We start from the raw sequence: 60,948 nt of genomic DNA on the forward strand, positions 1-60,948 counted from the left end.
GTCTGGATGAGTGGAATACTGAGGGTAAAGACTTCACCGGGGAAGCTCTCTTTTTCTGAGATAGCCTTGCTGGAGAGATCGAGGCTCGCTTCCTGAGAATTTTGGAAGTCGGAGCCTTATCAGGGCTCAGGGATCTCAGTTTATGAGACTCCTCAAAGGACATCTCTTGCAGGGGTTGGAGGGATTTCTCCAGCAGAAGCATTTTCAAGCAGAGTTCCCTGTCACGTCTTGCCCTCATTGTTAAATTGGTGTGATGTATGTATTTCTGGGAGATATGAGTTTCTCCCAGACAGCAAATGCAGGATGTGTGGCCGTCAGAGATCGGCATGGGTTCAGGGCAGGAGTCACACTTTTTAAATCCTGTTGAACCCAGCATGAGTGCAGTAAAGCCTCTCCTCCCTCTCGAGAGATAAGGATGGGAGTTAATTGTAATGGTAAACTGTAGAAACTGTTCCCAAGAGGGGAGTTAAGTAGAGAAAAAGTCTTTTTCTTTTTTAAGAAAAACCTCAAAGAGGAACTAATGAAACTATGTATAGACTAAGACTAACTAAACAATGTAACTAAGTATAGACTAATAAGAAGTTCTTATATAACTTCTAGCTTTTTTAAAGAAAGTATCAAAAAGAGCACTGTCATGGAGCTCGGTCTGCAGCTGAGTACGATTGAGAAGGAACTGAGGGGACGGTCAGGGGTGCGCGCGTTACAGAAGGTACCAACGGCTGCACGAGATGACTCCTGTGTGAACCCTTCCCCTGACCGAGTACTGCTGCTAGAAATCTCTGATCTCCGGTGCAGGAACACACCAACACCTAGAGTGGAGCCCCTACAGGGACACCACTCGAAGAAGAACCACTGATTGTCAAATGATACTGCTTGATTCGACACATCAATGGCAACTATGCCAGGCTGGGAAAGACGCTTAAAGAAAGGGAGGCTCAGGTGATCTTCAGTGGAATTCTACCTGTCCCTAGAGGAGGAGAATGAAGGTGAGACAAGATTATGAAGATCAACAGATGGTTCAGGCCATGGTGCTACAAGGAGGGCTTTGGGATGTTTGACCACTGGGAGGCATTCATGAACAGAACAGTTTTCATGGGATGGACTCCCCCTGAGTAGGGAGAGAAACAGACTCCTGGGATGGAGGTTGGCACAACTGATTAAAAGAGCTTTAAACTAGGAAATCAGGGGAGAGGCTCATATAATCTCCATGCCTGATTTTAACATTAAGCAGGAAGAAAATCAAGGAAGAAAGATACAGCAATGGTGAAAGGAATAGCAATGGGTAGAGGCATGGACATTAAAAGAAAAAATAGTGGCTATACCAGCGTAGCTAACAGTCAGGTAGGCAATACTTGCAGTAGAATGAACGTACTCAGTTGGGTGAGGACTCTGGGCAAAGCCAAGTAGAAACAACTAAGATGTTTGTACACCAATGCAAGGAGACTGGGTAACAAAATGGAGGAACTAGAACTACTGGTGCAGAACAGTGAAACCAGATAACAGCAACAAGGAATCAAGAAATTGAATTCTTCTCTAAGACAATAACACCTCATAACTAGGCTTCACCCTGCAAAATGTTCGGCTATATTACCCAAGTACGGTTTCCACTATCTTGGAATAATTTCTCTTAATGACACTCATATTGAGTGGCTTGTGAGAAGATTTCGGGAAATGGTAATAGGAACAACGTCTCTGTAAAGAACAAATGAGAAAAATGAGGCTGACGATCAGCATAAATATGAATGATGCCAGATCACTTGGAAGAGTGAGTTGTTACTGAACAGAGGGAATCTGAGCTAGAGCTTTACTGTAAACCATTCCCGATGCAGAGATTATTGATTAGTAGAGTCTGACTGCAGACACTCAAATAACAACAAAACTGTGATTTAAAGCAGTCCAGCTCTCTAATCCTGGAAATAGAACCAATAGCAGTGGGTTTCTATCACCATAAAAAGTTAGACAAAAATGCTAAACAGGTTAGCAAAAGTGTCAGAGGGGTAGCCGTGTTAGTCTGGATTTGTAAAACATGAAGAAGAGTCCTGTGGCACCCTATAGACTAACACCCGTATTGGAGCATAAGCTTTCATGGGTGAATACCATCCCCAGTCTATTCCTGTTTTTTAGATTGGTTGTTTTCTCGTTATATAATATTTAGTTGTGAAAGCTTTGCCTAATCTGAGCCCAGTTCCTTGGCTGCAATTTATTATTACTACCCAGATGCTGATAGTTGGTTCATAGAAGTTTTTTTTTTTTTTTTTACAGTTTAGCTAAACATCTAAAAAGATGATTAGTACGTTACAAATATTACAAAAAATGGCGAGTAAAACAGAAGTCATAGAAAATTGCATGTCAATTTGTATTTAAATGTACTTTGAACTCCTCATATCACTGGGGACAGAGAGCCCTTTAATACTGGAAGATTATCAAAATTTTCCATATTAATCAAACACAAGCTAAATACAAAAGATTTTTTTCTTTCTTCTCTGGAGTCATAAGTGTGGTCAAATCTATAAGAGGACCAGGTTAACCACCTTAAATATATCTCTCCATAACAAAACAACACACATACCTGGAACCTTGGGCCAGCAGCTCCAAACCCATGTGCCTTTTCTGCATGTGCTAAAGGAAGATTATGATTTTTTATAGAAAATGCCTTTATGTTCTTTCTAACCTGTACTCATTCACTATGTAAGCAGAGTCAGGATGAGCTGTACCCTGACATCTGGTGGTGAAGTATGGGAAGTGTGGAAAGAATGTCTGGAATGCGAAAGCTCAAATATTTGCATAGGCACGCCTACCCCATCCCAGACTGCCGAGCTGTGGGACTGCTTTGTGACAGAAATGACTCAACCTCAGTTGGGTGGTACTTGCTAGACAAGGGACATGGGTTCCAAAACCCTGTGAATAGAGAGAGGTTGGGGACAGGTATTTGTGCCTGGTGGTGCAGGCTCCTTGTGGAGCTAGAAGCACCAGTTGCACCCCCTCCTCTCTCCACTGTGGAATGTCAGAGTTGATTTTTTATTCCCTTAAGACTCTAGATACAGGTTGCTGAGCTGAACTCACTTTGGGCTAATGGTGCACTAGCACTGGGCTCCCCTACTATGTGCTGAGATCACTAAGAGCTGAAATCACAAAAGAGCTGAAATTACTGAGCTGGGAGCACTGAGTACTGTGCTAACTAGTGGGGGAGCCTGAAGCTATACTGTGGAACAGAGCAGCTGGCGGAGTGGAGCAGTTTATGGGGATGGCTGGAGCGGACCACAGGACAGCTGGTGGAGTGGAGCGGCTGGCAGAGCGGAGTAGCTGTGGGGCGTGTGGAGCAGCCCACAGAGCGAGGGGAGCCGAGCAGTTTGCTGGGACAACTGGAGCAGCTCACGAGGCAGCTGGTGGAGCGGAGCAGTTTGTGAGGACGGCCGGAGGAGCAGAGTGGAGTGGCTGGTAAGGCGGAGCAGTTCGTGGAGAAGGCGGAAGCAGAACCCACGGAGAGGCAGGGCAGTTGGCCCTGGACCACGTAAGGTGCCCCTTTCACCCAGGCTGGGGGGAGGGACCTCTACAGATAGACTCTTGAATTCTGTGGTGGCATTGACCAGAGACTTTTGGGTTGTTGGACTTTGGAGTGATTGGACTTAAGACCCTAAGGGGAAAAGGACATTGCCAAATGTACTTGGGGGTGGTGGTTATGGTTTGTGTTATAACTCTGTTTGTGGTGTTTCTCCAATGGGATGCCGCATTGATTCCTTCCTTTATTAAAAAGATTTCGCTACACTCAGACTCCGTGCTTGCGAGAGGGGAAGTATTGCCTCCTAGAGGCGCCCAGGAGGGTATGGTATGTAAGTGTCCCAGGTCACTGGGTGGGGGCTCGAGCCGGTTATGCCTTGTGTTATTGAAACGGAACCCCTGGATACTGAACCTGGCCCTTGTTGCTGCCAACTCAGAGGGGCAGAAGGGTTACAACTATAGGGCAACATGCTCACCTAATCCCACTAAAGTTAATGGCAAAAGTTCCCACTGACAGCTGGAGTAGGCTTGGGCTCAGAACTCCCATTCAATTCAATGAGAACAATGATTGGGCCAAAACTAACTACAAAAAAAGCATAGTTTTGCTTACAACTAATTTTCTTCAAATGGAGTTGACATATGATGTTTTCAGAGAGATTTAATAATATAAAAAGTTTGGAGAGTAATTAACAAGCCAAATTTGAGCTAAAGGAACCCAAAAATACTTTAAAGTTGAGGTTTCATATCTGAGTAATTATACAAAAAACCTGCAACTCTCACACTATTTGAATTTTCTTCAAACTTTCTGAAAACTTTTTCCTTTGCCTTCAGAGGAAATATGGCAATTTTCAGGCAAATCAAAACTTCCCCAGCCATAGTTACAGAGTTTTACAATGGAAGATGGCCACTATCATTAGCTCTAATCCTACAGTTGGTAGTACATTGGGAAACCGCCACAGCCAACACAAAGATCTATTACTTCCAGATGGGCACAGCAGTCTTTTTGCATGCTATGAACTGAAAGATCAGAACCTTAAAAGGATCCCCAAGTGCTAAGCTAGTTCCTTAAACAGTGGTCTCACTTCAGTTCCAGTGTGCACAGGTGTCCTTGTGCATGGCATTACCCTTAGCAGCAGTCTTAGCAGAGTTACAAGGATTGACTGGGCCATGGAGGCTGACCACATCTTGTAACTCAAAAGGACTACGTGCAGGACTGGTACAACCATTTAGGCGACCACTAGGATTTGGGGGGCAGCATTTTCTTCAGCAGCGACTGCGGTGGTCGGATCTTCGACCGCCCCGGTTGCCACCGGCATTTAGGCAGAGGGAGCTGGGGCAGAGGAGTGCGGGGAGGGCTGCCTGCAGCAAGTAACGGGGGGAGGGGATGGCACGCAGGAAAATTCCAGGCCCCAGATCACCGCTGCTCCGCCTCCTCCCCAAGCACGCCATCGCTGTTTCACTTCTCCTGTTTCCCAGGCTTGCGGCACCAATTAGGGTCAAGGCGGAGCAGGGGCGAGCTGGGGTGAGGGGGATGCCTCAAGGCGGAGAGCTGCCCTGGGGGTGGGGGGCGCCTCAGGGCGGGGGCTCGGGGACGGGGGAGGGTGCAAGGTGGAAGTTTCGCCTGGGGCACGAAACATTCTTCCACCGGCCCTGACTACGTGCATGCATTGAGAACGTATGTGAGGGCCGCGGACCTGATCCAACACCCATTGGAAATTAGCGGAAATCTTTACTTCAGTGGGTGCTGAGTCAGAATAAAATCTAGCTCCTTCTCACAATGCTGAATTAGTTCTTGGTGTTCACAGGAGCAAAAAGTAGTAAAAATGCTTTTTAGTCAAAAAATCAACAGAAAGGAGAACTCTGGAGGAACAGATCTGGTTTGGTAAGAAGTTGTTTTTTTCTATAATCACATTTCTGACCAGACATGCACTTTGAAGAATTTTAATTCAGTTCATCACAAAAGCTAATAACTAGGGGATTTTTTGTTTGTTGTTTTTTGTTTTGTTTTTAAAAAAGCTGGTATTTCAGCAGGAAACTGCCTTCATCAGATAATAGTGAACATATTATCTCATTTTTCAATGATACTTTCTGTCATCCTACATCCAATTTCAATCAATGATTTTTACTGTAATGAGAAATTGTAAGACAGGCATTAGTTTTTCAGAATAATAAGGACGCTATAGTTTTTTTTTCAAGTATCTAGTAAAATCTTTGTATGATGCTAAATATCTGTAATTTAAGCACAGGTACATTCTCACTCTCTGAGTGACTGTAAAGAGTCTGCATTAGTCTTGTATATCGAATGCTTAATCACCACCTCATGTTCAAAATGACAGTGGGTTATTAGAATGTGCAGAATATATCAGACTAAAAACTATTACCTGTCTTACTGATTTGCAAACCTGGAGGGACTGTGTAATCTGAATTAAAAGTATGCTATTTGTATTTTCAAATATATGCATATTTGGCTGAATCTGTCACATGAGGAATTATATCAAACTGCCATTGCATGAAAACTTCCTACCTCTGTCCCTTTCCAGTGGAAGACAACTGGAAAGCAGGAGCTCAGGAACTCTGATCACCAGCCTCAGAGGACTAGATCCACAAAGGGGATTTAGACTCAGCACCACAGCATCTAACTTTTAGGTGCCCTGATCCCTGGTGGAATCTGCAGTCCTGAGTTAGGTGCTCAGGCACCCTATAAAATAGATGGGGAGAGTCAGGTCCCTAAGGGAAGGATTCACAAAAGCCAACATGCTGAGCAGGGAGCCAACTAAGCTAGCCAATAAGAAATGCTAAGGAGAAGGGTTGGTCCTAAGCCCTGATCCTCAAAAGGAGCTAGGTACCTAAAAGGAGGTGCCTGCCTCCATTTAGGATCCTCAGTTGTGAGACCTCTCCTGGAGTTCAGCACCTAAGCCAGATCAGTCCTTTTCTGACGGAAAAAAGGGAGGTGTCAGTGTCTCCTTTATGCTCACTAGCCAGAGCACCCATTCAAGATGGGGAAGACTCAGGTTCAAATCCACCTGAATTGAAGCAGGTACTGGCAACCCAGGTATCCTATCTCTCAGATGATTGCTCTAACCACTGGGATAAGATAGCTGGGGAAATGTAGGAATGACCCCGGGCCCACAGGCCTGGATACCTTATTATTGAGGCATTTTGTTCTTGTCTGCAAGCTAGGCACACCTGGCTTCTTATCACAGGAACTTGGCTTTCCTCCATCCTCCCCTGTACTTTCACACAGACGGCCCCGTGTGCATCTGGCGGTGTTTTGTAACTTCCCCCCCTTGCAGTTTCTCACAGGACTGCCGTGTCTGCAGCTGGGGCTGTTTTTGCAGTTTGCTATGCTGTCGAGCTCGTGATGGAAGATTTTTGTAAGAAATCTGATTTGTGCTGTGCAATTGCGCATGTGTATTCTTGGAGAATAAAGGAGGAAGGTGAACTCAGAAAAGCGGCTTTTTCACCTCCTCAGTTACCCTGAAACTTGGTGTCGAGTTTTTTCTTCAGGGAAAATTTCTCTTGTTGAAGCTATTCCACTTTGTATGAAATATTTATCAGAGCAGGGCCTGGAAGCTGAGTCTCCTAGCTCAGTGCCCTGATCACGGGCCTATAGAGTCACTCTCACTCACTAGTCAGGGGTTTTATAAAAAGTGGAACAACTTCAACAGGAGAAATTGAGAGAGCCACATCCATGAACTCTTCCAGTGGTTAAGGTTCTTATGTAGGAGGTAGGTATAGGAGACCTCAGTTCAAGTCCGTACTCCACCTCAAACAGAGTGAGGTTTTTAACCTGGGTTTCCTACATCCTGGGTGAATGTCCTAACCACTTGTCTATTTAGTGTGAGGTTTGGGTGCAGTGGCACCACCACCGTTGTTTTGTGCTGGTCCTGTTCTGGTAGGAGTGCTCCAAGAACCCCAACCAGATTGGGCCCTGCAGACAAGATAAGCAGGAAAATGTCTAGTTTGAGGATCCCACCAGGGCTTAGGTGTAAGGTGCATGTCAGGACAGAGCTGGCTTTTTGCCCACCAGCAGACATTTTGGAACCCAGTGGATTTTACCAGTGGAACTTAAGAACCTATATGGTTAGGCAGCACCTGAGTAGGAGTCTTGAGGATTTAAATTTTGGATTTAAGCATCTAGAGTGGCAGTTAGGTGGTGTAATTGCTTAGTTTGGATGCCCTCAGTAGGAGTACCATTTGAATTGTCTCCTGCCCCCATCTGCTTTTCCCATTTTTTTTCCTATTAGTTTTTGGAGATGCTGATGATGTTACTAGTGATCTTGTCAGGAGGCTTGTGAGTCAGTAAGATGCCCCACAACAAACCACTGCCATCCGTCAGCATTCTTTAGTTGCAGTCTTTAGAACACGAGGAAAACACAAAGGATTAAGAACCATTAATGGGCACACATGCCTTCCTCTGAATTTCAAGGGATCCAGTTGTCAGGCTCTCTCAGAACATCACTGCTAAGGAACATGCACTAGTTTGAAAGATTGTGTGAAATTTTTTTGCACTTGACTTGATTGAAGAATTTGGTTTTCTGAAGTCATTATAGACAATGAAGTGGGTTTAACGGAAAACAAAACTCATACAGTAGAACCTCAGAGTTCTGAACACCAGAGTTATGAACTGACCAGTCAACCATACACCTCCTTTGGAACTGGAAGTATGCAATCAGGTAGCAGCAGAGATTCAAAAAATAGCAAATACCGTACAGTATTGTGTTAAATGTAAACTACTGAAAAAATAAAGGGAAAGCAGCATTTTTCTTCTGAATAGTAAAATTTCAAAGTGGTATTAAGTCAATGTTCAGTTGTAAACTTTTGAAAGAACCATAATGTTTTCTTCAAAGTTACAAACATTTCACAGTTACAAACAACCTCCTGTTCCTGAGGTGTTGGTAACTCTGAGGTTCTACTGTATTTGAAATTACAGGGTATTTGTATCCAGGGACAATGGGTCCCCAAGATCCTGAATTTGGTTCCATAATGGCTGAGCCAGATGTTGACTCGTCTAGAACTTAGAGAATGAAACCTATGAGAATTTCTCAGAAGGTTAAGAACAAACAAAAAGCAGTAAGAACCATTATTTACATAAAAGTGAAGCCGGTGCCCAGCAACTGTGGTATTTTTTAAAATTGTTATTATTGTCATAATAATTTCAAACTATATAAGCACCCAATGGACCACAATGCCATTTCCCACATGAGGTAACAAAACAAATGATCACACTGTTAATCAACCTACCTGGTAGCCACAAATCTTGCAAAACTGTTTGCCTCCATCATCTGGTAAGTATCTAAAATAAAAGGATTTGCAACACAACGTGGATGTTGTCACACTCTAGCTTTGATTATCCCACAGAAAGTGATTTCAGGGCCAGAGTCCATCTACTGTGACTGCTCTAACAGTAGCCTCCAAGAATCTAGTCTTGGGGGACTGACAGCAAAAGCTTTCTGGACAAACACAACTTCTATGATGGTTATAACCTGTGCAACTTCTCCAACATGGGAAAGAACCCATAACACTTTAACCTGTGGAAGAGTCTCTGGGTTAAAGTGAGACTTTACCCGATAAACTGCCACATAGGTCAACAAGAGGAAGTTTTATGCCTGTGATGGAAATATGTAACAGTTTCTCTCAGTATAGAAGCTGATAATGGCAACTTTAATAATTATTTGGCAGAGTAGCTGATCTGATAGAAGCTGTCTATTGGAATAGCTCAGACATGTTTATGAAGTTTGTAATCATTATAGCATAACTGATGAACTTTTAGCTCTTGCTGATTCTGTTCTGGCCTATCTTGTCTGATTTACGTAAGCTCTTGGTACAAATGACAATTGTGGGCACTATAGAAACTAGTCGCCTGTTTTCTACAAAGTGTGGTTCTACTCTGAAAAGTGAGTTTATACAAACAGCATCATAGAATTATTTTACACTATCTTTTTCTCAGCATTTTTCATATCAAATTTGCTCAGTTTACAGTTAAAAGGGAGTGAACTGTCAGCCCTGCAAATGGAATCTTGTTTCTCACAGTCAAAACTGTGGGGGGCGGTTTCTGCTTTATGTATCATTAAAGCTGATGTCACGAGTTACATAGGAATTACCACACCCCATCAGTCCTGTGGTCTCCTGTCTCTGACAGTGACCAGTACCAGATGTTTCAAAGGAAGATACAAGAGCTCTGCAGCAGGCAAGATGTGGGGAAATCTGCCCACGCCACACATTAGGTCTCATCCTTGTCTCTGCTAGTTAGAGACTGGTTTAAGCCTTGAAATGTTTGATATTAATTATAACAACTCGACATTCTTGTTATGAGGGTAAGTGTCCAAACCCTTTAAGAATCTTGTTAAATTCTTGGCCTGAACAACTTTCCATGCAATGATATTGTGGTGCTATTACACAATCCTCCAGGTTCTTTTTTTTAGCTTGAGAGGAAGTTTTAACTTTTGATAAAACATGCAGCGGTGTTAGCTTTGGATTACGCAAGGCTGTCCATAGAAGCAGCTTTGGGAGAGAGGAAGCTGTGCAAAAGCAGGAAAGTTTGCTTTCTAACTCTAATCAGCATCCAAAGCCATTCTTGAGGTAGAGTTGCGCCATGAGATCTGGGCATTGGTACTGGGCTGAGATTCTTGGATGAAGGGCTTGCCCTGCATGCTGTTTGACCATCTCATTTCTGGACTGTTGCTCCTGTGGAAATAAAGCAAGTTACACAAGGTAAAACCAGACTCAGCACCACTTCTTTCTTCCCCACTTGGAAACTAACCTGCAAGTCCTTGAACATCTACCGCTCAGCAGAGGGGCACCACTGATGTCCAAACAGGCCACTGGTGTCAGAATGAGCAACAGCATCATTATTAGTAATAAAAATTCTGCACACCAACTTGAATGAGGTGACACAGATGGAACTAAACATATAATTTTAAAGCAGTGAGGTAGCACAGGTGATCTTGCTACTGGAATTGAGTTGATTTTCTTGACGATGCATGAGCCAGAAAAGAATTCAGCTCACTCTCCTGAAGCTGTATTGGCTCTGCAAGGCTGACGGTAGATTTTCTTTTTTTTTTTTTTTTTAAAGAATGCAGACATGACTGAGGATGGAGGTGGTGTGTTCTCTTTAGAAAGGTAATTGCCAGGGAAAACAGAAAGAAGCATAAACCCTGGTAAGTCAAGTATAATTAGGCAGGCCACAAAAGTATTTGAAGAGCGGCTAGCAGAAGACACTAACTGCAAATATTTTTTTACATACATCAGAAACAGGAAGCCTGCCAGGCAGCCTCGTCGGTGCAGTTGGTCTGCAGCAGGCAGCCTGATTAGCCACCCAATCTGGTTGGCTGCAGAGGCCAGCAGGCTGGTTCTTAAGCCAGCAGCAACTCATGCCTACCACTGTGCCTGCTCATGTGTTACCTTGGTCCTGCTGCTCCTCTCTTGCACCCAGCCTTGCCTCTGTCCTGCCTCTGCCTTGAGCCCTTTCTTGCCCACTACTATGCTCGCTCCAGTTCTTGCCCTCTGGTTTGACCCTTGGCTTTGGCTCCTGACTATGGACTCCAGCTCGACCCTTGGCTCTGGCACCCAGTTTCTGCCTCCCAGTTTTACTTGTGGCTTTGTCTCCTAACAACTGACTCTGGCTCGGACTCCAGCCACTAGGTCTGCTGCCTGCTCCAGCCACTAGGCTTGCCTGCTCTCATCACCATTGGCTGACAGAAGCAAAGTTTGCAGACAATACAAAATTACTCAGACTAGTTAAGTCCAAAGTTGACTGCAGAGAGTTACAAAGGGATCTCATAAAACTGGAAGACTGGACAAGAAAATGGCAGATGAAAATCAATATTAAGTGCAAAGTAATGCACACTGGCAAACATAATTCAAACTTTATATACATAACGATGGGATCTAAATTAGCCACTAAAGAAAGAGACCTTGGAGTCACTCTGGATAGTTTTCTGAAACTTCTGCTCAAAATGCAGCTAAAGTCAAAAAAGCTAATAGAATGTTAGGACTCATGAGGAAAGGGATAGATAATAAGACAGAAAATATCACATCACAAAATAAATCCATGGTACACGCATACCTTGAATACTGCATGCCATTTTGGTCGACCCATCTCAAGAACGATATATTAGAATTGGAAAAAGTACAGAGAAGGGCAACAAAAAATGATTGAGGGTATGGAACAGTTCCCATATTAGGAGAGATTAAAATGACAGACTATTCACCTTGGAAATGAGACAACTGATGGGGGATATGATGGAGGTCTATAAAATCGTGAATGGTGTGGAGGAAAAAGTGTTATTTACCTTTTCATATAACACAAGAATCAGGGGTTCACTCAATGAAATTAATAGGCAGCAGGTTTAAAACAAACAAGTACATACTTCTTCATGCAATGCACATTCAACCAGTGGAGCTCATGCCAGGAGATGTTGTGAAGGCCAAAAGTATAACAGGGTTCAAAAAAGAATTAGATAGATTTATGAAGACTACATCCATCAATGACTATTAGCCAAGGTGGTCAGAGATGCAACCCCATGTTCTAGGTGTCCCTAAACCTCTGATTGGTAGAAGTTGGCTCTACATGATAGGGGATGGATCACTCAGTAAGTTACCCCGTTCTATTCTCTCCATCTGAAGCATGTAGCACCTGCCACTATCAGAAGACAGGATACTGGGATAGATGGACCGTTGGTCTAACTCAGTATGGCTGTTCTTAGTGTTAAAATATCTGTGGATAAATCTGAGAGAGCTTGTGAGATGTTGGCCCAGACTTAAGTATATCCTGTACTACACCTGGATTTTTGTAATGTTTTGGATTGTAGAGTGAGCAGCAAAGACCTCAATATTAAGGTTGCCTTATGCTTTCCAATACAAACATTCTGACTATTTATGAAGAATCCTCATACCTCCACGGCTTGCAGCAGGACTTTGAAATTAAGCAGGTAGTTTAGTCCAAAACCAAGGTACTGTACTTAACAGCTGTAGGGTTTTGTTAAGCTGTTAGTGGCAAAGCAAATTCAAAATATTTTTTTAATATGAGATACATAAGTGTGGCCAAAGTGTAACGGAACCCAAGATCTTGGAGGGGATCTCTAAGGTAAATGCATGTGCCCAGAACAGGACTTCAGCGTACGTTTGGTGTTTAATTTCCTGTGTTGACTCATGATTATTGTTAATTTTTTTATATTCAATATCAGGCTTCTACTTAGCATGATGCTATCTCTGCCATCTTTCTCCTTCAGTTACGTAGTTTTTTAAATGAAAAGTCTCACATTTGTGAAAAGGTATGGAATATATTTCTCACAGTAATGGGAAGCTTGTACACTAGCAAAGCAAGTGCTTGTCAACCACAATCTCTCCTCCGTTACATTAGTTGCAATTATTCCTCTCTGGGTTGGCAGTGTGCTTTGTGCTTCCCAGTTTGTTTGTCTTCCCTGGGTCTGTATTTGGGAAGAGTTGGCTTTATCTTTGTATATTTCACTGTGGCAAGGTTGGCTGCTAGCCTGTCACATCTAGACAATTGGTTTCTTGTTTCCCTGCATTTAAAGTACATATTTGCATTCTTGGTTGTTTCACCTAGATTTTATTAAAACTGGTTTGACTTAGAGATTTTTAGTCTTTACAGGGAATTGCTATAGGTATTAACATTACCCCCTCCCCAACTTTTGTTTGGCATTATACAGAAAGATATTTTTCTTAGCAGCATCCTGTAATACAGGAAAAGAAGAAGAAAGCTGAACACTGTGTTATTGATTTAAATGTCCACTAAACAATCTGTACAACATGAACCAACAACTCTATTGACACTTCTCAATTTTGAGTAACCTTCCTGGCTGTTGACAGCCAGGTATCAGTATGACTGAGAAAAAGTTGCAGAAGTTCAGCCAAACAACAACTGATAACTGTATAGTACAGCATTTGGCATTTGCTGGTATGATTTTTTCCATGCTGTATCCCCTTTTGTTAGCATTAAACAAAGGCCTGCAGAAAATGTAGGCTCCAAGGAAGCCATATTTACTGTTAAGTCTCGAGCATTCTATTTTCTTTTAGCTGGGTTAACGACAGAGTTGAGTTAATAATAAAACTCGGAAGTGATAGAAAATGTTAAACCAGATCTCGATGAGAGATTCTGGGGACACTGCAGCTATTGAACCATGTCATTGTTTTCTCTCCAATAAAAAGGTTAACAATGATACTTAGATATAGTATCTTGAAAGTTCTTGGGGCAATGGAGAATGCAGATCAGGTACCCTTTTAGCCATCCCCAATTAATAAGCATTTTCTACACCTAGCAAAAGTGACTCTTAAGGCTTGTCTACACTGGGAAATAGCTTGGAATAGCTATTCAGCAACAGTTCCCTGTGTAGGCATGCTTATTCCACACTAAACATACCTTTTGTGCACTTTGATTAACCTAAAGTGGATTAGCCTAAACCACAAAAAGGTACCCTTAGTGCAGAATAAGTGTCCACATGGAGATTTAGCGTGGAATAGTTATTGCATGTTAAGTTCACACCCTAGTTTATTTTGCAATAACTTCCACATGTAATCAAGCTTTTGTTCTACAACTTACATGTTTTTCAAAAAGAAAGACTTTCAGGATATAATGATGGAGTTTAACTGGCCTTTTGAATTATGAATGAACGCTGCTGATTGTAGCTTTGATAATGGACAGTATTACAAAATGTCAAAACTGGGCCAATAACTTTCCAATAGCAGAATAAAATGTAGGCAGTTTAAAAAAGTACCCTAGAGTACTTATTGCTGAAGCCTTTGAGGTGTACACTAACTTAAAAACAGTAGCTTTAGACTTTCAAGTGCCCAAGTTATAACTGAAGTGGGAGGGCTTATCAGTGTTGCCAATTCCTATGATTATATCATGAGTCTCACTACAAGTGGTATTTAAGCCCTGGCTCCTAGATTCATGTTATGTGAGAATCACAGCTTTCGCTGAAGAAGAAATGTTTCCAGCCCTCATGGTTGTGTAGGAAAGCTTGAAAACACAAAGCCTGACGGATCCAGCTCTAGAAAACAAATAAAAAGAACCCAGCTGACTGATTTATGGGTTTTTTTTTTTAAATCCCTGGGGTTCGCAATACAACTTGTTGTTCATACTGGGATGAAATCAGCCTCCGCATAAAGGACCAGCGCAAAGCTTATGCACCACTGACAGGGGCAGCTCCAGGCCCCAGCACACTAAGCGCGTGCTTGGGGCGGCAAGCCGCGGAGGGCGCTCTGCTGGCGCCGTGAGGGCGGCAGGCAGGCAGGCTGCCTCCGGTGGCTTGCCTGCGGAGGGTCCGCTGGTCCTGCAGCTTCGGTGGACCTCCCGCAGGCATGCCTGCGGAGGGTCCGCTGAAGCCGTGGGACCAGCAGACTCTCCGCAGGCAAACTGCCAGAGGCAGCCTGCCTGCCGTGCTTGGGGTGACAAAATCTCTAGAGCCGCCCCTTACCACTGAAGCCCTATTTTGAGAGTTGAAATGGTACTAAAGAAGCAAACAGGCTTTGTGCTGGTTTTCTGCACAGAACAGAATTTCACCCAGCAGGGATTAATTTTCTGCCAGTCTCCCTACCTGTCAAAGATAGCTCTCCATAATTAGAAGAAAAAAGCCATATTAATGGTTTCAGAAAGATTCTGTTGAAAGCAAGTATGTTCTCGTTATTTCATGCATTTTAGGTAAGTCTCAACTGTTATGATTGCTTGGAAAATTCTGGCATGAACTGAGGAAAACTTAAGGGCCTAAAATGGAATGTTAATGAGCAGTCTGCATATAGTGCAAGCTTTTAGGATGAAGGTTCGTTTCACTTTGAGTTTCGTGCACTTCACACAGTACTGTAGTTTGGATTCACAACTTTATAGGAAATCATTAGTCAGCAAACATATTTGTTTAGTTTCATGCAAACATTTCCATCAGGCTTTTGAAAATGTATTTTCCAAAAGCCTGATGTAAAAGTAACTTTGGGCAGGGCCGGCCCACATCATTTTGGCACCTGAGGCGGGGAGCTCAAATGACATCCCCCCTGTCCCCTTGCTTGGGCCAAAACTTTGAAAGGTCTCAATTCTACCTTCTTTCTGTTCTGCTCTCGCATGGTACTGCTCTGCTACCTACCCCAATAAAGGAGAACTAACAACTTAAAATGCCTTGTTCAAAAATTTTAAGTGGATGGAAACTTCTATTTTCATTGTTTTTGGGGAATATGAAGTTTTTCACTTGCTGTGGCCCATGCAGTACAAGGACATTCCTCAGGCTACTGCTCAAGTCCACAGTCCTGGATCATCTAGACTTAAGGAACTAAACTCAGCAGCAGCTGTTTCTTGTGCCTCCATCACACTCTTCTCTGATCTACACTTTTCTTCACGAATGTGCATGGTTACATCCATTTGAGTTGGAGATATGGATGCTGCAGTAGCTGCCAGGTCACCTGCACTCTGACTAACTGGAAGATCAGGCATCTCCTCAGCACTCATCCTCACTTGGGCTGGAAGGCTCACCGTGAACATTTGTGTCTATGTATCTCAGGAGAGCTCCTTCCTGCTTAGACAGAAAAGCTTCCTTTGCTTTGCTTTCTTTTTCTGAATGCTGGTCCCAGAGGGGCGTTTCGTCCTTTCACTCATGACTGCTGTTATGATGCCGTCTATAGTGGCTCTCAACAACTCAGTTTGGAAGGGGCAAATAGGAGGCTGGGGCAGGGCCTGAAGTGAGGGAAGATATCAGCCTCTAAGGGGCCTAACTTTTGCTCCGACTACTTCGGTTGACTGCCTGTTCCTCCTCAGTGGGTTCAGGGAAGCAGCAGGAACAGGAAGCTCCCTGAGAAGCTGGTGTTAATCAGTCCAGGTTCCTGGGGGTGCTAGAGAGGTACATAAGAGGCTCCTCCTCTTCTCTCTCCCTGCAGCTCCTGCTTCTTTCTGTTACTCCCTCTCACCTTTTCTCCTGCCTGCCTGTTATGTCTCCTTTGCCCTCCTTCCTCCAGCACAGCACTCCACCATCTCTGTGCATCTAGAGCAGAGAGAATACATATCACCAGCAGCAGACACAATTTTCTACACTCTGGGTCCTAGTGGCACCCCCACCCCACCCCACCCCACAGTCTGGCACCTGAGGCGGCTGCCTCAGTTCACTCATGGTAAGGCCAGCCCTGACTTTGGGCCTTACCACTAGCAGGCCATGTCCCTGTAACTCTTTACTGTGCATTGAGAAGCTCCTCAGGCTGCTGGTATTGGTTGGTATTATTCAACAATACCAACATTGTTCTACTGAAAATCATTGCATTAAGGGATCCTGCACTAGCACTCGCCATTACAAACAGATGTGTTACTGGACAAACACACATACTGAAATTTTAAAAGATCCCAAAACAAAGATTTCCTCTTATTACTGATCATTTCATACCTTGTTCATTATTAAATCAGTCCTGATGAAAGAACTATGGATGCTCACAGCATTAGCAGAAGACAAAGTACCATCCCTGAAAGTTTCACTGACTATCTCTGGATTCAGTCCAAAGTAATACTGATAAGCAGTGAATTATTTCTGATCTTTGAGCCAATCTGTGCTCTTTCATATACATGGAAAAGTCCAATAGAACTCAGCTGGAGTCGCCACATACAAAATGAAGAATAGAATTTGTTTCTTAATATTTACTAGTAAAATTCAATAGTGTATTCAGTCATCCCACACAGGAATCACTGAAACATATCAAACCATATAATACCAGCATCCTTTGAAGTCAGTTTTCTTTGCAATATTAAAGTGTTACAAAATAATGTGATTTATTCTTCATTGATGCAACAATGCAAAAAGTCCTGGCCCTTTAAAATTCCTCATATGAGATATATGGATCACTTGATGATTACCTGTTCTGTTCATTCCTCTGAAGCACCTGGCATTGGCCACTGTTGGAAGACAGTATCTGGGCTAGATGGACCTTTGGTCTGACCCAGTATGTCTGTTCTTATGTTCCTGACCTATCAAGTCAAGTTCTATTGAACATCACTTTAAAAAAAAAACAAAAAACAACAACATAAAATTTGAGGAGGAAAGGGGTGAATCCCTTCCTGTAGGACAAGAGGAATTTTAATGGCTCAAGTCTATACATTAACACTTCACATTAGTAAGTTCCCTCTTTCATAATGAAAAGAAAATACAGAATCCAGGAAGCTCTCGCTAGCAGGAAAAGGAATTAAACAGATCATGGAATGTACTTATCTGCATGGTTTATTAATATTTCCTTTATTTGAATAAGTTCTATGGTATTCTGAAGTAATTGCCCAATTACCATGGCATTTGAGTTACTATAGTGGGCTTTTTAAAATATGGGATGGCACAAAGGAGCGAGACAGAGGAAAACCAAATAAACCACTTAAATTTACTCAACCTGATTCTAAGAGGAAATGTTAATTTTACTTACTAATGTGAAAGTTACTGGTATCCCCCCTTAACAGCTTACAAGCAGCCAGCAGGGGGAAGCAGAAGTCTCACGGACACAGTACCCTGAACTTTTGAACTGTCTTTTCTCTTCTGCCTTAAAGCAGAAGAAATTCGCTCCAAACCAGTTTTTACTAACCAGATAACAGAAGTGCGGGGTTTGACACCTTCCAATCAAGTGTTAACATGCAAGGGTCTTTGTCTGAAAGTGTATAAAAAGTTTGTGAAATTTGTGTGAGGCAGAGTCTTTGTACCAAGGTGCAAGGCTCTCCTTTCTTCTGCAGAATAAAGCATCTTTTCCTTATCCCTGTCAGGCTGTTATTGGCTCTCAGCTAGGCAGACCCGATATTTCAGTAACACTAATATAGTATTTTATGTTTCTACAGTAATTTTCCCCTAACAGTCAGAACACACTGTACTGCATTCTGCTGAATTACATCTGAAGAGGTGCAAGTCCATCTGTATAATTTCCCAGACCACAGTTTCCTTCAAAAGCAACTTAAAACATGAGCATCAAAATACTTCTCTGTGTTAGATGCAATACATACTTGGGACTCAAATGAAAAAACCTTAACCTTATTGCATGTTATATAATTAAAATTTGATAGCTATGCAGGCTGCCAACTCTTGCATTTTTTTATTGCAAATCTCACAATATTTGGTGTTTTTTCTTGAAGTCTTAGCTCCTGAAGTCATGTGATTACTTGAGAATTTCAGTTTTCATTTAAAAAAAATATTCTAGCCATTGTGGAGAAAAGCTTGGACTTATGAACCTTAACTCAAGCTAGAAGAGAACAAATAAACAGAATCCAATTTTTTAATCTTGATTTTTTTTAAGGGCCTGTCTCATTCAGGTTTTCAAACATTTGGGCTTGGTGTTATCAGATATGTCAGAAGAATATGGAGTCATTCAGGCTAGCAGTTTCAGAACTAGCTACTGATTATGGGTGCCTCCATTTTTGGTTGCCAGTCAGCCATCTTGTGTATAATTTTCAGACTAGCCAAGCACTCACAAATCAGACGATTGGGAAATACAGATGTTCAGAACCTGGAGGGGAGGGAAATCTCGGCATCTTGAAAAGGGCAGCCAAAAACTGGGGCACCAAAAACATCAGTGGTCACTGGCCACATTTGGAAGTTTGCATCTTAGCTTTTCATTCACCAAACAAGACAACACAAAGATAACAAGCCCAGTCCTGTGAGATAACAGTTACACACAATGCTCAATGACTTCAAGGGTCTAAAAGGGGCTTAATACCACCTAGGTCAGGGCCTCTATCCAGCACTCCCCAGCAAAATTCTTATTGAAGCCAATCAGTGTTTTGCTTGAATAAGGAGCTCTGAACAAGACCCTTAGTTGTCATGTCTGAACAAGTTTTTCTCCCAAGAAACTCTAAGAAATAAGAATCTTTTTATAGTGGTCTGAGGGATTAATTCATGCTCTGTCTGCAATTCCAAAAAACAAACAAACAAAAAGAATGCCCAGATAAAGAATCAGAATTTAATGCAATTCTGAACATTGAGACATCATTTTTCTTTTAATGAGTGTTTCTATTGTAAAAAACACAATCAGATTCCGACCTTAGTTAAACTAGTGCAATTGCGGTAGATTTCCAGCTATGTAACTGACATTAGAATCTGACCCATTGCCTCATAAAAACAAAAGAATCACCTTATACTTATAGCACTTCAAACATTAATCCCCACAACACTCCTGTGAGGTAGGCGAGCATAGTATCACTTACTCAAAACAGCTTTTTCCATTGCTTTGCAAAGTATCTCATTTTAAAAAGGTATCTGTTAGTGAGTATTTCTAGTTCTAGAAGCTTCAGTTGTAAAACTGAACCTGTGCAGGGTAATATGTCAGGGTATCATTACAGACAGACAACTCCTCAGATCCAAAATGCCAGTTGTTTGGCATTACATAGGATTCAGCCTCTGAGTTTGTACAGTTTCTCAGCTCCAACTCTTTGGTGAAACAGAATTCAATTTGACCAATTGTTTGCACTTCTTCACCCTAGAAACAGTAAAAATGAGATACTCAGCTTTTAAAGGCACTTACAGAGGCTTCTTGTTGTAGAGGAGACAATAAGCTAATCCTCTAGATATAGAATGCTTGTTCTTATGGTATATTGAAGATATATATGCCACTGTAAAGGTACAGATGGATGATGTTTCTAGAAGTATCTACTGCATGCAGTTCATAGACACCTTGTTCCCCTTATGCAATTCACAAAGGGTGAAGGTAAACGAATCCATTTGGATACCTAGGATATTGGCTATCATTTTATAAGATTCTTACTAGAGGGAAGGTCTAATTTACACTGATAAAGAGTTTTATTGCCACTGTAGTATTTGGGCACCCTGCAAAATGAAGAAATATATTGGAATTTTTTTTTAATAAAGTAAATGCATACACACCTGGTGTATGTCATAAATCAAGGATCCAATCTGGTAAACACTCCTGATCCCAGTGCTTACTACCAAAAGAAGCCCCACTGACTTCAGCAGGATAACTTACCGTAACAAGCATTATCGGGGCCGGCTCTAGGTTTGTTACCACCCCAAGCAAAAAAAAATTTAGCTGCCTCCCACTCCAGCCCTGGGCTCTCACCCCCGCATCAGTGCCCTCCCCCACCCATACCCCCTGCCACCCCAGCCCTGAGCTCTCTCTTCCCCCCACAATCCCCTTCCTCCCCAGCACTGGGCTCTCCCCCTCCACACCTGCACCCCCTGCCGCCCCAGCCCTGGGCTCTCTCTTCCCCCACCACCCCATGGCTAACTAAACACAATGTCATGTGAATTGTTTTGTAGCTTAAATATATAGTCTATTTTACTTTGGTACAGATCAGTAGAATTATATTTGTGCCATAATGTAATGATTGTGAACACTAAATTTTCTACTGCATGCAAACTTACAGATCAGTTGTTGGCATTGAAAGGGAAAATGGAACCAGATTTTAGGCAGCATTGGCTGAAGAAGGCAGATCATTTAGCCCTGTCTTTCTGAATCATAGGAAAAGCCATAAAACTTTATTTAAACTTATCTGAACAAGAATTCTTAGGGGACACCGGGTAAGCCTCTGAATTTGCCTGATCCACATGTGATATCAGGCGAAGTCTTTTTATTTTTAGTACAACAGAGCTAAAATTTGGCCTAAGCTGAGACAGCTGAGTACTGTATGCTTTGAAGTAAACATATTTCAGGGGATACTTGGAATGTCCCAACAGAGAAGCAAAAGAGAGAGGAAAATCATCAAAAGTTAATAAATTTAGTTTCATTCAGGTAAACTTTTGTTACTACTTCACTCAATAAGGGAAATAATAAAAGAAAGTTTTACCTCTTCTGGAGGAAGGCACTGAACCTTTGGTGTTACTCCATAAACACTTGTAAGGGCTTCTTTTATGGCTCTCATCTGAAGATTTAAAAGCCAGAGAGAGTTGAAAGGCATATAGCATCACTTCAACAAATTCCATATTTGTATAGTCACAAAAAGCTGTTTGCATGAAAAACAACTGTAAACAGCTATACAATTAGAAGAGATTGCTTATCTGCAGCAGATTTGAAGCTACCCATTCCTTCTAGCAGTGGTACATTAAAATGACTTTATAAATATGACAGCTTCTTACCTGGTAATAGGTACTGCTTGGCTTTATCCCAACTTTCAGGAGACAACTGAAATGAATACAAAATGCTTTTTGTGGAGTAATACATCTTACATTCCATGAGAGTCATTGCATGTAGATATACTACAGCTAATCAATGGGTAAACAGAAAATCCTAGTGAGGGAGTTAGACAGACAGATTAAAGCAAGGAGAATGGGAGAAGCTCAACTTCCCCTCTTTTTCTGAGCTTGGGTAACTAGCATTCCCCTTACCCCTTGGCTGGTGCAGTGAGAACTCCCTCCTCTCCTGCTTGAACTGACTTTAACTTGGAGCCAGATTCTCAGCTGCAGTTGGGAGAGGGGCCCCCGGCATTCTCTGCCCTCCCCAAATCCAGGGGCTATGGTGTGCCAGTCACCTGATACAAGTTAGAGCAGCAGGTCACATCTCTTTTCCCTCAGCTGACCAGAGGGAGGGAGAGAAGTAGGAGTTGTTATGCTCACTGTGTGCTACTGGAAATCCCCGTACATGGGGAGATTTGCCAAGTTTAAGGTCACTTTGTACCAGTGGAAGAGCACAAAGCACCTGGAGTGTGGCTCATTATTCAAGACTATTGTCAGCTGAGAATAATCAAACTAGTTTTCCAGTTAATTTAATATTAAAAGTATAGTTTTTAAATTATAAGTCATTCAATAAAGCTAAGCAGGACAGATGGGATGAGCCAAAGTACTTTAGTGGATCCCTGTTTTAGACATCTGAGTCCATGTTTTAGGTACCTAAGTCTCAAGTTTGCCTCCACTGAGATCAATACTCCCACTGAACCCTGTAGGAACCCATGGTCACTCAGCACCTAAGTTTTTCATAGTAAAAGTTCTGCAGGTACCTATGTTCCTGCCTCTGTGCATGTTCACTGTTGCCTTCCTCTAGGTGTTCTGACACCTGTTTCCTGCCTAAGTCTGAGTGATCCATGAATCAGGGGAAGATAGTCCTTAGCCCACCTAAGTAGAATCAGTGCCCAATCTAGCAGGTGTGCTTGAAAGGTCCCATTCAAAATTCTAACAGAGGAAGATGAGGTGGTGGTGCTGCAGCCCACCTTAGAACTTTTGGCGCAGTGACTAAAGCACCCGCCTGAGAGGTGGGAGACCCTATGTTCAATTTCTGTGAAAGGGGGAGGAAGGATTCAAAACAGAGGTCTCCTACCTTTCAGGAGAGTGCTCAAACCACTGAGCTAGGGTATTCCTATGTGGGGTTCTTTCAAGCTTTCCTGATGAAGCTATTCCACTGTGGATAAATCATGAAATAATGGTTGGAGCAGGTGGACTGGACCTGGGGTCTCCCAGCTCCCAGGTGGGTGCCCTACCCAACAGATTACAGACTCATTCTCTCTCCTCCAATGACTGTTCCACTGTGTATAAATACTTAAAATGTCATTGGACCAGGGAAAGTGAGAAACTGACTCTGTAGTCCAGTGGTAAGAGCACCCATTTGGGAGGTGGGAGACCCCAGCAACCAATACTCCAGCTCTAACCTTTCATTTATCCACAGTTTCAACAGGAGAGACTGAGGGAACCCCACATCTGCATATCCCCATCATGGTTCAAGGCAATTTCACCTGTATTTCTCCCTTGTGCTCCAGCAAGCACACTCACTCTCAGGCTTCCCGCTCCCCTGCCATCACCCCTCTTGCCTTCTGTTCAGAGTATTTCCAGGGAGCGCAGTCCACTGCCTACACTGTGTGAATTCCCCAGCAAGGCAGACTGCCTAAGCAGGCCTGCTTTGCTTTTTTCCTCAGAGGTTATAAACAGCATAATTGCCTACAGGTATAAGTTACCACATACCTCTTTCTAAGCAAGCACGTTTATTCTTAAGGGGAAAGCATTACAGAGAAAATATTACAAACAATAAAAGAACCTACACATGCTAATAAGCTTATCAGAGATTCCCTCCCTGTGCTCCCCCACCCCAATTGCCAAAAAGGGCTCTGGTCCATGTCAGTCCTTTGAAACCTTTCCTAAGGATTGAGGCCCTCCTTTGGACCAGACATCCTGTCTTTGCTGGATCAGAATGAAGGCTCTGAGTCAGTTTAAACTCACGGTATTTAACCAAAAGTCCTTTCTTTGTCCGCTGGCCTCTGCAGAATGCTGCTTGAACTAGCATAACTGAGCCTATTTAGGAGGTGGTGCCTCTCTGGAGGCATTATGACCTGAATGAATTTGCCTAATCACCCCCCACTGTTCTTAGCTCCCGGAGGGGCTGCGGTTGCCCTCCCCCACAGAACTACATAGAACTGGCCCACAGTGATGCACACACTTAATAAGTAAGCTCTCCCAAAGATACTGCAGGAAATTGCAATATCTGTCACAACCTCACAGGTCAGTGGTTAAAGTCTTCTCCTGAGAGATGGGAGACCCCTCTTAAAATCCCTTCTCCCCCTCTAGCAGAGAAAGGGGAATTGAATCTGGGTTTCCAAATCCCATGTAAATGCTCTAACCAGTGGGCTAAAAGTTATATGGTGAGTAGCATCCACTCCTTGTTAGGGTATTTTGTGTGGAAAGAGGCAGGCACCCAACTCATTTCTGCCTAAGCCATCCAACTCTAGGAAGCAAGTGTCCTTAGGCACCTCTCTGCAGCCTGGACCTAGGTGCCTATTCTCAAGAAAGCTTAATACATCCCCCTCGGATTAGCTTAGGCAGCTCCCCATCTATCATGTTGGCCATTGTGGATTGCATTCTTAGGCACCTCTCTCTCCCCATTCATTGTATAGGGACCCTAGATGCCTAACTTAGCATTGTTCCTGTTTTTTCTGGGTGCCTAAAAGTTAGGTGCCATGGACTCAACATTGCGATGCCTAGTCCCTTTGTGGATTTCAGCCTCCAGAACCTGAAGCTGGTGTACCTCATTCCTCTAGGCTTGATCCTATGAGGAGCTCAATGACTCAATTGCTAAGGAAATCAATGAGCAATATCCCAACAATAGGAGTTCAAGAGGAATTGTAAGTGTTCAGTGGCTCTCAGGGTTTCGTCAAATGAAAGCTGATTGGGCTCAGCACCTGGCAAGATCAGATCCTGTACGCACCAGATTTAATCAAATTGACTGAAGGCATCTTCCCAGTAAATGACTGTCTAACTCAGTCATTTGAGATTTTTGCAGGTTGGTAATTAGAAAGATACAATATTATACTTACAACAGCCTGGAGTTGTTACCTCAAAGAAAATAATTTTTTTTTAAAAAAAACCCAACGTGTACCTTTATCCAGAAGTTGAAAGAAGAGAAACTAAAATAAGAAAACTTTTAGCAATTATAACTGTAAATTTTCCTGTTGGACTTTGCAAATCAGTGCTATAAGAATGTTTAATATTCATTGGAAGAATAATGAAGAATGTTAATGCTCTTTTTTTTTAAGCGATAAGAAAAAACCCACTAGCTGTTAACTTCAAAATTTTTCAGTCTCTGTTCTTTGTTTCACAGCACAACACTCACTCAAAGTAAAGAGCTCTACTGTCGGTCACCATTCCATCTGCAACTCATTCCTTAGTCACATTGTAAAAGCTACCCAGGACAATAGAATGCAGGCAATTTACTAATCAGACGTATTTAAACTGATTTTATTGTTACATTTGAAATGCTCAAGACTTAGGTCTAGAAAAAATCTACATGACTGGATATTAGAAGGCAGCTACACAGACTGGAGGGGATGAAAATCACTATTTCATATTGTTCTGTGTATGTAAAGGGAGTAAAAAAGACTTTGGTAAGGAGCTGTTTGAATTAAGACAGCAACAACAAAACTATTTTTTTAAAAAAAGATAATTTAGGTTAAGTACTGAAGGATTTTTTCCCTTCTCTTAGAAGGCTGTCTTGTTATAGAGGATATCTTGATTGTCGGATATGAGGCCATGAAGGCATTTTCCCCATCCAGTGAACAGGCAGGGACATAGCATTGTTCCTTTTGCCTTTCTCTGTAGCAGCACTGGACCAATCAGAAAACTGAGAAAAAGTAAAAGTAAAGTACTGTGACAGGGTGGCTGGCCCTGAAGTAAGTCCAGCTTCGCTGTGCCAGAACAGTTGCTCTCAATTTGGCCAATTCAGAGAGCAGGGCAGCACCTTGGGGGGGTTAGAGAACCACAGAGAATCTGAGAGGAGCAAAACCTGATCAGACAGACTCTGCATGAGGGCTGTTTAGGAGGAGAAGATTGGCAGGAGATAAGGGTTGCCAGACACAGAAGGTGTTTCCTCGGGGAAGGCTAAAGGCAAGGAGAACAGAGGAGTATGCTGGCTGACCTCCCTGAGCCAGGGCCAGAGGGCTGAAGGGGAGAAGAGGAGTAGAAGCAGAAGGAAGTGCCTGGTGGCCTAGTTGGAAACTAACAGCTGGAGATGGCTGAAGGCAGGGAAAAGTAGAGGGGCCCATCAGCTGACATCTCCATGCCGGAGAGCTGGATCCGGGGGAACAAAGAGAGGTCCAGAGGGAGGGAAGGCTGCTCCCCTGGCAAGAACGGCTTTGGATGTGCAGTACGGCCCCAGAGAAAGATGTTCTTAAGGCAAGAGAGCTGTTGTAGAGTTAGTGGGGGATTTGAAGAGGCAGGCATGCCTGTTGTGCCATGGTCTGCTGCAGGAGGGTGTACTAGGCAGGACCTCACTATGACAGATAATTTTACAGGGAGAGCAACTAAAATGATAAAAGGTTCAGAAAAAACTTGACATATAAGGAAAGGTTTAAAAAACTGGGCATATTTAGTTTTGAGAAAAGAAGACTGAGGAGAGACCTGATAAGTCTTCAATATATGCTAAAGGCTGTTATAAAGAGGACAATGATTAATTTTTCTCCATGCCCATTGAAAGTAGGACACGAAGTAATGGGCTTAATCTGCAACAAGGGAGATCTAGGTCAGATATTAGGAAAAACTTTCTAACCATAAGAGCAGCTAAGCTGTGGAACAGGCTTCCAACTGAGGTTGTGGAATCCCCACCACTGGTGGCTTTTAAGAACAGGCTGGATGTCATTATGGTCTAGGTTTACTTGATCCTGCCTCGCTGCAGGGGGCAGGATTTGATGACATTGTCCTACATTTCTACGATTCTACCATTCTTGAATTGTGGATGCCAGAACAGGACACAGCCCTGGTTGCACCAGTGCCACATACTGAGGTAAAATAATCTTTCTACTCCTACGCGAGATTTCTATTCATGCATCTAAGGATCATGTTAGTCCTTTTGGCCACAGTGTTTCACTAGTATCTCATGTTTAGCTGATTATCCACCATGACCATGACATCTTTTTCATAGTCACTACTTCGCAGGATAGAGTCCTCCACAGTATAAATAAAGTCTTCATTCTTTGTTCCTAGATGTATACATTGACATTTAGTTCCCAGCTTACCAAGTGATCCACATCCATAATAATGACCCATCCTCCTCATTATTTACCACTCCGCCAATTTTTGTGTCATCTGCAAACTTTATCAGTGATTACTTTGTTTTCTTCCAGATCATTGATAAAAACATTAGAATACATAGAGGTAAGAACCAATCCCTGTAGGACCCCTACTAGAAACGTAGCCGCTACAGTTATATCATGAGACCCACCAGTTTCCACGTTTTAATCTATTAAATGTGTGCCATGTTAATTTTATATAATTTTTGGTTTTTAATCAAAATATTGTGCAGTAGCAAACACCTTATGGAAGTCTAAGTATATTACAGCAAGGCTAGTACCTTTATCAACCAACCTTATGATCTCATCAAAATAAGATATAAAGGTAAATTCACAGGATCTATTTTCCATAAACCCATGTTGATTATATTACCCTGCTTTAATTCTTTATTGAGTCCTTTATCTGCCTCCATTACCTTGTCCAGGACTGATGTCAGATGTAATTCCCCGTATCATCCTATTTCTCTTCTTTAAATACTGGCAATCAGCTCCCAGGCTGATAATTTCATGTAGGTTTCACACGGGACATCTGTATGCTGCAAATTTGCACATTCAAGCAGGGAACTGAAAAGCTGAACAGCCTGCTAGTCACTACACGGGGGGAATTCTAAAAAGTGTTCCTAATTAACGTATACCTAAGGAGCTAGGACAAGTTGTTATATCCCATCTAAAATGTGTGTGTGTAGCCACCAGTGTGTTGGAGCAGTGAGAAGGGATCATCCAATAGGAATAGGAAGACATAACACACTGTTAATTGCTTATGAGTGCATGGTGGGGGCTTTGGCATTGGTTGACGTTGGTCTTTCAGGCTGTCCTCTGTTTCGATTGGATCCTTCCTCTTATAGTCCCTAAATCCTAGTCTATTATTTTCTCTCTCAGAAGCTGAACAAGAGTTTTGCCCTTGACTTGTCTTTTTCCACTAAGAGAAACGATGCATGCATTTTATTTTCTGAATTTTTTTAAATTGGCACTGCTATTGTAAAATTTAGTTTCTCAACCACTATGTTGTATATAGGTTTTTAAAAATCTACAAGCATGTTTCTGGTTACATTACAGCACTTCTAAAAGGTATAGTAGCCAAAACTTGACTCCCAATTTGATTGTCTATTATAACACCATGCAAACATCTCAGGCCCTCATCCTGCAAATGCCTTTGCACATGTTTAACTCTACTGCCGTGGGTTATCCCATAAAAATTAGTAGGGCTACTCATAGAAGTAAAGTTGAGCACATGTGTAAGTGTGTGCAGGATTAGGATTTCAGTAAACAAATGGCAGCCTATGGTATCTAAAAATGAATCTACCTCAAGGGCCAATCCTGCCATTCCCACTGCAGTCTATGGGAGTTTTACCTGAAAAGGATGGCAAAATTGAAGTCATTAGAGACAACGAAGAGACTTACTGACTGAAATGGAAGTTGGACTGGTGCCTAGTATCATGTCATGAGAAAAGGAGACTGCACTACAACTTAAAATGGTAACAGAATAAACCTTGCTCTGGCTCTAGAGTACAGTATTAAAGACAACTGGTATCAACAGTCATTTTTCCACTGCAGAGTTAAATTTTTAGGGTTTTTTCTTTGTTGTTAAGTGTACATCAAAGCTTTTTGCACCACTAAACTAATAAACCGACAGAAAGGGTAGATTTCCATACCTGTTGAGGTCAAGTTTTTGGTAGAGATCCAATGTTCTACCAAAATATTTCTTTTGAGAATTAAGAGGCTCCACTGTGGCTGCACAGGTCCCATGTTTCTCCCACTCATGCTTCCTATGGGAACAAAGCTAAATTCAGTTTTTAAGAGACATGGAATCTGCCCAGGTGTACTCAGAATGCTAAGAGAAGGTCTCTTTAAGGTAAAAAGTTCTTATCCAAATATTAGTGTAAAAACAAGCATCTGACAGATGAAGTTCATAACTGAAACAGGAGAAAATCATCACATCTCTGTAAACAACCAACTGCACATACAATCAGCTAGTGTAGGCAAAAATCCCAGTCCAAACCCCCAAATCCTCTCCCTGTATCGCCTTGCACCTCAATACAAGTCAGCAGCGATACTGATTACTACAAATACACCTTGTTCACTCTGCCATAGATGCCAGGTGCAAAAAATGAGAAGCCTCCCATTCCCGGTCCCAGCATCTCAGACTGAGACTCGATTAGATGAGATAAGGCAGAGAACCCTAGCATGTAGTAGAGCACACAACACAAAGAGAAATCATTGCTGTAGGACGGAAGATTTTCACAGCTCTATTAGTGCAAATTGCTAAGGAAATATCAGGATGAGGCAATCATTTGATCAAAAGAAGAGAGATGGTAACTTGCCCACTAACTGAGACCATAAATGTAAGCCAGTGGCAGAGCTAGGAACAGCTACATCAGGGGTCGGCAACCTTTCAGAAGTGGTGTGTCAAGTCTTCATTTATTCACTCTAATTTAAGGTTTCCCATGCCAGTAATACATGTTAATGTTTTTAGAAGGTCTCTTTCTATAAGTCTATAATATATAACTAAACTATTGTTGTATGTAAAGTAAAGTTTTTAAAATGTTTAAGAAGCTTCATTTAAAATTAAATTAAAATGCAGAGCCCCCCAGACCGGTGGCCAGGACCTGGGCAGTGTGAGTGCCATTGAAAATCAGCTTGCGTGCCGCTTTCGGCATACATGCCATAGGTTGCCTACCCGAGCTACATTTTACATATTGTGCTCCATGGTTTTGTGGATTCTGAAACAAGACTTATGAAGCCATCTAGTGACAGGATGCATTTTTCAAGTCTGATAATTTTGTGCCACATACAGTAAAATGTACAATACAAAAGCCATGCCTGCATGAGATTTTATTATTTAGTACAGAAACAGAGTTCTATCTGGCTTGTGAACTGGGAACATTTTTTTCAGTAACACTGCATGAGAGAGTTTCAGACTATTCTATAAACTATACAAGAGAGAAAAAGAGGATGGTCCATTGGTTAAGATACTATTCTGGGACTGGGATATGTGTGTTCAATTCCCTACCCTGCAACAGACATACTGTATGACCCTGGCAAATAGATTAGTCTCTCTGTGGCTCAGTTTTCCACCTGTAAATTAGGAATAAGTAATACTTTCCTATCTCACAGGAGCAGAGTAAGACTAAAGAGGGGAGGGATAGCTCAGTGGTTTGAGCATTGGCCTGCTAAACCCAGGGTTGAGAGCTCAATCCTTGAGGGAACCACTCAGGGATCTAGAGCAAAATCAGTACTTGGTCCTGTTAGTGAAGGCAGGGGGTTGGACTCATTGACCTTTCAAGGTTCCATCCAATTCTAGAAGATAGGTATATCTCCATTATATTAAAGATTGTGATGTGCCCAGGAACTATGGTGATGGTGGCCCATATAAATAGTTTACACAAATACAGAAAACCATCTGAAAAATATGTATTGTGGGCTAACTTAGATAAGCAGAACATACTCAAGTTAGTTATGGCTTGACAAAATTTAGTCATGCTGGTGTGATAAAAAATGTTGTATTATGAGAAATGAGTCATGTTCAGAAAGTTAAACTGTGAGAATTTGCCTCAAGTGTTAACATTTCTAAATTTCTTTTAGTATAAACTTTAGTGAAGTCTTGTATACTATGGTAGCAGGCCATTCATCAAACTGAATTTTAAAACCAATGAAGATGTCCTAAAACTTGGTTCCTTACTATAATGTCAAGCCTATCAGTATCCAAAAATGCAAATAAATAAATAAATAAATAAAATAAAAACCATACTCTGCTTTGTCAGTGGACTAACACATAAAAAGCAGGAGATTCAGTTATATCTCAAGGCATATTTATTGTGAAAGATGCAGGTGTGGAATCTGTAGCATTGTTTCTTTAGAGGTAATACAAATGTGACAGATCAGAGTATACCTGTGTGTATCCATACCAAACTACAAACCAGAGGGTCTGCAGCTTTGGTGGAACTTTAGGAGCATGCAGCAGCTACTTGGGAGAATTGCTGATAGTTTTAGGGCCTGGGCAACCAGACTGTAGTGTCTCCACTGCCAAGAGGCCCAGAGCTCTGCCCAGCCAAGAAAGAACTCATGGGACCCAAAGTTTGGGTTCACTACAGCCTGGTAAGTGTCCAGGAGGGTGTGCTCACCCCAGCTTTTAACAAAATAATTAAGATAACCCTTTCTAAAGAGAAGCTACCTGTTTTGCACAGCACAACTACATGAAAGAAGAGAAAAGATGTAGAAATAATTCATTATTTCTAACTGTTGGGTATAGGAATGTGGCATTTTATCGTCACCTCTTCCACTTAACACAAAACACAGCTAAGGAAACTATGGAAACTGCAGAAATTCCTAGTGAAAAATAAGAGACCAATTTCTTTCTTGTCTAATGCTCAGAAAGGCCTTGATTTTTCAAAGTGCTTGTGTGGCAAACAGCAAGAAAGGCAAGGTGACCGCACTTGAGCATGAGCTCATGTTTGTGATGAATAGGGATGCAAGACAGTCCACAGTATGGGCAGAAATGAGTAAATAAACAAACAACAAACTTCTTGTGGATCTATATGACCCTCAGCAGCATGAGGTTAAAACAGAGGCAAGGCATTAGTGCACAACAGGTGTGTCTGAGGAGATATGAGCTCAAATGCTCAGCATTCAATGGGAGTGCACAGCTAGGCAGTTCCTTCTTTTGATTTCCATCTCCTAATTAGCACACAGGAGCACTCACTTATGCAACCTGCCCTGCTACATCACTTTTGACCTTGTGCTGACATGAGTAATTCTGCCTCTGCACTATGCAGAGCTGCAGAATGCCCACAATGCAGCAAAAATTGTTGTGCTCACCATTGTAGAGGGAAGATGGTGTGTCACTTTCTCCCAAACAGCACTGCAGAGCTCTGTTCCACTTTGCAGGAGCACTGAAGCCTGAGTGTGTGTGGTGGACAAAGCTAGAGTCCTTTCAGGTGGGTCTGAGAACTAAACAAATGCAGTGGCTCACAGGCATATGGATATTGTGGAGAAATAATTAGGAGCTGCAACCCACAACTGTCTATAACTTGCAGTACTCGAAGGGGATTAGATGCAGATAGTTGCCAGGTCTGTTGATTCTTTCTTCTGTCCTGTACACATTTGGGTTCAGCCTACAACCTTATGTGTTTGAGATGAACAATCTTTTCAAGAATTTCCTCCTAAACAATTACTCCACAAGGGACACTTTCAATTTAAAAATCATAAGTTGTAGAATACATACATTTCTCTTTCCTATGATACTAAGATCTTAGATTCTTAAGTGGAAGCATTTTTAAAAATCATTTACTTGTCACTTTGTATGCTCTTTAATATAATTTTTTCATTTAGCTTTCAACAATGAAAATCTATGTAGTCCGTTTCACTTTTAGGTTCTTCATGCTGAACTTTCAAGGTTTTATACTCTAAAAAGGAATATTTACAAGGACTGCTTATTTGTTTCATAAGAACTATTTTAACTGAAGTAAAAAATGTTGAAGCATTTCAGCAGTGCTAGGTTTGCTAAAAGGTTGTAGGTTCATAAAATCTGTAATTAGAGCCATATTTAAGGCAATACTGTCCCTTATTAAACAGCTCCCAGTACTAAAGGGAAGCATTTCTCACAGTCAACAAATACTGGTCATAGAAAAAAAATAAAACATACCTAAACCAACTGCCATATTGCTTTTATACTGCTGGTAACCCCAGTTTATTTCAACTTCTGGCAAGACTGCTATTGGCTAGCCTTTGAGTCAGAAGTGCTAAATGGAATCAATAGTCATGATGATATATGGACTAGAGTAGATTAAAAGTTTTCAAGGATTTTTTTTTTCATTTTGATCAGTCCTTTTTTTTTTTAGCAACAAACTCGTATGAAAATATTTCACTTGTGTTTATCAAGATCTGCTGTCCACTACCATGACATCATATCTTGACTTTCCCCCTCAGGAAAAAAACAGAAGCACTCTTCCGGCCAAAAGCTCCCAACCGTTTAGATGAGCAAAGTGGAGTAAAGAGCAGCTGATCAGGGTACAGGAAGTGCCTGTTCTGTGACATGTTTCTCTCGCCCTGCAATTATGCAAGGATTGGGCTCTGCGAAGGGAGAAGGCAGGACAGCCATTCTCCCTCCCTGCTTTATGATACTGCCCCAGAGAATTTTCAGTCCTCTAGGTGGAGATAACCCACCCAATCCTAATGAAAAGCACCTCAGAAACGAAGTCAGTGAAACAATGAGGAGTCCGGTGACACCTTAAAGACCAACAGATTTATTGGGGCATAAGCTTTCGTGGGTAAAAAATCCATTTCTTCAAATGCATGGAGTCTCCAGGAGAAGTGGGGTTTTTACCCACGAAAGCTTATGCCCCAATAAATCTGTTAGTCTTTAAGGTGCCACCAGACTCCTCGTTATTTTTGTGGATACAGACTAACACAGCTACCCTTCTGATACTAAGTCAGTGAAGGATTTTTAACTCAGCAGCTGGGAGAATCTAATAAAATACTGAATGAATCCATCAACTTTTGGGGACTGAGGTTTTGGGTAGGAAAGGCTCTTCATTCACAGGCATGCTCTGTCTCCTTTTCACATCTATATAAGGAACCCATTGTGTGAGACAGACTTACAATTTCTCTAGTGAGCCAGAACTTCAAGCATATATCAAGCAGATATGAGGAATTAATACATTTGCAATGGGACAAAAAAAGAAAACAGTTTTTATCTTCCCTTCTTTGACTGAACACAGAGGAGACACGGAAACCATGGTAACAAGCTTAACCTACTGCAAACACCAAAGACCTTGCAGAATACCATACACAGTAAGAATCATGTTTATCCTGTTTCTAATATTGGACCCCACACTGCAGTCCTGCTTTCCAAAACACAGTCTTCCATCCTATAAATCTTGATTCATACAGTCTTGATTCCCAGAGGTATGCCCTTCTGTTTAGCTGTACTAAAATGCATGTTGTTAAGTGAGGACAGTTTACAATAAGTTCTACAGAGGAATCTGGATCAAATCTATCTTTATCATTATTTATTACTTCACCAATTTGTGGGCCATCTGTAAATCTTACCAGCACTGATTTTATACTTATTTCCAGATTATTGATAAAGATAATGAATAGTGCTGGGGAAAAAACAGGTCCCTGTGGGACACCACTAGAAACACCAATGTTGGATGATGACTCCCATTTACGTTTTCTTTCTTTCTTTCTTTCTTTTTTAAGATCTATCAGTTAACCAGTTTTTAAATCAATCTAACACGGGCTGCACTGATTTTTGTTTAGTGCCTTTAAGAAAAACAAACAAACAAAAACCTCAGGATATTGTGTGGTGCTACATCAAAATGCCTTACAGAAGTATATATGGAGGATATCAACACGATTGCCTTTGTCAACCAAATTTGTAATCTCAAAGAACAATATCAAGTTTGTTTGACAAGAAATCATGGGTTCTTGATTGGTAGCTGTCTGCACCTTCATATACTTCTTGTATGAGGAATTTCAATCTCTCCTTCCCTGTCTAAACGTGTGCCATTTTACCAGTCCTATAGGAATGTGTGATACACCTACAAGAGGTCTGTATATGACACTTATTAGGTCTAGATGACTGCACTGAGTCTCACTGTAGTCCTTGGTACACACAATGGTGGTGTAAGGGTCTACACAGGTAATCCTTTGGAAGACTGAGGCCAGAGATCCTGGGTCCATGTAAATATTAATATTGATGAAGCATAAGAAACATAGAAGGAAAGTGCAGAATCATTTCTAAAGTTGTTATTCCAAGGTTTTTGATGCAACTCCAGCAAGCATCTAAAGCCTGGTATCAAATGCTCCTTCAGATAGTCATTTAGAAAGACTATAAGATACATCCAAAATTATTTTCCATTGTAGCTTGAACTCACCAGAACTGGGTGCGATTATGAGATGAATGGAGTACATCAGGCCAGTAGTGTCTCATGTCTGGCAAGAGATCCTAGAAATTAAAAATACGTATCTACCCTGTGAAGCTGAAAAGCAATTTCATACTCAATATACATAAATGGATACATTTTCAAAACATTGCCAGTCTCTTTGGAGATTCTTGGCTAAAACCCGTTATATAGGTGAACAAAAATTATTGCTAGGTGAGTAAGAGGTTTTGTGCCCTGATATGGTGAAAATGTATCCTTATGGCTATTTCAGATGCAAATGTACAATTAGATTTTGAAACACTACAAAAATATTTCCTTTTTTTGAAATCCAATACATTTCTGTAACTGTTTAATTAACTGATCAATTTCTGCAACCCTACAGAAATCCTCTTAAATTGTACAGTTCCTGTCTTACTCATCCCCAGTCTTTAATCCCCCACCCTGTATTATAAAGCAATGTTTGACTGATAAATGGATTTTTCCATTCTTTATGGTTTGAAAGAAGTCAAATTCATCATAGAGCTTACTGTTCAGCTCTCCTTAATTTGCATTCCTTGCACTCCTGCCTGCAGATACACCTCACTTCTTGGAAAGGACAGGCTGCAGCCACCACTGCTTTCACTTCCCTTATTGGTTCCATCAGGGAAACAGCTTTAAAAAACAGATGATGCTCAACAGCAGTACTACTGCTACTGGACGCTATGTGAAAAATGCACTCCCAGGTGCTGGGCCGACCAGCAGCACAGAAGTTGCAAGGGGTGCACTAGTTGTACCCTCCCTAGGGTGACCAGATGTCCCGATTTTATAGGGACAGTCCCGATCTTTGGGTCTTTTTCTTATACAGGATTCTATTAGCCCCCACCCTCGTCCCAATTTTTCACACTTGTTGTCTGGTCACGCTAACCCTCCCCTCCAGAAAGACTTTTTGCTCCGGGAGGCCCAGGGCCAGTGTTCTGTCAGTTTCTACTTGAAAAGACTAGGGAATGACTCGAGCCATGTGTGTATACAAAACCACTGGTGATTTGAAGGAGTTGTTGAACTTCATAGAATAGGGGAATAAAGCACCTAATGAATGTTGGAATGGGAATTTTTAAAACCATAACCATCTCAGATTTCAAATTAAATCAGAAGTGATATGCTATGAAGTTATATATATTTGGGATTTGAAAAGGTAATTGTGTTCAATCCTGCTCAGAATTAACATTTTAATTTAAATAAATTAAATTACCTGAATCTCAGTCACATTGAAGTGCCATGTTCTATTACATTCGTCTACTTTATCAGGCCTAGGGAAGAAATATACAAATGAAAACAGAATGCCCACTATTAGGTACTGGGTGGAAAAAGTCATGTCACAAAGCTACATTTCAAAGTTAAAAGATTATAGCTTTGAAATTTGAGTTTAAAAATCCAAGGAACCCAAGTCAATCTCTACAGCATTTTAACCATCACAAACACATTAAAATTCATTACGTGCTAATTGTGGCTGAACTCTTCTAAATGCAGAGGACCCTGTTGTGCCCTTCACACCACTTTAGCTATGCATAAAGTGCCTGAGCAGTGTAGAGGACTTTGGCTGGGCCCTCTCCAATGAAGTCAATTCCACCCTAACTGAGTCACTCAACTTACGATTCCCCAGACCCACACAAATTCCAGCTGCCTTGGAACCTAGTTGTAATGCTGTTGACAGTTTTATAGAGGATAGGCTACCAATCACTTATTTTTTTTATGAAAAGTCTCTACATCATCACAGAGATTTCAGCCAGCTGTTTTCTTTGAAACAGACGTTTTTCACAACTTTCTATGAATATTTTGTAACACGTTTAGACTCCTGAGGCCACATTCAGTCATGAGACGCTAACAAGTACTCTGAACTCAGAAAAAGAGGAAGTTGTACTCCTCTTTACATTAACAACTTTGGAAATAGACTTTTTTTAAAAAGCTTATTCTGCAATTTGATTTGTGTGCCTGCACATGATCACCAAGCATGTGAGATCATAAGTCAGCAGTGTATTGAACTATACAACTTTGGTCTCTGGCTAGAGCAGGATTCTTATATTTCAATATGCTATACATTCATAAGACAGAGCAGGTCAGTGGAGCATCCGCCAGCACAAAAACTAAAAATCCTAGTAAGTTAGAGGTCTGATTTGAATCTGCAAAGGCACAGATTCAGTGATAAATGGGATTTTGCTCTGAAAACTGCCTGTGGAAAACATGATAATTTCTCTCTCCTCAGATCTGCTCCCTGTGTGTATTCAAAGTCAGATCAGCAGACAAAAATATCGTTTATTATTATTGCGTCTAGCTCTGCAGAGCCAACAGAACTAAGAAGAGAGAATGAACTGAAGTCTTTCTTTTGGATGCATCATCATCAGCATTGTATACTAAGAACTGATCAGTTACATCTCTGAAGACCCCTATGATGGTAACTGGTTGCTTAGGCACCAACGAGAGCATAATTTGAAGACAATGGGATGGTAATACAGAGGTCTTAACTGGATCTGTGGGACTTCTATTATTGGAGAAGGAAAAAACCCATCTTGACTCTCAGTGCCTGATTCTCATGTTGCACTAGTTTTACACTCATGTAAATCCATTGACTTGAGCTGATTTACATGAGCAGACAATCAGGCCTTCAGAACCCAAGTGAATTTGTAGGGCTGATAAAAAACAACATTCATACTTGTAAAATGAGCACATTTAATAAAGAAATTGTTTGGACACAACAAACTTGTAACCCTCAATCCCGTGTTTACAAAGTCATTTTTCAGATTAAAAACACTTCAGAAGTTTCTCTTAATTTCCCTTCCCTAGGTAAATGGAAAAGGGGAAAACATATCTTAAATTGATGTGTCTTTATTATCAAAATTTGAAGTCATATGTCATGCTATTAAACCTCTGTGACCTATGCTACTGAAAATGCCTATATAAAACTATAAGATCAAGCAACTCAAGGAGAAACACACTATAATTAGGCATTTTAATATGCATACTACTGGGTAAATTTGCAGTGAAAGCAGAAATAAAACTGATGAGACAAATTTTAGAGAAGTTACATTCTGTATCAAGTCTGGTGATGTTTTTAGTTGGATTACAGACCACAGTTTGGAGCTGTTTACAGTTGCTGAAAGTCTGCATATTAATCCTTATGACACATGTACGGGGAGACTTTGGCAAACCAGTAAAGTGCCTGAAACCACTATGGCTTATTGTTAAAGACAGCCTAGTCAGCAAGCTGTTAAAAGCAAGTCTCAGCTTGACCAAGGCAGGAGAGGAGGGGAGTTTAGGGTGCAACCGAAAGGGCAGCTTGACCCCTGTCCTTCCTGATAAGAATTGTGTTAAAGCTGCTGATACATGCATTTGAAAAGAGCAGGACATACTCTCAGGTATGTCTACTGGGGTCTCAAGGCTGCAAGCTCTCGAAAGACCCACACCTGGCTAATCAATAACCAGAAGGAACCTCTTGCTCGATCATTAAAACTGCTTACTTAACAAGATTTCTTTAATTACCAATGTATAAATAAGGGTAAAAAGCTTAAGATAGGAGGGACTCGTTTTGGGACTGGCCTCTCCCTCTGGATGCATCTTCTGTTTTCCAGTGACAGAAGGGCTTCCGCTGTATCACTCGAAAGCCACACTCAGCTTTGGTAATTATCAAGAGTTGAGGGTGTTTTACTAACTTGTTGCAGAAGTGTGTAAGTGCTTGAGATGGTAAGGTTTAGCTTTAAGTGAAAGCACTCTTGTGTTGTCCTGTTTGTGCCAGCCATCTATCCGTCGGACGACCATGTCTCCCCTGATTTATTTCCTGACACCTCCTTGCACAGAGTAAAGTTACCAAGAGTTTTGGGTTGAAAGAACCCTAGGTAACATAATATGAATATTGTCTTCTTCAAAGTCCTGGCTAGACTCAAATAACTAATCCCTGCCATGCCTAAATACTATCATCCCCATTCTACAGATTAAAAATAAAATCATTGAGTTATTTACCCAAAGCTACTGCAGGAATCAATGCCAGAGATGGGATTAGAGCCCACACTGGCTTCCAGTCCTGTGATGAAATCACACACCATAAGTGAAATCCTGTTCCACTGAAATCAATGGGAGTTTTCCCATAAGCTTCTATGGATCCAGAATTTTGCCCCACAGCTCTTTCAGACTTAAAATCCCATAGCAGAGAAGCACAACTGTGTCCTTTTTTATAAGGATATAGACAAGATTCAGAGCTGCTTTAAGTGGGTACAGATCCATTGACCACCCCCCCCCAAAGTCTAAGAGCCTGATTCTTCTCTCCCTCAAACTCATTTTACAGCATTGTCTCCAATGAAGTTATTTCTGATTTACACTGGTGTAAATAGGAGGAGAATCAGGCCCTTACACTTGAAGTCAATGAAGCTGTACTCGCTTACACCAGCACTGAATTTAGACCAACATGGCATTCTTCTCTAATTTGAAATTAAAAGGATTTGTTTTAAATTCTTACCACAGTCCATGAATTGTCCAGTACTGGGGGGGATCATTGCAGTCATTTTCACTCATCTAAAGAAAGCAAAAGTCAATAACATTTATTAAATACATTACTTAGTCAGAGATCACCTAATCCATTTTGGGTTTAAAAACATTAGAGCATACTAAGTAAGGGATTTACCACAAACATGCTGAATGAGCAGCACGAATACACGAAAGATCAAGGGCAGATTCTCAGTTAGTGTAAATCAGCATAGCTGCATTCACTTAGATGGTGCTAAGTCTTATTTACATCTAATGAGGATCTGGCCTGTGGTTCCCAGCAGTTTTTTATTTAAGAGATTAGCAGACCCTTTCAATGAGTTCAGAGTTCCCAAAACAAAGAGATTTTAAATGCTGTGAGAAGCCATCAATGGTGTATTAATGAAATCAACCAGGGCCAGTTTTAGGGGGAGGCCAGGAGAGCGGTTGCCCTGGGAGCCAAATTCCTGGGGCGCACCACTCCACTGTGCCATTTTTTCCCCACTCCACTGGTTAGCCAGCTAAGCTACTCTTGGGGGCACAAAGTGTTCTCCAGCCCTGATGCCAACAACAGTTTGTACATATCCATGAGCAATTCTGCTGCTGGTATTCAAGTAGACATACAATGATTAAGGGAGAGAACCACACCAGCATTCACAGCCCAAATAATTACCTATGCAAAAAATTAACTGCTAAAGAAAGGGGAGAACAGTAGATGCAGGAACTTTCCAGGAGCTCAGAAAATATAATATGAAGGCCCAGTCTTGCAAATCCTCACACTAATCCCGCTGATTTCAGTTTAACTACTTGCTTGAGTACAGACTATTACTATTATATAAGGGTTGGGGCTCCTCGCCTGAAAAGAAGCAGAGCCCTCGATTACACAGGGAGAGCAGAGCGCTCTGTGCATAAAATGTTGTTTTTAGTGTAGGTTATATGCTCCTGATCAGTCACGAAACTTGATGCTCAGACTGTCAGACTCAGTGTTATTTTTGTACTTTCCCCAATATTCTGCCTGGTGACCACCAAATAGTTTAATGTAAATATTGATTAAAAAACAAAAACTCCCTACAGCTTTTCTTTTAATCTCTACACATTCCTTCCTCCCTTAATTAGCGCGATTCACTTGGTCAGAGCTACTGCTCTGAGACTGCAGAAGGGCAGAATAAGACCTGTAACCTCACTAATTGTCCAAGCTTCTACAGTCCTATGCCATGCATAAAACAGCACGCTTAATTTTTCACGTTTTCTTTCCATGTGTGCCAGTCTCCCTCCTCCCTGATCTTGCCACCTACATAGTCCAGTGACTAGATAGCAATTAAACCCAGTGTATGTTTTATTCCAGAAGGGAAATTAGACAAACAACATTGCTCCTCAAAGGAGACAGGTTTTGTGAAATCAAAACACTTCAGATAGCTAAACCAGAAACACAGTCAATTAACAACTATCCAGCAAGTTACATCTTCCCTTGAACACTGTCTTACACCTAAATAGCTTGGACCACTACGTTTGCTGATCACTTGGGGCCAGCTCCAGCTCTAGCTCCCATCAAAGTAAATGGAAAAACTTCCATTAACTTCAGTTTGAAAAATTTGCTGTTAAGTTCTCCACTATCACTGATCACAACTCCTGCTCCCTCAGAAGAGTTTAACACTGTATATGTTTTATTGATGCTGCTTTTCTCCCTAATTTGACGCCTGAAACAGGGCTGAGAAGCCTAAAAAGCTGGCCTTAAACAAGAGAGAGTGCCCCCGAATGCTACAGTTACAGGTATAAACGTGTCTGTCTCAGAATTGCTGTTCCAGATGTGTAACAGTGACACTTGCCCTAGCTGAGGCTTCTCTTTATTATTGCCTCAGCCAATCTGATTAAGAACCCCCAAAAAATTAAACTTAAATTTGAAGTCAGCAGCAAAAAAGCAGATCTCTGTTGTGTCTCCTTCCTCGGTAAAAAAACCCCACTTAACAGAATTTAATGTTATTGGGACTGAAGGGAAGTACATTTATTTGCTAAGCACTTTAAAAACATATCTGGAAACTCTGTGTTCTAGAATTCCTGCCAGAATTCCTGGACATATCAGTGATAGATATTGATTTTTTTCAGTTTAACCCATATTTAACGATAGCACTAAAACAATAGAGCCAATATTGTGACGCTTAATCAAATTGGTAGACGGTTATTCTTATGACTAGTCCATTGACTTCAGTGAAACCACTCGTGAGTAACTGCCCACTAAACTGAACTAGGGTTACATAGCCGTATGAGCCTAAGACTGTGAGGAGCCATTGCTCATTGTATGTTTTATTATTAAGGCTTATATGCTACCTCTTAGGGCTATAGACTGTTATGGATATGGCACCAGCCACTTGTTCTTTACTGTTGCTCTCGAGCCACTGAAAGATGTGACAAACAACAGATATTAACCAATACTCAGAGAAGTGAGAGTATCAAAATGTAAGTAGGTTTAAATATTTCAGGGATTTTACTATAATATTGGGTTCATCTTATTTTCAGCCATATACTGCATGATCTACACAGTTCCATTTACAATGATATATTTTAAAAAAACAAAAACAAAACAAAGCTCACCTTGCATACAGTCACGGGCCAGTGATGAACAAGGAACAGCTTTTTCCAAGTGTGAGGATGCTGCTCACTGGAGAAGAAGAGATGAAACATTTATTTTCCGCAAGCATTTCAAAAAGCAAAACTCCTCCAACTAATGACACATTGCTAAGTAGTGTAACAAACATTGATTTTAATCAATTATTATTTATTCTTTCTATTGCAGCTGTGCCTAAGGACCCCAAACAAGGAGTAGGGACTTGCTATATAAGGCAGCGCACAAAGAAATAGTGGGTTTTGATTGTTATTAATATTTTACATATTGCTAATTTCACTGATGGCAGCTCATCTCCCTACAGATTTTCTATTTCATATGGAGAGAATAGTAATAATTTTATTAGATTTAGAAGAACACTTACTTGGACACTTTTTCTTATCATAATAAAAAGCACATTTAGAGGGTGCCAAGAATCTCCTAATTTTTCTTCATGTCTGTGTTATTTGAAAAGGGTGTGGACAGCACTCTTGAAACGGTAAGTGTTCTTCTAAAACAATCACTATGATCACACAGGAGTGGTGAAAATGACATGACTGTAAGGGCAATGCGCTTACACAACAGATTCATATTGAGGAGTAAAGCCAGGTTAACAATTTGGGATGGGACAGGAAAAGAGTGGAATAAGGAGACTGGATAGCTGCAGATGTGTTGAGAAACAGGCTGGAAATAAGGGAGGGGAGAAGGGCTGTCATGTATAATAGTAGTTATTAAATAAAGCATATGTTAAAACCTTACAAAACCTCAATTTGCTCAAGCCAACAGAATGACCTGCAGAACTGACAGAGTAAATGGCTGTTTTTGAACTGCCAATTTGTCATATGCCCTTTGCTAGAACAAATGTTAAAGAGAAAAGGAAAAAAAGCAATTATTTGAGAAGGTTGATTTTCCCCAAGCAGGGGGAAGCAGGAAAATATATTTATGGTTTTAAGTTGTCATGACGTTATCCTCAATTCTGAATCTGTCCATCTGTGGTTTTGCACTATTAAGAGATAAAATGTAGCCAGCTAAACAGACAGTCAGATTTATGTGTGGTTTTTAATTCATTATACTCAACGGCTGTGGAACAAATCAGGCATAGCCACAATAATAACCATCAACATTTTTCCTACTGAGATCACTAACTGACCCCATATTACACAGTTATTGTTGGATCTTCTAATATTTTGCAGCAGTGAAAGATGTCCTTGTGCTATGTGAGTTCTAAATAAAAAATAACCCCCCACACAACAAAACTCTCTTTTTTTGGACTTGAAATTGTAGAAGTTTCACTACTGTATCAATCATTCCAAAACTAAACATTACCCCTTATACACACACTCAAAAACTTTATTAACTTAGGGCCAGATCCGCAAACGGATTTAGGTGCTTAAAGCCCAGGCACTACAACATACACACACACACACACCACCTGCTGTCTAACTCTGTGATAACTAAACTCACTTGGGACCTACATGGCTCCCATTGTGGAGAACTATCAACCTACTTCTCAGAGAAAATGTCATGAATTTGAGTCTCTCTCCCAGAATATCAGAAACCATACAATGATAACACAATACCTTCCCTCTCTGAATTGACCCATTCACATAACAGATAATTCTAGAACTGCAGAAAAACTGAGTCATTACCAGCCACTTTGAGCTATGCATCTCTTAGGCCTGGTCTGCGCTAGGAATGGATATTGGTAAGCTGAGTAACTCAGGGGTGTGAAAAATTTGCAACTGAGAGATGTAGTTTTACTGACCTATTCCCTGGTGTAGTCAGCACTAGGTCCATGGAAGAATTCTTCCATGGACCTAGCTACTATCTCTCAGGAAGATGGATTACCTATGCTGATGGGAGAATCCCTCCCGTTAGTGTAGGTAATGTCTTCACTGAAGTGATACAATGGTGCACCCTGCATTGCTGTAGCATTTGAAGTGTAGATATACCCTTAGCTAGTGAGCCAAAAGCGCCTAGGACCTTTACTAACTGAAATATGACATATCTTTTAAAGAAGAACATCTACCACCACCGCTACCTCAGCAAAAAATGAATCTGTCTCAGGCCTAATAAACATTTTCATTACATACTTCACTTTGTTACAGTGGTCATGCTTAAAAACTTGTCCGTTTCATTAGCTATCTAAATTAGCACAACATTGAGCAGGGTTTCTGTTTATTATTTATAGGCACTGCCTAAAACAAACACAAGATTAATATTCGTTATGAAGCAAAAGTGTAATGTTTTTAACTGAAACAAGTTTCCTCCCTTCTTCTTTCTGCCATATTAATTTTTTCTTAGGCATAAGAAAGCACCTTCATTCATACAGTATCATTATGCTAACTATGCAGACGGAGACAAAAATATAGTGCATCAAAAACAGCACAAGATGAAACAAAATTTCACATTGATAAAAACCCGACCATATTCCAGAAGTTTAAGTTCTGCTTTAAAAACAAATAAACGAATTTGGTAAGATATTAGAAACTTTTCCAACTGATAACTCACCTTTCCAAGAATTTATATGAAGTACACCCAGAATAGAAAGCCAGACAAAAACAACCCAGAATCAAATAATGTCCTGTAGCAGGCTTCATTTTGTTTAATATATATATCTATAAAGAGAAAAAGAAATCTGTAAAAATTACCAGTCAGATGTTTACTAGGTTTTAGGTGTTAGAAATAAACAACCTGCAGACACTACAGAAACAACAGAATGCTATGTGAAATTTAAAACAAACAACACAACTTATTTTAACACATGAATATGCATTATCTTTTGAAAGTTGTATATGATTTTTTTGTCTGAAGTGTTAAATTTCGTATTTCTCTAGAATCAGGGCTGAAACCACTGTCTTTTGTCTTACTTGTACAGCACATTATATCATTGGAAAGCTGGCCCCTGACATATATTGAGAGCTGAACCATAATATTTATGTATAAATAAGCTTTATGTTGCATAAACTTAAATTAGTGTTGAGTTCAAATGCACAAGGTGATTAATTTAGGAAACCTCAGATTTAACACTAATATTCTGTTTGGCCCATCCAAGCTGAACCTTCATGAAAGCTCATTGGGACTAAAATATCATTTCTTTTCTATGGTTGAAATTCCCACCAGTGCAGAAGGGCAGTGGAAGGCCTATGTTCTGCTTAATAATAGTTACACTTCAGCCCTCACAATAAGGTTTAAGTGGCATTTAAGTGGTTTGTAATCTTTGTGCTGGCCCTTTGCACAGTGTGGAGTTTCACCTTGAGTGCTTATTAAGGGGACACCACCAAGTTAGAATTCACATCTATCTGAAAGTGAGATTGTAAAAAGTAACACCCAAGATAACCAGAACATAAAACCTTCCGCCCACAGTTCAGGTAGGATCAAAGGCATAGGGAGGGCTTGATTTTTAATGCAGACTTTCTCTTTTGTACCCACAATGCATTGCCAGGAAAGTTGTGGGAACAATTAATTGCAAGTGGAAAACTGTGCCTGCCAAAATGGAGACCTAGTTTGAAAATCTGGTCCTGAAAGTTTGGAGCTAGAAAACAGAGAGATATTTCATGATTTCTTGGAAAAGAGTGTGACCCTATTGCTAATCATTTTTTTTTTCAGATTTCAACTTTTCTACAAGTTTTCAATCAAAATTTTGAATTGAAAAAATTAGATAATTTTGATGTACTTTCCCCATCATTTTCCCATCCGCACTGTAACATGCAGGAGTGCTGCTGGGAGACTCAAATTTCATTTCCTAGTCTCAGCCATATGACTTGGACCAGTGACACAAAGCTTAATATCATGTCACATGACAGTGGGCAATCTGCAACTCTAGTGGTTACAGCTTCTTCCCCCTAAAACTAAATTCCTGACCAGCAAAATCTTTTCCGTTTTGGGGAAACTGCTTGCATCAGCTGCAGATCAACTCAGTGAAAGCAAGAAAAGGTGATTCAAGAGAAATGAGCCTCCCTGGAGATGAGCAGTGTCAGAATCATTACAAAAAGAAATTGGGGGCAAAACATAATGACCTAATTGCTTCCATGTACCTCCCTATTATCAAATTCCTATTACACAAATCGGTATAGTGCAAGGTGGTTTGAATAACGAAACTGCAGTTTTCTAGACAAAGTTGGAACAAGCCATAATGGTGACACCTCTTTCTCTCACTGGATGAAAAGAAGGGACACAACTCATATCCTGGGTGGAAATTTCAAGTCTTTGCCAAGAAGAGAACCAGGCAGCATTACCCAGTAGAAAGTGTGGGGCGGGAAATGCCATTTTGTTCAATCTGGTGGTCTGTTTCCTAAAGCCAAAACATCTGGCTGAGAGAAACTTTAAGCTGGACTGTCATTGGCTAGCTAGAGCCCTCTCTTGCTTTGTATCTGCTCATGATAGACAAGATTTTAGCTTTCTATTAACTCTGCCTTTTAAAGTCCAATTTAGGAAGATCACTGTGAAAGCTGGAAAAAGAATAAGACCATAACTGTCATAATCCTGACAGTGAATCACCCGAATGAACTTTATTAGTCCAGAGAAATGCAACTGAGAAGCTGAGCTAGAGAACTTCACTGCAGTTCTAATTAAAAACCAGCAAAATCACTTTTATTAAAACAATGTATTGTTTACCCAACTATGACTTGGTTATGGCTAGACTAAGTGCTTCTCAGAAAGCAGCAAAGAATCCTGTCGCACCTTATAGACTAACAGACGTTTTGGAGCATGAGCTTTCGTGAGGTGAAGTACCTGAGCTAAACACCTCTGGATGACTAAAATGTATAATGTGCACTTGTATTTCACTTACACATTATTTAGTTTAGTTATACTGAATCACTACTCAATAGAAAGCATTGTGCTGGAGAACTCATTACTCTAACTAAGCTTTGCGTACTTCACAGGAAACTGTGCTTCCCTACAGCAAAATTAGCTGTGAGAAACCCAGAGTGTTTCTGAGAGCTCAATCTGACAATCATACAGATTTTGTGATCAAGAAATTGACAGCTTCTTAAAAGAGGAAAAAACTTTGAATTGGCTTGCCAGCTGAAGTTTTACCACTATTTCAACTGTTGTTTAAACTAAGGCAGAGCTTTCAGTGTTGGTGAAATTCCAGAGAAATTTCAAAGCTTCCAGATACTGCTCTACAGCCAAAATGCTTCTGAAATAAATGTAGTCAAACTTTACTAATTCTGGGTCACTGGAACAAAAATGATGCTTTAAATTGTTGATGGCTCTAGTCTAGCTGTTGGGCTCCAGTCTAAGCAGTTGAATCTCCTGGCAGGTGATGTTAGGGTTTCTATGTTCGTGACCGTCAAAGGACCCCTTCTCTTCATGGAAGGGATCTTGTAGCTGCAACACATCGATGGTTGATGGCAGCCTCTCAACATCGGTTCACGATCCAGATGAGTGGAGACTGTTCATTGCTTCATCAAAGACGAGTCTTAAAGCTGTTTTGCTGCATCAGGCCATGTTTCACATGCAGTTTGTTCTTTGCCTCAAATTTTCGTTTGCACCATTTTTTATAAAAGGAAACCTATGACAGAGCACACTTTGAGGCATAAACTCGACCAACATCAGTGGCAGCTGTGTGCAATTTGAAGGTTGTTGCTCTCATGCTCTCGCTCTGGATACACAAATTACTGCTGTTTTCTCTGTGATGGATAGTTGTGCAGAGATTCCCACTACATCAAGAAAGATTGGCCACTCCGACAGTCATTGGAGCCTGGGAGGAAAAATGTTCAGCATCCACCACTTGTTGAATCAAGGAAGATTTTGTCCCACCTTACACATCAAGCTGGGTTGATGAAGAACTTTGTCAAGGCCATTGACAGCTTTCAAGTACCTCGGGGAAAATTTCCAAGGTTAGTGAAACTAAGATAAAGGAAGGGTGTCTTTGTTGGTCCTCAGATTCGTGAACTTCTTTGAGATGATGCATTTGACCATGCACTGCTGTGCAAGGAAAAGACGGCATGGAAAGCCTTCCAGTTAGTGGCAATAAATTTTCTCAGAAACACAAGGCAGACAACTACAGGTTGTTGGCGGAAACCTCCTCAAGGCTATCAGCCTTGGAATGCACTTAAAGTTACATTTTTTGCACTCTCATCTAGATTTTTTCCACCGAACTGCCGGGCTGAGGGCGACGGCATGGCGAGCGATTTCACCAGGACATTGCAACAATGGAGAAACTTTCAGGGCAATGGAGCCCATCAATGCTTGCAGACTATTGGGACAGTGACAAGAGATGCTCCGTTTAATATACAAGAGCCAAGCCAGAAGCGCCGAGTAGACACTGAATAGGACTAAACTATGTACAATAGTTTTTTGCCTTTGTTTCATATAATAAATTTATTTATATAACCCTTTTGCTGATTTTAAAGTGTTACATAAACAGGACAGGTGAAATATTATCATGTAAGCAACCATAAAACACATGAAAAGACCTAGGTTTACAATTTATGATTAAACATCTACTATCTACACAATATACATAGCAAAAATGTAAAACTTAAATATCTTACGAAACAAGTAGCAATCAGTGTTTTAATTGTCATATTTGAATTCAGCACATCAAAATACATAATAAATATCACATTTTATCTCTGAAGCAGACGACTTCTCAAAAATTGTAGACCAGTGTAATTACTTGCATTATATTTGGGTTTAATATTTGATAATCTTGTGTGTGTGTGTTCGTGGTAAAGCTTGTCATGAATGTCACCTGGATAAAACAATTTGTTGGTAATTAAGAAGCTTCTCTAAATTTTTAAAATTCCACTTAGAATGGTTTAGTTGAAATGACATCAGTAGTCCAGTAACTCCATTGGCAGATAAATATAGATCCTTATCTCAAATCAAGCTTAAAGAACCATAGTTCCACATTAATATAAAAAATAACCTGCCCAGACTAGTCTAAAACTAGGGAAGTTTGCTTTTGAAACAAGATTATGTTAAAACTGTGAATTAATTGATCTGCTTTATTATCTCTTGAAAAGCATAATGTTCCACATGGAGTTCAATTCTGATGTTGTAAACTCTTATCATTTAACCACATTTAGTTTGCTTTCTGTGATTTCTTATTTGCTTTAAAAGAGAGGCTGGCTTATAAAACTCAAATTTCTAATAATTCTCCGATTTGTACTTCAGTTAAGGAACACAGATCCAAAGAATACTCAGAAACCTAGTATAGAGTAACTGCTTAAATAATTTAATTAACTAATGTGTGTTTTATAACTTTTATCACAATATACTACACATCCAAATAAACTCCTGCAATGATGGCCAAAGGGGAAAACTATGGCAGTTACCCTTACACATGAACGTGCAAAAATGGACACTAAGCTTCAGGTGCCATCTCAAGCAAGACAGCACACACTTCCTCCAATGCAAAGCAGTAGGGGGGGTTCCTCCAAAAACCCGATTAACAGACATTACATTCTGATATAACAATGCTCTTTAGCTTCAGCAACATTAAATCTCTACAACAGTGCAGCAAACCACCCTTTTCAAGTCTGAATAGTACTTAAATAAATAGAAAAACAATTATATAACTCATTGGGCAGAATAGATCATTACAATGGGCTAGACTGCTTACAGGGGCCTAAATAGAACCTGCTCACTAGCAGACAACTGTACCACAGTAAAACAAACAAAAGGCAGACAGACTATCACCCGATACAGACAGCGTGAAAGGGAGGAAAAGTGGCTTTATAGTTAGGACACAAGCCGCTCAATGAGGCAATCTACATTCTGTTCCCATCTGTACCATTCACTTCCAGTGGGATCTTGGGTTGATCTGTGCCTCCATTTCCTCACCTAGGGATAATAATACTCCACACCTCCAGGAGTGTTGCAAGCTTTAATTCACTGCTATTTGTGAGGTGTTTATACCATAGCAACAATCTATAAATATCTTATTAAATAACACTGAAATTGTAAAGTACATAGCACCATGGAGACACAACAGGTATGACTGTGAATGTAATGTGACAGAAGGGAGATAGAAATTGAAAGATATTTTATACTCTCTTGTCTAATTTACCACGGAGTTATTGAAAGATACTCCTTCAAACTACCAGAAATACCACTTTTCATCAAAAAGAGAGGAAAAAAAGAATTATGCAGCGCTTCTGGTAGACAGCATATTGTACTGGCGCTCTCTAACCTTGCCTTGCCCTCTGATTTGTTTACAGGAGGAGTATAAGGTGTAGGTCAGGGATTGGCAACCTTTGGCATGTGGCCGCATGTTCGGCTGATCGCGGCTCCCACTGACAGCAGTTCACCGCTCCAGGCCAATGGGGGTGGTGGGAAGCAGCAGCCAGCACAACCCTTGGCCCGTGCCACTTCCCACAGCCTCCATTGGCCTGGGACGGCAAACCCTGGCAGGCCGCATGCCAAAGGTTGCCAATCCCTAGAGTAGGTGTTGACCTACAAAAGAATTTTATGGAGTCCTAGTTACCTGCCACCTCAGTCCCGCAAAACTACACATGGTGAACCTAAATTTATGCATGCAAATTATCCTACTGAAGCCAATGGGACAACTCGCATGTGTAAAGTTAAGCCCATGGATAACTGTTTGCAGGATCCAGGTCATAGAGATTACTTTCTCTGCAGTGACTGCAATCATCACAGTACAATTGCATATGAGTTCTTGTTTCAAACAGGAGGAAACTTGGGGCAAGATACTCTCAATGTAAGTGTCCTTAGTAGGGTTGTCAAGTGACTAAAAAAAATTAACCGCGATTAATCCTGTGAATAAAAAAATTAATCAAATGATTAATCGCACTGTTAAACAATAATAGAAGACCATTTATTTAAAGATTTTTGGATGTTTTCTACATTCTCAAATATATTAATTTCAGTTACAACAGAATACAAAGTGTACAGTGCTCACTTTATATTTATTTTTGATTACAAGTATTTGCACTGTAAAAAAACAAAAGAAATTGTATTTTTCATTTCACCTTATACAAGAACTGTAGTGCAATCTCTTTATCATGAAAGTTGAGCTTACAAATGTAGAATTATTTTTAAAAATGCATTAAAAATAAAAATAAAACTTCAGAGCCTACAAGTCCATTCAGTCCTACTTCTTGTTCAGCCAATCACTCAGGCAAACAAGTTTGTTTACATTTGCAGGAGATAATGCTGCCGGCTTCTAGTTTATATCACCTGAAAGTGAGAACAGACATTCTAGTGGCGCTGTTGGAGCCAGCATTACAAGGTATTTATTTACATGCCAGATGTGCTAAAGATTCATATATCCCTTCATGCTTCAACTACCATTCCAGGGGACATGTATTCATGCTGATGACAGCTTCTGCTAGATAACAATCCAAAGCAGTGCAGACCCACGCATGTTCATTTTCTGAGTCAGATGCCACCCGCAGAAGGTTGATTTTCTTTTTTGGTGGCTTGGATTCTGTAATTTCTGCATCGGTGCATTGCTCTTTTAAGACGTCTGAAAGCATTGCTCCACACCTTGTTCCTCTAAAATTTTGGAAGGTACTTCAGATTCTTAAACCTTGGGTCAAGTTGTGTAGCTATCTTTAGAAATCTCATATTGGTATCTTCTTTGCATTTCGTGAAATCTGCAGTGAAAGTGTTCTTAAAATGAATAATGTTGTGGGTTATCATGCAAAACTGCTATTATATGAAATATACGGCAGAATGCGGGTAAAATTGAGTAGGGGACATACAATTCTCCCCCAAGAAGTTCAGTCACAAATTTAATTAATGCATAATTTTTTAAACTAGCGTCATCAGCATGCATGTCCTCTGGAATGGTGGCCGACGCATAGAAGAGGCATACGAATGTTTAGCATATCTGGCACATAAATACCTTGCAATGTCAGCTACAAAAGTGCCATGCAAATGCCTGTTCTCACTTTCTGGTGACATTGTAAGTAAGAAGAGGGCAGCATTATGTCATGTAACTGTAAATAAACTTGTTTGTCTTAGTGATTGGCTGAACAAGAAGTAGGACTGAGTGGACTTGTAGGCTCTGAAGTTTTACATTGTTTTGTTTTTGAGTGCAGTTATATAACAAAAAAATCTACATTTCTAAACTGCACTTTCATGACAAAGAGATTGCACTACAGTACTTGTATGAGGTGAATTGAAAAATACTATTTCTTTTATCATCTTTACAGTGCAAATATTCATAATAACAAATAATACACACTTTGATTTCAATTACAACACAGAATACAATATATATGAAAACATAGAAAAATATCCAAAATATTTAATACGTTTCAATTGGTATTCTATTGTTTAACAGTGCGATTAATTGTGATTAATTTTTTTACCACAACTAATATTTTTAGTTAATCGCGTGAGTTAACTGCAATTAATCGACAACCCTAGTCCTTAGCTTTGGAATTGATTTCCCACTTCACATACACACCAAGTCTGGATCTGTTGACCTTCAGGGACACTTAATTAATCTGCAACAGTATCAAGAGAGTACTCGCCTGCTCTGTGCTAGTTGCTATGATAACACTCAGGAGAACACAATCCCTCTCCCCACCCTCCCTTTGCAGGTTTTATTAACTAACTAAATAACTTTATAACCAGAGATCACATCTTTTCTTCAAGGGTTCCTCTGAGGAGAAAGACTGAATGGGGGACTGTGTGTGTGGATTAAGAATTAGGAGATACTTTTTGGTCATTGGCCCATTAGCCATATTTTTGTGCGTTAAATTTGGTGGGGCACATTGAAATCTGAATAAAAACTGCATAATCCCACGAGAAAGGAAAGGGACGGGACATTTTGCATCGTGCTGGGCAACAACTTGTTACCAAATCAGAGACGGACAACACCGGCAAACTGACACCTGAGATTAGATCCCAGCCAACAAACTAGGCAGCTGCTCAACACCCTGCAGGCAGCAGTTGTGTGGCTAGTCACACCAACAAAGCTTTGATGTTGGGAGCGACAGGGTGACGCTGCTGGCCGGTGCTTCTCTAGCTGAGCAGGCACCGGGGATCCAGCCTCAGCTCCCTCCCCCGCCACCCGCCGAGGAGAGGCGCGAACCGAGCCGCGCGGCCCCCTTACCTGGTCTTTGCTAACGCAGAGCAGGAAACACTGTCTCGCCGAGACAGCAGCTGCGTCGCAGGAGGCCACTTCCGTCAACAACCCGGAGCAGCCGGCATTAAACCCCGCCCCCACGACAGGGTTGTATCCCGGCCACTGCTGTGCCTTTGCCCCTCTCAGCCAGGGCGGGTGATCCGCGGATACGCCAGGCACCATTCAGTGCAGTGGGGTCCCAGTGGCGGGGCTACCTCTGGGAGCGTTAAGCCATGTGTTAGAAAGCGGCTGGGATCCTCCAAGAGGGGTAGGGACCCAGCAGCTTCCACTGAAATTCATGGGGTTTGAGTGTCCAACTTCATCCTTGGCAAATCTCAGCCTGAACCTTGCTGTATCTACCAGAAGTAGGTACAGTCTGCTCCAGCTAGGGCTTCACAATGTGTTTGTATTACCCTAATGCACCATTCCCTGACTTCACACACCCCACCTTTCCACTAGCACCCACCAGCTGAGGCTCACTTGTGTTGAGGGAGACACCTTCTTTGTGCACTAAGCTGGCATTCTTTTCAAAAGCTCTCCTGTGAAGGATTTTGCAGTGTGGTTTGGATAAGACATTTGAAGACTGCATTCATATATCTGTATTAACTCCCTCATTCAAGATGACACAGATTGACAGCCCTGTGTGTATATATGTACATATCTGCTTGTGCCCACGCACCAAACAACAGAGGGATCCCATGTGTTGATGTTATAAAGCATGAAAATAAAGTGTAAAGAGGTGCAGAGGGTTGAGCACTGAAACATGTAATAAAATCCACTCCTCTTAAAACTACCTTCACAAAAGTTACTGGTGACCTCTTCCTGTCCAAATCTTAAGGATCTCCTCTCCAGACTCAGGCCATGATGCAAAATGACCTATTTGCCTATGTCTCCCCCTCGAGCCCCAAGGCTATCTCCATTTTTCACTTCCCAACTTTTGGGGGTTCCACCATTTAGGTCAGTTGCCTTTTTGTAGCTGTGATCTTGAGGGCAGTGATTCTTAACAGACGTCTGGGGCCCCTGGGAAGCAACGAGTAGGTTTCAGGGGGTCCATCAAAATAAACTAGAGAACAGGGCTAGCATTACACTCACTGGGGCCCGGGACTGAAGCAAAAGCCTGGGCAACTTAGCTTCACGGGGTCCGCTGTGACATGGAGCCCCAGGGCTTCCTACCCCTAATGCCAGCTGTCATAAATATAAAGAAAAGGATAGCATAAAACCCTTCCTTGGCAGCTGTACTGCATCACTTTACCTGTAAGTAGCTCAAATCATTTAGTTGGCACCTGCCCAGAAGGACAAATAAAGAAAAAAAAGATACCTTCAAATTGGAGCGGGGGAAAATTTGTTTGTGGCTCTGTTTGCTTGTTCCCTCTCCAGACAGAGGAAGAGACCAAATAGGTACAACACCTCCTGAAAATATACGTGGAATGGTCTAACATTACAAAAATTGTAAGTAAGGAAAGGAAATTCACTAGTTTATCTTTTGTTTTGGCTTGTGAATTTCCCTATGCTAAAGAGGTAGTTTCATTCCTGTTTTGTAATTGTAAAGCTGAGCCCAGAGGGAAATCCTCTGTGTTTTAAATCTTTTTTATTACCCTGTAAAGTTACCTTTCATCCTGATTTTGCAGATGTGATTCCTTTTTTTTTTTTAAATAAAGTTCTTCTTTTAAGAACTTGATTGACTTTTAGTGTCCTAGAGATAAAGGGTCTGATGTGTACTCGCATTGCTAAGGCAATTAGTTGGTATATTCTCAAGTCTCCCCAGGAAAAGGGTGAAGGGACTTGGGGGGATATTCTGGAGGTTGCAAGATTTTGCTGTTGCTGTTCATGTCATACCTGTTCTGTGGAAAATTAGAGAATTAAACCTCCATACTCTCAAATTGGCACTTTAGTTCACTTTAAGAAAAACAAACCCAAAGCTATTTTCCCACTAAGCTAAGAATAGATAGTGCAGTTTGCCACCGTTCAGGGCAACTGCACCTGTGTTTCCCCTCAGTGGTCGAGCACAGGCACCCATTCTCAGACTTCCTGGGTCATTGCCTCTCTGGTGTGTAGATCCATATCTCTCTCACTTTTGACCAGTGTATCTCCAGGCTGAACAGTTCTCTGCCTTCACTGTGTTATTCCCAGCAAAAGACTGACAGCCTAAGCATATTTGTTTGCTCGCTCTTCAGAGACTAATAATAGTTTGCCCGCAGTTAAGCTATCACCCAGCTCTTTCTAGACAAGCTTATATATTCTCAGGGTAAAGACATTACAGAGAAAACATATTAAAGCAATAAAATAATCTACATGCCTGCTAATCAGCTTACCAGTGATTGCCCTTACTTCGACATGGGTGATTATTCAAACCGCACAAGGGGGTCTCTTCTATAGTTACAGGTTCATAACAGCCTCAGCTCAGAACTAGCACACTTATGAAAAGTTTAGTAACTCCTTTATATAGTTCAGGGGTCTTTGATCTGGAGTTTGCAGAACGAGGTAATCAGTAGATAATGGGTTTTTCTCCCCAGGGAAGCTTCAAAAAGCCTGCCAAAGTACCTCTTAGGAAACCAACTTTGTACATATTGTCTCAAACAGTTATCTGTAGTTTCTAACATTTCCCCAAGGTTTACATTAGTCAATCTCCTAGAAAAGTCACATACAATCCTACAATAACAAATAAACAATTTTTAATACAGTGGACCCCAAAAGTATTAAACTTAATTCAATATATTTTCTCCAGTCTATTTCAGTAAATTGCCCTCTGCCAAGCTACCATAAAACTACACAAACCTATGGAACTATTAATACTGAAAAGTTATATTGTTGTGCCATGATCTCAGTAGGAAATTTTACTTCTTCTGGTTATGGAGAGTGTGTGTATATGATGTATAGTTTTTGGTGAGGTGGAGAAAATTAGGAAGAGAACTGCAAAGGTTTACTTTGAAGGACTATAGAATCATAAACAATCAGGGCTGGAAGGGACCTTAGCTAGTCAAACCCCTTGCTCAAAGGGGGAACTAATTCCCAGATAGATTTTTGCTCCAGATCTCTAAAGAGCCCCCTCAAAGATTGAGCTCACAACCCTAAGTTTAGCAGGCCAAAGCTCAAACCACTGAGCTCTCTCTCCCACCTCATGAACTAGCCCTTATTTTCTTAAGACTTTCCATTTAATGTTTGTAACTGTAAAGGTCAATAATAGCAGTTAAATCAATCACCACATCTGATGCAAATGCTGAGCTCTATAATGAGAAATAAAGACAAGATCCACTTTATTTCTATATGTTGCAATACATGATGTACTAAGGCTGGAAACTATACAGCTGTTAAAGTCCATTAATTCAATAATGTCAGCATCTGTAGCAGAAGCCAACTTAAAAAATAAAAAGCTAAATACAACAAGATTGGGTTTGCTCAAGTAAACATTCTGAAATGATAAGTTTGTCCTTTTATTAATGGTGAGTGAGCTTACAGACAAGCATATCCGAAAACCCAGGAAAACATAATCTCTGATGTAAATTGGTATAACTTCAGTTTAGCATTAAAACCTTTTAATTTGCTTCCTGAAATGAAAGTTTCTTCCTAATTTAAAATTATTTATTACTATTCTAATTTTTAAACACACTATGCTTTTCAGGGGATCTTGAATTTAGCATTTTTTTTCCTTTAGCATGAAATGCTGTTGTACTTTGATTACTGGTTTGTTTTTCCCCTTGGACTCCCACAGCTGTATTAACAGTGTGAAGAATTTTTACTCGTTTGTTTCTCTGGCTCCAGAATAAAAATTTCTTAGCACTTAATATAATGTTTGTTGGGACAAATTCATCCTCAGCGTAAGACAACTGAAAGCCATATATTTGTACAATGTAGGTGTAACCATTCCGCCTGTTAGAGTTGGCAGAAACAAGGGCCGGGTTCAGTATCCAGGGGTTCCATTTCAATAACACAATGCAAAACCAGCTCGAGCCCCCACCCAGTGACCTGGGACAATTAAATATCACCCCCCCGAGTGCCTCTAAGAGACAATACTTCCCCTCTCGCAAGCACAGAGTCTGAGTGTAGCAAAATCCTTTTAATAAAGGAGGGAAACATTGCAGCATTATGTTGGGGAAATGCCACAAACAGGATTCATAACACAAACCATGAGCAAAAGACCCACCCCCAAGCAAGTTTGGCAGTGTCCTTTTCCCCTCAGGGTCTTAAGCCTAGGGCACGAAACTTCCTTGTACCGGCTCTGGTCAAAATTAGCTCTCTTATTACACAGTGGAGTGAGTAGGGGGCAAAGTGGTGTTCAGAGCACTCAGAGGGGGCCCATACTACCAGGTACACATACCTGTCCCCCACCTCTCTTACTTCACTGGGCTTTGGAACTCATGTCCCTTTTCTAGAGAGTGCTACCTAGTTGAGGGCAAGTCCCTCCATCATAAAATGCCAAGTATAGTTCTACTGTCCTTGATTCCATAATCAAGATAACACTTTATTACTCCTGCCCCAATAACAAAGAGACTAGGGGTCCCACAGCAGCCAAGTGACCATTTGGGCAAGCAGTCCCTTCATGCTAGGTGGGGTGGGTGTCCCATGTAAACGAGATCAGCCCCGAAATCCTTTTCCACAATTCACTACCAGATGTCAGGGTAGAGTGCATTCTGACTCTGCTTACATAGGAATTTCACTTATAATTTTAAGTGATTTACAAATATTAGCTAATTAACACTAAAAAAACTTTATGACTTTGTGTGATATGACTCTGTACTTTGCGATTATTCCAATGCAAATAGTCTGTGATGGCACATTTCCAGTTGGACACCCATGGAATGGGACTTTCCGTACCAGTTAACCAAAATCAATAAACAGGTTGTCACTTCCTCTTGTTTTGCTTACCTCGTAGATGCCAGGCAGAATGGCAGCTAGTTAATTCTCAGTTATAATTGTGTATGACACTTAGGTTCTCTAGGGGTCAGATTATGCCACCCTTATTCAGTTTGAGTAGGACCTTACTCCCTGAATAACCTCATTGACTTCAACGCAATTACTTGCAGAAAAAGGTGCTACTCAACACAAGTAAGAGTGGTGGAATCTGGTCCTACACGTATAAAATGAGGTTTGCAATGACAGGGAAAGTCATACTGTAATGACAAGAAATTAAAGAGTTTTAAATAGTAACTACATGACAAAAATATCTATGGAGAGATTATGCAAACTCTTAGGAATTTTATAGAAATATTAGTTACGAATTCATGACAAGGTGTTTTCCTTTAGAATCCATTGTCACCTCTAACCTTTTTCATGGCATGGTCCTCTCAAAATGAATTTCCCCCCTAGTCTGAGACCTGGCTTTATTTTTATTTTTTTTAACTGCCAGGCCAAATTGAAATTCAGTGCCTGCAAACACACAATCCCCACATTACAAGCTTTTCAAGAAACTCAAATGATTAATTTTATAGGCTAACCTTAGACTGCAAGCTCTTTGGGGTAGGGACTGTCTTTTTGTTCTGTGTTTTTACAGTGCCTAGCACAATGGGGTCCTAGTCCATAAGTGGGATTCCCAGGTGCTACCGTAATACAAATAGTAATAATAGTCACTTTCCCCCACTCCCTTCCATCTTTTGGCCAGAGTATCAGTCAGTAATTTGATACCAAAGTATTAAAATCCCAGTCCAAGTTAACGTTTATTTATGGTATGGACCAGGGATCGGCAGCCTTTGGCACCCGGCCCGCCAGGTGCTTACCCTGGTGGTCCGGGCCAGTTTGTTTACTTGCTGCCTCAGCAGGTTCTGCTGATTGTGGCTCCGACTGGCTGAGGGGTGTGCTAGCTGCCGCTTCCCACTGCCCCCATTGGCCTGGAGCGGCAGACGCGGCAGGTAAACAAACCAGCCCGGCCCACCGCTTGCCAAAGGTTGCCGATCCCTGGTATGGACTAAGGTTTGAGATGCCCACTGTCTTTTGGGCTATACCTAGACATTAATTATGACGGGTTCTCCTAATTCTTTTTCTTTAATGGCAAAGCAGGCTTGACTGAATAGTCTATAGCTGCCAACTATAATTCCTGGATACTTAGGAATACTTATATTCTATTACTCTGCCCTATGTCCTTCAGGGAATATAAGACCCCCTAATACTACCCCATTTCCCTGATATTTTTACTAAACAACATAATGTAATTTTTGTTATCTTAAGACATTTCCCTTTCTTTATCAAAGCCCTTACATATCCACAAAAGGTGACCAAGTGTTTCTTTCATTTTGCAGAGCACATATAGTCCATCGCTGTGTCTCTTTATTTGAAAACAGTTTTGTTTACTCCACAATGGCCAATTTGTGCTCAAAACAAAATCACTTCATTTTTCACAGCCAGGCTCTGATATATGTCGTTATCCTCAACTCAAGGGCAGAGGTCAAAAAAACCTTCTTCCTCTTTTTTAATTAATCCTAATTGTTTACTGTTCCTCTTTTACATGTTTCTGTCTAGGCTTTGACATTTGTGTTTATTCAAGGATATTCTGTGCCAATCTTTCCATTCCTTACAGTATTTTTAGCTGCTTTGTCCACTATTTCATTCCCTGTTATCGCACTATGCGCTAGGATCCAAGCTACTGTTACATGTATCCCCATCTGTACTAACTCTGTTATTAGAAATATAATTGCATTGATTAAATCACACACGTTTTTAATCACCATGACACCTGAGACTGAATCAAAAGAAAATGACTGCCACTGTTGAAAGCACATATCAAATCCAATTCAGTGCTAGCATTATTGCTACCTGTTCGGCAGTCATGACAGCTATAAAATCAGACACTGTTTTAGATATATTAATTTGAAATTTTGGTATATAATATGCTGCTCCTATTTTTTTTGCTTTTTCTTTTTTGGACCCATCTGTATATATTTGATAAAACTGACTCCACTTTTGATCCATATATTGGTATACTTCATTTTAAATACATACTGTCTCTTTTTTATCCTTACATTTATAAAATAAATCTAAATCCATGTTTGGTCATCTGACTTTCCATCTAGAACTAATTTTCCCATGACTAAAAGTTTTGATGCCAATTAGTTTTTCCTTATCTTCCAACTTCTGCATTCACACTTTAACTTGAATGGCATGTGGAGTTCTAACATTATGTGCTATAGTTTGCCCATCAAATTCCCAACAATCTTCATATATTTGTTAGATACTTTTCCCATTACAATATCTATTAACTCTGGGCCAGAAAGTTCAGTCCAATTGTTTCATTCACAATGTAACTGGCATTTCACTAGATGCTATCTGTAGCATCCATCTAATGTTGTAATAAATGCCCTGCACACAATTTTTAGTGCCAAAGTTTATATTAAGTCTAATTTTTCAAGTTCTGGTTTTGATGCTGACCCAAAAGCTGGGCAGCCATAGTCAATAACCAGCCTGATTCAGGCTCTCTATACCATCAGCAATATTTTCTTATCTGTCGCACAATTAGTCCCAGCAAGTCTTTTAAGAAGGTTAATCCTGCCTGTATGCTCATCTTTAACGTAGTCTATATGATCTTTCCAAAGTAATTTAGTATCAAATATTACCTCTAAGAAAGTAAACCTTTTAACTATATCTTTTTGTCCTCCATACAGATACAGTTTACATTCCTTTGTAATTTTCCTTTTTGTACAGATCAGTCCTTTGATTTTGGCAATGGAAAAATTGAAACTCCCTGCATTTCCCCAGTCAGAGGTCTCGCCTAATGTTTTATTGATTCTCTTTTCTGCCACCTCAGTATTCCTGCACCAACCCACAGAGCATAATCATCTGTGGACAGAGTGACACTTACCTCAACATTTATTTGTTTTGGGAAATCATTTATCATATCAGGCTGCACCTTACTTATAATGCCCTTGTTTTCCAAACAGACAACCAAACTGTCCATTCACCATTCTCTCCATAATTTTACACAAACAGGCAATAGGTCTATAAGCATCTACTTTTGTGGATAGTCTGCCTGGTTTTTGTATGGGAATTA

The 60,948-nt window shown here is 40.8% G+C and overlaps 1 protein-coding gene across 2 annotated transcripts; it reads right to left on the reverse strand.

The window, feature by feature from the left end:
- Positions 1 to 19,393: 19,393 nt before the first annotated feature.
- On the reverse strand, positions 19,394 to 53,156 carry RNASET2 (ribonuclease T2). Of its 2 annotated transcripts, XM_032781483.2 has the most exons (10): positions 52,962 to 53,156; positions 44,432 to 44,538; positions 41,911 to 41,977; positions 39,317 to 39,372; positions 36,062 to 36,119; positions 34,825 to 34,895; positions 28,600 to 28,713; positions 21,543 to 21,588; positions 21,254 to 21,328; positions 19,394 to 19,929 (listed from the first exon to the last, which is right to left on the reverse strand). In XM_032781483.2, the coding sequence occupies exons 1-10, from the start codon at positions 53,154 to 53,156 to the stop codon at positions 19,741 to 19,743; spliced, it is 978 nt and encodes a 325-aa protein (XP_032637374.2). In that variant the 3' UTR covers positions 19,394 to 19,740. The 2 variants fall into 2 exon arrangements, with proteins under 2 accessions (XP_032637374.2, XP_074920208.1); XM_075064107.1 differs by lacking the exon at positions 28,600 to 28,713.
- Positions 53,157 to 60,948: the final 7,792 nt, after the last annotated feature.

Source organism: Chelonoidis abingdonii, chromosome 3 (genome assembly GCF_003597395.2).
Source record: "Chelonoidis abingdonii isolate Lonesome George chromosome 3, CheloAbing_2.0, whole genome shotgun sequence".
NCBI lineage: Eukaryota > Metazoa > Chordata > Testudines > Testudinidae > Chelonoidis > Chelonoidis abingdonii.

Coding starts and splice junctions, on each gene's coding strand:
- RNASET2 (XM_032781483.2), bottom strand. CDS start 53,156: ATGGTGCCTGGCGTATCCGCGGATCACCCGCCCTGGCTGAGAGGGGCA. Junction 41,978..44,431: donor TCATATAAATTCTTGGAAAG/GTGAGTTATCAG, acceptor CTTCTTCTCCAG/TGAGCAGCATCCTCACACTT. Junction 34,896..36,061: donor TCAATGTGACTGAGATTCAG/GTAATTTAATTT, acceptor TTTAATTTCTAG/GATCTCTTGCCAGACATGAG.